Raw genomic sequence first — 70,368 nt, forward strand, 5'->3', positions numbered from 1 at the left:
CAAGAGCTTTTTGCCATCCTCCCCACTCCTCCCACCACCCAGCATTTCCCAGGATGAAAGGGCGGGAAGGTAGGGAGGAGAGATAAGGAGCATGAGAGGGCTGATTGAATGATACCTTTGAAGTTCTTGGCCTTGGTTTCCTTTGGGCATTGTCAAAGCCCACCCTGGGTGCCTCGGACTCCTCTGGCCTCTCCTATGGCTGGCCCTTGCAGTGCCCTTCAGCATCTGCCTCCAATAGACTACCACTGTCACTTCAGGCAGGAAGCTAGTAAGCTCACTGCCCATTTTAAAATGATCACACCAACATGCCAACTCGAGGTGTCCCATCTGGTCACTCACCCACACTCCCACCCCAGTCATAGACCAGTCAGCACTTTTGGCCTAGGATCCATGAGTGTAGTGACTTCCAAATGCATCCTCGACTCCGCTAGACCTTTATTTTCAGGCACAAGTCACATACCAGCCCTGTGTGTCCCCCAAGCTTGAGGTGTCACAAATTACTTTTTCTAAGTACTCTTTATGAAGCTCTTCTCTCTAGCCCTATGGCAAGAGGGAAGCTCACTGTCAACCCTCTGTAGAAACCCTGATTTGTAACATGGGCTGACTTTTCTACCTCCACCCCTTACACCAGTGAGGAGCCAGAAGCGAAGGGAAGAAAAACTGGCTTTTTTTTTTACTACCCTCCTCTGTGAGTCCTGCAAATATAGGGTTCAGAATCTGAGTTACTAGTGTGGAAGTTGTGGATGTAGATGGCGCACCTTGTGACTGCAACCAAAGCTATCAGCAAGTCCTGCATGAAACCCTCTCACATATATTTGTGAGTTCCTCAGTCATAGAAGCCGTGCATATTTGTTCCACAAATATTTACACAGACTTTGTGCTAGGTGGTGGGAATACACCATTGAACAAGAGAAAGGCAAATGACACAACTTGATTCCAGTTGTGGTAAATGCTCCAAAATAAACGGTTGGCTGTGAGAATTAATAATAAGAGGACGTGGCATAGTGAGGGAGTGGGGTCTGGCTTCCCCCAAGAGGTGGCTAAAGCTAATATTTGTTGATGAGAGGAGAGCTCCATAAAGAACATGGTAGACAGGCCCCAAGGTAAGACGGCCTTTAGGCCCGCTGAATGTACCTGTATCCAAATCACTTCTCATTAACAAAAGCAAGGGCCTTGCTTTTTTGTTGCTGAACTTGTTCCTTCAATGGCTTGTCTTTACTAGCCATTTCTGGGGAGATGAAACCCAGACACGATTCCCTCCTGAGGTCTAGGCATGTCAGGTTAGTGCCTTATCAGTAGTGTTCTGGTATTTGAGCTTCTTATCTGTGGCCTTCTCTTGTTGCTAATTAGTTCTAAGGAACGTTTCCAAAACAGAGAGATTGCATTTTAGTGGCCAGTGGATCTCAAACTGGCGCACAGGATTTCACATGGGGAAGTTTGAGCTGGGGAGGAACCATGATTGCCTTCCCCAGCGCCCTCCATCTTCCTGGAGGCCAGAGGCTGGTGCACAGTGAGTGCCAAGAGTGGAGACTGGCTGGCCCCTCCCTTGTGGAGGTTTCTGGGATTATAACCCCATCACTGTGGGGCTCTTAGAGGCAGTTTCTCTGAGAAGAGAAATAACATTTGTACTATTAAAATTGGCCATGAGCTCTCTCTGTTGTCACCAGTAGGCGAACCATGTGTGTGGTGTGACTCTAACGAGGTTATTGGTGGGCAAGCAGGAAACGAAACAAGGGGGCTGGGAGAAAGAGGCCCAAGGGTCAGAGAAACTGAAAAGGAGCCCTTTCGGGAATGAAAATGAGCAAAAGTAAGGAAGTGCGGTAAGTATTTTCTTACGAGACCACTTGACAATCAATGCTTTATGCTTTTTTTTTTTTTTTTTTTTTGAGAGGGAGTCTCGCTCTGTCGCCCAGGTTGGAGTGCAGTGGCGCCATCTCGGCTCACTGCAAGCTCCGTCTCCCGGGTTCACGCCATTCTCCTGCCTCAGTCTCCCAAGTAGCTGGGACTACAGGCGCCCGCCACCACGCCTGGCTAATTTTTTTTTTTTAATAGAGACGGGGTTTCACCGTATTAGACAGGATGGTCTCCGTCAGGCCTCTGAGCCAAAGCCAAGCCATCGCATCCCCTGTGACTTGCACTATACGCCCAGATGGCCTGAAGTAACTGAAGAATTACAAAAGAAGTGCAAATGCCCTGCCCCGCCTTAACCAATGACACAAAAGAAGTGAAAATGGCCAGTCCTTGCCTTAAGCGATGATATTATCTTGTGAAATTCCTTTTCCTGGCTCATCCTGGTTCAAAAAGCTCCCCCACTGAGCACCTTGTAACCCCCACTCTTGACCACCAGAGAACAACCCCCCTTTGACAGTAATTTTCCTTTACCTACCCAAATCCTATAAAACGGCCCCACCCCCATCTCCCTTCGCTGACTCTCTTTTCGGACTCAGCCCGCCTGCACCCAGGTGAAATAAACAGCCGTGTTGCTCACACAAAGCCTGTTTGGTGGTCTCTTCACACAGACGCGCATGACAGTCTCCATCTCCTGACCACGTGCGGATGCACCCTCGGCCTCCCAAAGTGCTGGGATTACAGGTGTGAGCCATGGCGCCCGGCCGCATCATGCCTTTTACAAATGTTTCCAGGCATTCTCAATGGGTCCTTCTTTTAAACTATTTTTAGCATGAGGTGGGCTGAACCACCAAGAAGAAACAGGCCAGGAAAGGTCCATGGGTATCAGTGCTAGACAAGAATGCAGGTCTTGGCCCTGTATGGTGACTTAAGCCTGTAATCCCAGCACTTTGGGAGGCCAAGGCGGGCGGATTGCCTGAGGTAAGGAGTTCGAGACCAGCCTGGCCAACCTGGTGAAACCCTGTCTCTACTAAAAACACAAAAATCAGCCGGGCGTGATGGCGGGCGCCTGTGATCTTAGCTACTTAGGAAGCTGGGGCAGGAGAATCACTTGATCCCGGGAAGCGGAGTGTGCAGTGAGCCAAGATCACGCTCTTGCACTCCAGCCTGGGCGACAGAGCGAGACTCCGTCTCAAAATAAATAAAATAAAATAAAATAACCAAAACAAAAAATGCAAGTCTTGTCTCCCCACTGTACCCACCTCCTGTCAGCCTGCCTTAAGAGCTCATCCTCTCAGGCTTGGTGCTGAGCCCCAAAATTGGCCTGGTTACAGGGGGAACCCAGCAAGGTCTCCTCACAGCCCAATCATGTTCTGCCTCCTTGAAGTTAGTTTTTCGCCTAAGAGTATTGATATAAACCCCTTTTTAAAGGAGGTAACATTTCCATTGCCCTGCTCTGCTCTGGGCCGGGCATTCCTCACTGCCTCGGCTTCTTCAACCAGGTAAACACCTCAATCTGCTATGAAAATGCCTCCCTTCCTGCTAACATCACCCTTGAGTTGAGGCCATTCCACAGATAACTTGACAGCCCTCAGGGCCCCCACCCACTATTGTAACCACCCCCCCCCTCCTGTATTCTGCCTGGAGGTGGGATGCAATGGGTCATGGCCAAACTCAGTTTCCACCTATTGGTGCAAGGTATGGTAATTGCTGTTTGTATTCAGCTCAGAACAAAGGGAAATCTGTACTGTTCTACACCCTTGTTCTGATCCGTACTCTGAACTATCAGCCATACATACAACTGACACTGATGATAAGGATAGCCTAACAGCCATGCTTACCCATTGTTCGTCAGAGCACCAGTTCTCAGAGGGTGTCCTCTGACCCCCGGCAGCAACAGCAGCACCTGGGAACCTGTTAGAAATACAAATTCTCAGGCTCTGCCCCAACCCTGCTTAATCGAAAACTCCTGGGGTAGGATCCAACAATCAGTGCTTTAACAAGTGCTCTAGGTGATTCTTACTTGAGGCAGCTTGTGTTCTCCACCATCTAGTTCATTAGAATCACCTGGGGACAGTTTTTAACCCACACCATTGCCCAGGCCCCCACCCAGACCAAGTGAACCAGAATCTGTTGGGGTGAGGCCTAGGCAGAGTGTGTTTGTAAAATTCACCAGGTGATTCAAATGAGTGGTGAAAAGTGAGGATCAGCTTCCTAGGTATTTATTTGTAAGACTGGCGTCTCCCAAATAAATGCAGGGGAATGTAGGCATTACCCAAAAAGAGTTCTGTAGCATCTGAAAAATGCTAGATTGAATAGTTAACACTTTATTTATTTAATTATTTAGAGACGAAGTCTCACTCAGTCTCCCGGGCTGGAGTGCAGTGGCACGATCTCGGCTCACTGCAACCTCTGCCTGCCGAGTTCACACCATTCTCCTGCCTCAGCCTCCCGAGTAACTGGGACTACAGGTGCCCATCACCACGCCCGGCTAATTTTTTGTATTTTTTAGTAGAGACGGGGTTTCACCGTGTTAGCCAGGATGGTCTCAATCTCTGACCTCGTGATCCGCCTGCCTTGGCCTCCCAAAGTGCTCGGATTACAGGCGTGCGCCACTGCACCCAGGCAACATTTTTATTTTTATGAAGGACTTTTTACACCTTTAATATGCTGAAATGTTCTCCAAGAGGGCAAAGAGACCACAGTGTGCCCATTTTATCAGAGTCTCTTAGAATCAATTTTCCAAGGAACACAGATTTTGGAAGTGCTAAAGTTTTATGCAAAAACTATTTCTATAGCAAGTCAGGTCCCCAGAATGCCATGCACCTGTGCTCTACTTCCCTGCCTCTTTTGTTTTTTGTTGTTGGTAGTTTTTTTGTTTGAGACAGTCTCTCTCTTGCCCAGGCTGGAGTGCAGTGGCACAATATCTCGGCTCACTGCAACCTCCAACTCCTAGATTCAAGCAAGTCTCCTCCCTCAGCCTCCCGAGTAGCTGGGACTACAGGTGCCCCCCAACAAGCCCAGCTAATTTTTGTATTTTTAGTAGAGACGGGGTTTCACCATGTTGGCCAGGCTGGTCTTGAACCCCTGACCTCAAGTGGTCTGCCCACCTCGGCCTCCCAAAGTGCCGGGATTACAGGTGTGAGCCACCGCACCCAGCCTAGTTCCCTGCCTCTTAAGCCATCTCTTTATCAGAGCTAAAGCCCTGGTAAGTAATGATGATATGAGGAACATCCCTGTTTTTCGATTGTTTGTACAGTTGCTCTCAACAGCTCTTTGTTATCCAGCAGCCTTTATAAAGTTATATAACAAAGTTTTCTTAGAATGTATGCTGGGGGAAAATGTATATCTCTCTGGGTGAACCAATGTCCTTAAATTAGATAATGAGAACTTTGGTGCCCATGTGTTGTGTCAGAAACTAAATATTGAGTTTTGTCCCCGATTACAATTGATTAGTTTGAGTATATTTTTACCTCCCCACAACTGTAGTCATTGGTGTCATTTCATCTCTTTTAATGGTTTCATGACTTGGTAATATTTATCACCATCTATTTTTAATCTCTTTTAGAAGATTAGAGAGATATAGCTTTGGTATAATCTTTAAAATGAAAAAATAGAGAGGTTGGTACTACTGCAAATTTCTCTTTCTAAAAACTCCTTGCACTATCTGTACACAGAAGTTGAGTTATAGAAGTGCAAAGAAAAACTCCAAAACTGCCATTGTTCCAACTGTTACCTCCTGTAAAATCTAAGATAAAAATCTGAAATTTGTAATGGCCATATGTTTTAAAAGATTATATAGTATTTCTGGAAATGTGACTACATATTTGGTCTCATGAGTATTCTTCATAAATACCTAGTCATCCCAGAAATTCTGCAAGAGTGGACTGAATGTCCTAAACAATACTTTTCAAATGTACATCTATTACTGTGTAAAAAAATATCCCCCAGAATTTAGCAGCTTAAAACAACAAACATTTATTATCTCACACAGTTTCTAGGAGCAGCTTAGTTGGATAGTTTGAGTTTGGGATCTCACACAAGGTTGCATCCGAGCTATTGACTGGGATGGCAATTGTCTCAAGGCTTGACAGGGGCTGGGGAATCTACTTCCAAGCTCACTCACATGGTTGCTGGCATTGGTCGTTTGACTGGAGCCCTCTGTTCCTCACCATGTGCAGCTTTCCACAGGCTGCCTGAGTGTCCTGACACATGGCAGCTGGCTTCTCCCAAAGTGAGAGTGGAAAGAGAGAGAACACAAGTGATCGCACTTAAGATGGAAGCCACCATCTTTTACAACCTAATTTCAGAAGTGCAGATTCTGATGTTAAATAACATTTCTCTTCACAGCTTCCCTTTAGCAATACTTCCTTTAGGACAGGACCACAGCCCTAAACTTATGAGTTTTTGTAAAAACTACCATTGGGATTCTTCTTATTTCTGAGAAGCTTTCTATTTATCAACTGTAGAGTGTTAGCTGATTTCCAGATGAAGGAGATATAGAGTCTGTGATGCCATTAGTCAAGGTTTTGCCTCTGCCAGCCTGTCCCAGGAAGAAGCATCTGATGTAAAAACATAAAGGAGAGAAAAACATGTGAGAGAAGACAGAACTAATAAGTAATCAACTCTTATGATTGTGATGGTTTGCCTCCAGAATCCCCATTCATTCATTAAAACCAATAGTTATGGCACATTTCCCATGTTGTGACACCATTCTAGGTACTGAGGATAACACAGTAAACAAAACAAAGTCCTGCCCGCAAGGGGCTAACAGTCTGTGAATGTCAGAGCCAAGCATTCCCAGGAGAAGAATACAGAGAAACCAAATATTTTATTTAACAAACACTTAAATAGTTCTTCCTGTACGTCTGGCACTGCTGCAAGCACTTTGAAAATAATTAAGGCAGCTACTTCTCCTAATAACCTACAAATGTTACCCCCATTGTAGGGATGGGCCACAGAGAGGTTGACTACTTTCTCAGGGCCACACAGCTATTACTAGATAGTAAGTCCCAGAGCTGGACTTTGAACCTAGGCAGTCTGGCTACAGAGTCCATGTTCTTCACCACCCTAGGCTAAAAAGTGTTGTTCTCTGATTTTTGAGTAATCACTGGTGCCAATTGTAAATTAATGCACAAATAGTAAATTTTGATCACTAAGTACTGGTGTGGAAATTGACCAGTGACCTAACATTATAAGTTCCTCTTTTCAGAAATCAGCCAGGCACGGTGGCTGGCCGGGCACAGTGGCTCATGCCTATAATCCCAGCACTTTGGGGGGCCGAGGCAGGCAGATCACTTGAAGTCAGGAGTTTGAGAGCAGCCTGGCAAACATGGCAAAGCCCCATCTCTACTAAAAATACAAAAATTAGCTGGGTGTGGTGGTGTGTGCCCATAATCCCAGATATTCAGGAGGCTGAGGCACTAAAATCGCTTGAATCTGGGAGGTGGAGGTTGCAGTGAGCTGAGATCACACCACTGCACTCCAGCCTGGTGACAGAGCAAGAATCTGTCGAAAAAAGAAAAGGAAAAGGAAAGGGAAAGGTAAGGGAAGAGGGAGGGAGGAGGGAGGGAGGGAGGAAGGAGAAAAGAAAAGTTAAGTTTCCTGTAACCTGTGTCCTTTGGCTGCATGGATAATCACTGTCCCCAGAAGGGCATTCCAGACATGTCCTGAGACAACCAACAGGAGAGGAGAATCCAAAGTTCTGTCAGGCATCAAGTCCAAATGATGAGGTAGAGATGGAAACCAGAAACCAAGCAGTGACATTGGAGGCCCGTCTGGTCCAGAGCATGACAGGATGAAGCAGGATGAACAGGTCAAGGCAAGAGGGTCAGACTGGAGGCTGTGGACAGCAGGTCCTGGATGGTACCCAAGAAGTGCTGCCAGGATGGGAATAGAATCTAAAGGACACTCATGAGCAAATCAGTTTCACCAGATTATCATCCTAACTCACTGACCATGACTATTATGATGATCCAGTAACAAACAAAAATGTGTCATCTTTTTCTCAACATGTTGTAAGAAGTCATTTCTGCTCTGGTTTTTTCTTTTCTTTCTTTTTTGTTTAGAGATAAGGTCTTGCTCTGTCATCCAGGCTGAAATGTAGTGGCGTGATAATAGCTAACTGCAGCCTCAAACTCCTAAGCTCAGGGGATCCTCCCACCTCAGCCTCCCAAGTAGCCAGGACTGCAGGCATGCCATTTTGCTTCACTTAGTTCATTCAAAAACACTTATTGGGAAGAGAATAGATGTAAAATGGTATGTAAGATGCTGCTTAATATATAAAAATGAGTAAGACTTGAGACCTACTTTCAAGGAACATATGGTAAAACTAACATGGGTAAGAAGAGAAATCTATAATAAGATGCATTAAATGAGGACAATGAATGATCACCATTATTATGACAGTGATGATGATGGTGAAAGGAGCTATAGAGAGTAAGATGAGTATAATCACATTCAGATGAAGGGATGGCAAAATCAAAAGGAGAAAGAAGAAATCATGGGCAACATTTATCCTAAATAATGAGGTAGGGTGGTATAATGGCAAGACATGGGCTCACCTCTCAGATCGTACAATTTCCATGTGCCTCAGTGTAACCACTCTTCTTTGAACTTTAGAGTTTTTTTTTTTCTTTTCCTTTGGAAAATTAGCGACTACTACTAACCTGTTGTAAGGATCGAGTGGAATAATGCATGTCAAGATCCCTGCACAATGCCTGGCTCATAGTAGCTATTTTGTAAATGTTTATTTTCCTTCCAAATTAAGTCTACTTGTATAACATGCTTCATTCCTTAATTGCCATTATCTGTTGTATTAACTATCTAATATATATAAAGACTTTTAAAAAAACAAATGTTCTGGCTGGGAGCGTTGGCTCACACTTGTAATTCCAGCACTTTGGGAAGCCGAGGCAGGCAGATCACTTGAGGTCAGGAGTTCACGACCAGCCTGGGCAATGCAGTGAAACCCCATCTCTACTAAAGATATAAAAATTAGCCAGGTGTGTTGGCTCAAGCCTGTAATCCCAGCTACTCGAGAGGTTAAGACATGAGAATCGCTTGAACCAGGGAGGTGGAGTGCAGTGAGCTGAGATATCGCCCAATGCACTCCAGCCTGAGTGATAGCATGAGATTCTGTCTCAAAAAAAAAAAAAAAAAGTTCTTACCTCTTGTTAAGTGTATCTGTTATGTAACTGATTAATTTTAGCTGTATCATTGCTCTTGTTCTATTAACCTTATGTCTAAAAAGCAAATGATGTACAATGTACTTTCCTGGCCAAAAAAAAAAAAAAAACCACAATAAACAAACAAGAGAACCATTGTGAAAGTGGTTTTCAAACTATCAAGTGTGGGAAATGGTATTGTCATAATGTGTACCTTATCTTATATTCCCTCATTTAGAAAGAAGTCCCTGCCCTCTACCCTTCGAGTGGGAGACACCTTTAGCAGATTTGAACTGGGTTTTTACCCTGGTGTGTCTCTGGGCAAGTTTTGCAGTAACTGCAGGCTCTATTTTTTGGAATATTTAGGGTCTGCTTGAGGCTGACTTGGAACTTGGCCAGTGCTTTCCATAGAGGTGCAACATTGCGCATGTAAAAAGAAAATAGATCAGAATCTCCTGTAGCTGTGCTGTCTCGTTCCTCAGCTAAAGGTCATTCTTAATCCTTCTATAGCTCCCAGAATGCTGTCTGCAGTGGTTTTTTAAGTTCTCCAGGGAGGAAATGGCGTCTATAAAGCAAAGCAGGAAACAACCTCTTCACGGGAGCAAGAGACCACAAATGTTCCAGAATTCCATTTAAAACACTGCAAAGATGAGTTCTAGGGAAATTGATGGTCGTGTTTTTCCCATAGTTAAATTTTGGAACTATATTCCCGGATAGAATTACGGATGGGACTTTAGCCATCAGCCTTCTGTGAAAGGGAATGGAGAAAGAGACAAGTCCACAAGCCAGTGTCACCACACACGCAGAGGATGGTATTAAGCATGGCTGGGGAGTTCCCAGTAAACCAAGGAACCACCAAGCCGAGATCAATGTGAGACTAATTGCTTCTCAGAAACATAGAAAACAAAAGCAACACGGAGAATGTCACACTCAGACTGCTGTGAAGCACGTGGCATTGAACACTGGGAACCTGTGGGCCTCACCTGCAGAGCTGACTGCTTCCCTTAGCAGCCCCATTTCTCAGGAGGAGCAGCAAACCCCCATCTCCAGTGGAAGGCAACCAAGTCCATTTCCCATAGCCACCGGCAGCCCCTTAATCACTCTGAGTATTTTCCACAGGCTGGGCTGTATAGAACTTACCCATTCAGAGAAGGGGTTATTTCAAAACTCAAAGTAAATTTGTTCTCTGAATATGATCTCATTTCCACATTTCCTAAGCTTACCAGCAGCTTGAGTTTCCTTTTTTCTATTCATAGCAGTTCCTTCATCTACTTTTGACTCAACCCTTATCAAAGCAGGTATAGTTCCCTCAGACATTTGTCTGGAAAAACCATGTAAGTGACTCAAGAACAAACAACTAAGGAAGCATGAGCACTCTTGTATCATCTTTTTGGTTTAGTATCCTTTATTTTCTAGAAGTGATGCTTTTGTATCTAGCTTCTTTGTATGTATTAACTAATAAGACAAAAACAGAAAAATATATACAGATAGAATACATATTTTACACAAATATATATATGTATGTATATAAAATGTGTCGGCCAACACCATTATAATTTACTGCGTAAGGCGTACACATTAAAAGAAAAAAAAAGATAGCAATGTCTCCTTTAAAAGTTATGCCAAAATTAAAACCTATGCCACTTGAAAAGGTTAAAGCATACTATTTCTAACACCTATTAAACTTCTTTGCTTTCTTAAAACATTCTGTACAGATACTGCCTAACTGTGGAAATACAGTACATCCTTTTCCACTTTTTAGCCCCTAAAATAAAACTAGCTCTCTCAAGGCAAAAAAAAAAAAAAAAAAAAAAAGAGGTTGGTTTTGTTTTGATTTCTTCTCATGTGGTATCTCAGCTCACGCTGGGGAAGTGGCTGCAAACGTGCTCACTGTGCCCACACTGTGGATCCCCAGGCTTGGGGCTGGAGCATGAAGTTCTGTGAAACTTGGTTTAGCCTGGGCTCATTTTGGTGCCTGAGCCCAAATATTTCTTGCCTCTTTCTGCTCCTACTCTCATGCCACTGTTCTTTCTTTATTTCTTTTCTTTCTTTTTTTTTTCTTTTTTTGGAGACCGAGTTTTGCTCTGTCACCCAGGCTGAAGTGCAGTGGCGTGATGTCGGTTCACTGCAACCTCCACTTCCTGAGTTCAAGCTATCCTCCCGCCTCAGCCTCCCAAGTAGCTGGGATTACAGGTGCATGCCACCATGCCTGGCTAATTGTTTTGTATTTTTAGCGAGCTGGGGTTTCACCATGTTGGCCAGGCTGGTCTCAAACTCCTGACCTCAGGTGATCCTCCCATCTCAGCCTCCCAAGTAGCTGGGATTACAGGTGTGTGCTGCCATGCCCAGCTTTGTTTGTTTGTTTGTTTTTGCTTTTGTGTTTGTTTTTGAGGGGGCAGGTCTCACTATGTTGCCAAGGCTGGTCTTGAACTCCTGGCCTCAGCCTCCCAACGTGTTGGGATTGCAGGCATGAGCCACCATGCCCAGCCTCATGCCACATCTTGATGTGGGCCTTCGCTTATTTTTATGTAGCTGTTAGCCCACTTTTGTACTTGCCTTCTCAGCTTCCCTCAAGGGGCCTAGAAGGCATCAAGTCAAGACAACTCTAAAAGTTTATTCTGATGAATAGTCTAAAGCCATGACTATCTGTTGTAGAACTATCTGTTCACTTTAGCCAAAACACAAAGCAAATATACATTGGCTGTAGATCTCACATGAATTTTATCATTTCTTGCCATTAAGCTTATACTATAGAAGCCTGCCAGTTGGGGACAAGCTGTGAAATTTGGGTTTTATAAGTAGATAATACCATGAAGATACAGGTAATACTGTTCTTTTTAGTTCTTGTGATTGTCCTTTGGGCCAGTAGCAAAGAAGTCATCCTGGCAGAGAGGCTGACTTTGGGGTCTACAGACACCCAAAGGGCTCTTGGATAGAATCCCAAGGTTCTATAAAATTGGATGGGGAAAGACTCGCTTATTTATTTTCACTAACCTGTAACTAAAATTCAGCAATTTTTTTGACTAAGAAAGCAGGTAATTGTCTTAGTCCATTTGTGTTACTATAAAAAAAATCTGAGTCTGAGTAATTCACAAGGAAAAGAGGTTTAATTGACTCATGGTTCTACGGGCTGTACAAGAAGCATGGTGCCAACATCTGCTCCTGGTGAGGGCCTCAGGTTGCTTTCTCTGAAGGCAAAAGGCAGTGGGGAACCAACAGGTGCAGAGATCACATGGCAAGAGAAGCAGCAAGAAAGAAAAAAGGGGGAGATGAGAGGATCCTTTTTTTTTTTTTTTTTTTGAGACTGAGTCTCTGTTTCCCAGGCTAGAGTTCAGTGGCACGATCTCTGCTCACTGCAATCTCCACCCTCCTAGTCAAGCAATTCTCCTGCCTCAGCCTCCCACGTAGCTGGGATTACAGGTTCCTGCCACCACGCCTGGCTAATTTTTTGTATTTTTTGTAGACGGGGTTTCACCATGTTGACTGGGCTGGTCTCGAACTCCTGACTTCAAATGATCCACCTGCTTCAGCCTCCCAAAGTGCTGGGATTACAGGCGTGAGCCACTGCGCCTGGTCAGAGAGGCTCTTTTCAAAACCAGTTCTCTTGAGAACTAAGAGTGAGAACTCACTTCTGCAAGAATGGCACCAGGTCATTCATGAGGTCATCCACCCCCATGACCCATATACCCCCCACCAAGCCCCAGTGCCAACACTGGGGGATCACATTTCAAAATGAGATTTAGTGGAGCCAAAGAAATCATATCCAAACCATAGCAGTAATAAACAACAATCAACACCTATGACTCAGTCACCAACAGCTGTTGCTAATGCTTTGAAACATCATTTACGTTCATCACCATTTTGAAGGTACAATACTTATTTAAACTCATCAGTAGATCTTATTTAATGTATTATTAAAGAAGCATCTAACTATATCACATATTTTTAAAAAGTGATAACTATTCTTCAGTATAATTGGTTTCTTTGGTATCCTATGCATTTAGTTTTATGCTTTTAAAAATAGCATTCTGAGAAAGAGTCAAGGGTTCTACAAGACTTCCAAAAGACGCCATGTTTTTAAATCAAACATTGGCACTTCCTGCACTAGGTTTCTTGAACTTTCAGTTATAGATACATCAATCACAACAGAAACATGGTGGATGATATGCTTAAGGAACATGGCCAATGCTTAAGGAATTTAATTTAGGCATGGGCTTCTAATACGGGTTCAACCATCCTGGCCTAATACGCTTCAATGAAAGGGTGGAGAGAAAAAGAACCTATTGTCAGCAAGCTTTCAGAACTGCAAGGCAAACCATTGCATAACCACAGGCTTGATTCACTAGTTGGCCATCTTTATTCAGCTTGTTGAGATTATGATATTCTTGTCTTCAAGGATGATTACAGGTTACTAGGCCTTCAGGTTCAAAATTGCCCTCTGCAGCTTTTGTGAACTTGCCTGACTCCCTATGTATTGCCAATTGAGTTCCCTGATTTTTTGTCCTAGAAGTTCTAACATAACTTTGATTTAGGGTTTCATTTAGAACTCTACAAGAAATAAGGTTCTTTGTCGCCAACAGAAATGGACTATAATGTCAGGTCCTACTGGACTTGAGATTATTTTTCCCTCAGTTTCAGCTGATTCATATTCTCAATGGCTGACTCAGTTATGACTCAATAATGATGACATCGTTTTAAATTATAAAATTCGAAGAGAACCATGGACAGAAATAGAAGGGGAAAACATGTAAAATGAATAAGAATAAAAAGAAAACATGTCAAATGAATAACAGTGTTCCTTTGTCTTGGTATAAAACGGAAACTTTTCTAATAATAACACATCATTTACATGAGTGCTTTTATAGTCATTATTTGGTTTGATGTCCATAGCAACTCTGTGAGGTAAGCAGTTGCAGAAGCTGAATCTCAGAGAACCTAAAGGACCAGCTGGAGGCCTCAGACAAGAAAGTGAGTCCTGACCCAGGCGGGGGATTCTTCTGCTCTCTGGACCTGGTCTTCTTCTCACAACGCAACATCTGAGGAACCCAGAGCCCTTTGGTGAAACTAAATAAAATGACATAAACAGAAAGAAAGAACTGTGTGCTGACTGAAAACTGAATGAGATTGAGGAGCAAAATACCAAATATAGACTGGCTCACGCCTGTAATCCCAGCACTTTGGGAGGCCGACCCAGGTGGATTGCCTGAGGTCAGGAGTTCAAGACCAGCCTAGCCAACATAGTGAAACCCCCTCTCTACTAAAAATACAAAAAATTAGCCAGACATGGTGGCGCGTACCTGTAATCCCAAGTACTTGGGAGGCTGAGGCAGGAGAATTGCTTGAACCCGGGAGGCAGAGGTTGCAGTAAGCTGAGATCGCACCATTGCACTCCAGCCTGGGCAACAAGAGAAAAACTCCATCTCAAAACAACAACAACAAAAACTAAATATAGGCACAATGCCCAAGTTTTCTGGGAAAGTTCTTAATGTTCATAACACTCACAGAAGAGAAAAGAGGACAGAGAAGTAACATTGGCCATTCTAAGGAAAAGAAAGAGATGATCATGTACATGGAAGGTAGGATCCAGCAAAAGGACCTGGAAATCAGAAACAACAGAGAATCTACCTTAAGTTCTATCTCAATTTTTAACAAGTTTACTGCTGATCTCCTCATAGGTTTGCTTTGTTTTGATATACATACACACACACATAAATATATAAATAAAAATATCTGCATGTATATTTGATGCATTTCTCATGCTGCCACTACATAGTATGATCTATGATGCAAATAATAATGGCTTGGGTTTGTAAATATAATTTCTATATAGTTTGTTGAATCACATGCAACAAAAAATATCTAACATATTTGGTTCTATTCACAAATAAGTAAATAACTCCAGGTCTTGGTTGTTTTTTATGGCAATTAGGACAGATTTTTGTTTTGTTTTTTAATTATCTCTGTCCCATCTACAGAGAAAACTTTGTGCTCATAAAAAGAAAAGGAGGCTGGAGGCCCCTGGCTGGTCGCTAAGCATTGTATATGCAGCCAGTTGCTACACAGGTTTCCCGATCCTGATTTGAATCTCAGGGGCCAGAGCTGTGTGTTCCACAAAAGGCCCTTTGAAACTCCCTTCCCTTCCTGGTTTGACAAAGCCCTAGACGAATGACCTTTGAGGGACGGACGCATTGGTTTGGCTTGGCCTCTGATCTCTCATGAAGGACTGTGAGCCACACTTGTCTGGCTGGGATCTGCTGCCTACTTCCTCCATTTTATTTAGCTCTTTGGTTATTTTCCTAATGAGCTGTCTGTTTGTCTCCAGCCTTCTAGCCAGAAGATGAATGTTTGGAAATCATAAACTAAGTATGCAGCACTTCGGACCTAAAAGGAGCCGTTCCAAACATTGTGAAATCCACCTACTCTGGAGCACTTGCCGGGGCTGTCCCTTTATTCTATCTGGCTGTTGGCTGGGCAGTCATGCTACCCCCCAGTGAGAGCTGTCCCCAGCCTTGCATTTACATTCTCCCAAATGCCCACCTCCATAGCTGCCCTTCCTCATCTCCCCCACCTTGCCAGATGTGCTTAGGAAGCTAACAGGCAGACCATGCACATGTTTAGGGCAGCAGCAATTCACAGAAGAGAAGGAAAAATTAAAAATATTTTAATCAACCAGGTGGTTACCATGGGAGAAATTTTTCTATTTATGTTCTGGCTTTGAATAGCTTTTATTTTGAAGATGGGGTAGCAGAAAATGAATCTTAATATCTTTGATTCATGGAAACTTTAAAGGTCTTTATCAGGTACTGCTTTCTAGAGTTCTACAGACTGATTTTTGCTACTCCCTGCTTCCCAGTGAGTCTTGCACCCCAAGCTGATGTGATTCAGGAGTTAAATCCTGCTGGAAATCTGGAACTTGTCAAGCCTTGATCTGCCTTAACATGAACTCTTCAGCTCCTATTGTTCCACCTTTGCATGACCCCAATTAAGGCAATTATAGAACCCAATACTTTCAGAGTCTTTAAAGCCAAATGATAAAGATTTATTCCTTAATTTTGGAGTAGTTTGGAATCTTCATTTTTGTGGAGTTGATGAACACTAAGTATTTACTCTCTTCACATATGGAAAAAGAATTGTATGACCTCAATCTCTCATGTCTTCTAAAAGACTTAAGTGCATATTTTCACTAGATCCTACATAGACCCTCTATATAAAATGGGCATTGATGTTTTTATTTTAAGACGTAGGAGGTGCTATGTAACCAAATGATCCTAAATTGTAAGATGGAGTTTACACACCAAGGTAGAAGCACCTGTGGACAAAATGCCCCTAGGAGTCAACTTGGGTGGGAACATGTTTGCCGTGCTGGTTGGACCATTTCTGCTCTAAGTCACGCCAGATGAGGTTGAGAAGATTAGGGGTTGACTTAGCAGCTGTTAGTTACTACCAAATACTGTACGAGCACTAGATTTCAAAAAACTTTGAAATATATAAGTATATATATATATACATGTATGTGTATATGTGTAAATATATATATAGTGTATATATACATATTTGCACCAAAAGTAAACCAGGTAGACAGTGTACATCTCTTAAAGGAATTACAATAGCACTTTAAAATAAAATTTAAAAAACTACATTGCCCACAGCATTTAAAATATAGTGTACGTATTTTTGACAGCTTTATGAAGTTTTGGAAAAAATAAAACTATATGCAGAAGACCTAATGATTTCATTTACAATGCCAATTTTAATATTGTGTTTTCAGAGTTCAGACAACCAATACATATCCTCGCCCCCAGCGCCCCACATATCCTTTCCTTGGTAGCCTCGTGCTGGGCAAGAACAAAGGGACTGAAGTGGCAAGATCTACTCCACATTCTGTCCTACTCCTCCTTCTACCCCTTCTCCTTCTACCCCGACAGGAAGAAATCATGGGGAGGGAGATTTCTGTAAACATGAGGCTCTTGCTCAATGCTCTGGGGAACATAAACCCCAAGTCCTGGCAGAGGGGAAATCTCCCACTTTCTAAAACTAGACAGTCGGGCCTAGAGTGAACCGTGGAGTTCAGCAGCACCGAGCCATCCTGAGTGGTCACAGTGTGGCCACATCAAATCGAAACACACAGGCAATTTGAGTATATTTCCCCTGCCAGTTTAGGATGGAAATGAGAGTGAGAGGAAAGGCCCCAAGAGCCCCAACCTTTTACCCCCCAGGTCACTGGTCCCCTCCTTAGGACCTCCAGGACAAACTGCTCGTCTCTGTGGTGTGGGATGTGCTTGCGGAGACAGCGCGTTTGTTTAGCCTTACACATGAATGCGGAGCATATGGAGAAGTAAACCTCACTGACCACTGCTTCCCCAAGTGACTTCTCTCCCACGCCCCTCATGGAAAGCCCTACAAAGGGAAAATCAATCTTCTCAGCTTTAAACCTGCCTTCTGTCCTCATCAGATGTTGCCAAGCACGAAGCGTTACGGGGGCTCCTATCACAAAGCAAACAGAGCTGGAGCAGCCGGAAGGAGAGCTGCTCTCTAAAAGCTTTTAAACACTGTTATATTTTTAAAACCACTTACTGAAGAGGTGAGTTATTTTCTACTCCTCCTTCCCCAGCAGCACAGACATTAAGGTTACCTAGAAACTTGTCCAGGAAGCATGTGGCAAATAACAACCATGCAATAGAAACGTCCGGATTTGTCATCTAATAGGAGATGGTATCAGCAAGGTCATATTTGGGTAAGAGGTGGAAGATGAAACTTCATCAGCTTGCATGCCCCAGCTATTGGGGGGCCATTCCCACGTGCTCCGGAGGAAGGAGACTTTGCTTTTATCTTCGCTGGGAGGGCCTTTGATTGGTACAAGTCGGAATTGAATAAGATCTGAGATCGATGCGTCTCATACTGAAGACTGCCTATGGGAATAAAAAGCAGAGGGAGAATAAAAAGACATGAGGTGGGGTCGCCTCTACCCTGGAAGAACATCTAATCCGTAGGATGGATGAAATGGGATGTACACAGAGAATGACCTGAGAACAAAATTGTTTTTTTAAGTTTCAGAAGCAAAATAATATTCCGTGAAGGACCAGAAGGGGGACAAGAAGACTTCTTAGTGAAGGTGGTTTTAAATCAGGTCTTGAGAGACAGTGAGAACAGCAAAGAAGATGGGAGAGAAGGGATGGGGTGGCTGGCATGGTTAGCGAGTCACATGTACTGAGGACATGGATGTGGTGCCGTTTACTTTGATATTTCATTTCCATTATTGTAGGAGAAGGAAAGGGAGATGACTCCTCTTTATTTTTATAACTTTAACTCCAGACTTCCTAAAAAAAAAGTCTTCATTTCATGAAAGCAGTGTTGCTGTTTCCAAAGAGTTTATTCCTAATGCGTATTTCCAACCAACACCCTCTCTCTGTCAGATGAGGTGATAACATTTGTAATTGCAGAGAAGCAGAAAAGTGTGACTCACCTGTTTCACCACGAAGACTTTGCCGCAGACGTGGGGCTTGGGGAGATTCAGCTGGCATAGAAAAAGCAGAAGGAGCAATGGGCCACTGGGAAAAATGGTCTAGGGATCTTTGCTGCACCCAATTCCCTTTTGCTTTACCCCAGAATATACCCTTTTTCCAATTCATCATAAAGAAGGGGGACTACTGAAACTCAGGAACTCTGGAAGTTAAGCTATCTGCAAACTTGTTCTGAGGAATCAGTGCAAACCCACAGGGCCAGCTATGGGACAATTCCTGGGCTTTCCACACTGACTTCTTTCCATTCGATGGTCATCAGTTTTATCAGGGGCATCAGGGCTTCTGCGTAAGCCAGTAAAACATGGCCGAAGGTACTTGAGCAACCACAAAAAAATTTGACACTAAAAATATAGGCAGGAAATCTCCACATGCAAACAATTCTCAGGAAGAGGAGAGGGGTGCGTCATAAAAGTCCGGCTGACATTCTACACTCCTCTCAAATTACATGCAGCCAGTGCCGTCGACCTGAAAATATTGAGCAATATTCCAGCCATCCTCTTGTCACATGTGCTTCATGAATGCTGGGCTCATCAGGCAGGAGCACCCAGGTGACAAAACACTCGCCAGGGAACTGAGGAATGCGGCCACGGTCTTCTTGGCGAGACCTTGACTGTAGGAGGCACCTGACCTCAGCTCCTCTGAAAATGGAATGAGGCACTTTACAGATCTGTACCTGGTCTTCCCCTGTCACTTTGAAAAGGATAAGAGGCAGGAGTTTAAAGTATGAGTTGGCAGTTGAAAGATTTAGTGGCCCTTCTGACATCCCATGGTCTCAGGAAATTCAGTTAAGCACTCTGCGAGTTTCCATTTCCCCATCACTGAAATGATGTGAATTCATGCTACCTGTTCGGCAGATATGAAAATGCAGGAGACCCAGGCATTGTTCTATGTGTGGGAGAGTGTATGTGTATTGGTAACAACTGTTTTCTTTTCCAGACTTACTGTTCTCACTACCCTGATGTATCCAGATCAGTTATAACCTATTACTTAGCAAAGTTTCAGTTTAAATTTGTGTCCTCTCACTCACACATAAAACACATACACACACACACTCAAAAAGGATCAGAATTTTTTTTTTTTTTTTTTTTTTGAGACTGAGTCCATTCTGCCACCCAGGCTGGAGTGGTGCAGTCTCGGCTCACTGCAATTTTTGCCTCCCAGGTTCAAGCAATTCTCCTGCCTCAGTCTCCTGAGTAGCCGCCTACTACTCAGGATTACAAGCACCTGCCACCATGCCCGGCTAATTTTTGTATTTTTAGCAGAGATGGGTTTTCGCCATGTTGGCCAGGCTGGTCTCGAATTCCTGACCTCAGATGATTCACCCGTCTCAGCCTCCCAAAGTGCTGGGATTACAGGCATGAGCCACCGCGCCTGGCCAGAATTCTTTGGCCTTTTTTTTTTTTTTTTTTCCAACTACAATATGTTTTCCTGAGTGAGGAAAAAAGAATTTACATCACAAGGCAAAAATTACTCATAATATTGCATGCATCTATGAGAACATATTACAATACAAGCACCATTTTCCCTGGGTGCCAGGGGTGGGGCAGTTTAGCTGGAAAAGCTAAATTCTGCTCCACTTGGATTGAAAACGTTCAGAAGTTTTGTTTGTTTATGTATTTGCTTTCTTGCTTACTCACCTGGGACATCTAATCCTTTAGTCTGAATAGTGTCCAGTGAATACCCTCCTGTCCCTCTCCTCAGTCCTCACCCAAATCCAGTAAAGCAGGAGATCAGTAGGGCAGTCAGTGGGCTCACACCAGTGAGGCCAGGAAAGAAAACAGAGCTCAAGAGGGTCCACAGGAAGGTTTCCTTCCTTATCTAGTCCCCAGAGGCTTTTTTTTCCAAGTAAAACTCCCCAGGAACTAAAAACAAAGGAAACACAAAAAATTCAACGTGGTGTAGACATTTTGGTAGAAGAACTTTTATTGAACAGTAAGATTTAAGATTTCACCAGGTGAGAAGGGGAATTGAAAATTAGGAGAAAAATTCCTAGGGGACCAGTTAGCCAGAACAAGGAATGGGGTGCAGGGAACTTCTTAGGGATATATCTTCCCCACACTACGGGTAGAGGAGCAGCATCAGAAGCAGGGCACTGGAGAGAGGCATAGAAGAGAATCACCTTCTCCTGGCCCAGGCAAGCTACCTGGTGTACCTTCAAGTTCAGGCCAGCTGCTGTTCCTGCCGGCTCTTGGAGATGAAAAGGTTTCCCATGCCCCTACCTCCTCCTGAGTTAATTCTCTCCAGGTGCTTCTCTTGATGTAAACCCAGGGTGCTATTAGCAGGCTCCTTTTTGTTCTCTTGCTCAAATCCTTTCCAACCTGCGGAGCTCTGCTGTTTCTAATTTCTAACCTCCATCTTGTTTCTTTGCCCCAATATTGAATTCTGCCATAATCTTCAGATCAACTCTAGTTGTCTCCATTTTTTTTCTGAATGCTAAAACCTTCCAGCCATCTTCTCTTCCACTCCCTGCCCACTCACGAGTCACCTGCATTTCTTACCACAGTCGTCATCCTTGTTTCCATGAACGATCCTCTCCAGGGCTTTCTGCCAGAAAAGTATTTTGCAAGTTTCACTTGAATTTCTACACAATATAATTCTGAACATGTAAATAATATATAAAGCCAATCTATGTTTGGAGCTAAGAGTGACAACAATCTCTCACACTACAGATCCGTCCCAAATTGGTAATGCCCTAAAAATAATAATAAAAATAAGGTGCATAAAAAATACTCAAATCCCTTCGGTTAGTACAAAAACAACTGGTGACCTAAAAACTCAAGGAATGGCTCAGAGTAAAGGGAAATGTAATGTTGACTCTGGTTTACAGAAAGTGAATCTGAGTCATGGCAGACCCTGAAATTTCACATGAACTCATTCTGCCTGTAAATGCCCCGGCATCAATAGTGAGCAAACGTGCATTCTGGCCAGCCAGGCAGAAGCACTTTGTTTTCCATTGTGCGGTGACGCCAGATCCCCATTGCTTCTGACAAAGGCCCTCGTCAAGCCTGTGTGTCATCGCTTGCGTTTGCCACAGCTGCAGGGAGGTGCGTGCAGACCCACTTCCCGACTGCGCATCAAACGGACTCCCTCGGGCCAAGACAGGCAAGCCGGGTCTGCGCGGGGTGCACTGCCACCTGCTGGACTTCATGTGGTGGAGCAGCAGCCTGGAGAGGCTGCAGAGTCCAAAAAGTCCTGTCCTTGAGGTTTGCTTTCAGACAACGGCCAGGCCTGACTGCAAGAACAAAAACACTAGCAGAAATATGCACCCGTTACGCAAACCAGTCCTTAAGGCTGCACGTGATCCTTTCCTAACTACAGAATGTGGTGTGGCATGTATGTGTGCACCAGTGTGTATGTGGGGCCGGGGGGGAGGGAGGGTGCACCCATTTGTGGTGGGGGGGTATAATGTGGTGTGTGCATGTGCATGTGTCTGTACATGACCTCTCACAGGTAGGAAAAGTGGCATCGTCGTCATCTTGTTGGATTGGTAAGGAATTGTTCAGTTGACAGAGATTTTTATATAATTTGTTCCATTTATTTCCTCGCTACGCCGTACAAGTAGATAAAATGTTCTCGACCAAATGAATTGCCAGTGCTCTGGCTTTCTAGTAGAATTACTCATGACCTAATCACACTGGAGGCTGACAGCTAACTAATGATCTTACCCTCTTCTCAAAACACTTTGTCATATGAGAACAAAGACTGTCACGATCCCCCAGCCAGGCAGGGCTGGCCCTGGGCTTGGAGGTGGCGACCAAGTAAGACACAGCCAGCTATGGGAAGAAGTCAACCGCTTCCATGAGGCCAATTGTGGGTGTCTCAGGAAACAGACAAGTTGAGAGTCTAGATTTTTGCCAGATCCTCTGTCCCTTTCGAGACATGCTTGCGTGTCACATGTATGAGGCAACTTTCCCTGCCTAGGAGGTTACTGACTTAAACCCAGGGACACTTCTTGAAGTGGGAGGCCTGACAGACAAAAGCAAAGGTGTTTGATGAATGGCCCTGCTGGTTGGTGATGTGGAAGTGTTTGCTGACAGTTCTGGAAACACCAGGGAGCCAACAGATTGAGTGTTCTATATTTTCCTGGCTACTAAATAATAACAACTACAGTTTCCTGAGGGCTTACTCATGCCAGGCAGAAGGCTAACTGCTTTACCTTTGTATTTTTGTTCATGAAATCCTCAAAATTGCTCTATAAGCCATGCACCATGATCAGCCCTGCTTTCCTGGTGAGGAAACTGAGGCCCAGAGGGGTAAGTTCCCTGCCTAAGGTTACACAGCTCAGGAGTAAGGGGAGGACTCAGGTCTCTGTGGGCCAAAGGCCAGGCTCCTGATGCTGACCCTCCTGCTTCCCTGCCATTAGAGCCCTGCGAGGCCCAGACCTGCCCTCTATTTTCCTGCTCATTTTAGGGCCACAGTGACTCACCAGCCACATGCCCACACCACTCATTTTCACGGAGCCTTCGAGTATGAGAGCAGGGCTTGAGGAAAGAGCTTTCGTTCACTTTGTTTTGAGCCAGGGCAACAGACTGGGAAGTGGTTGGAACACACAGTTCTGGGTCAGAGGTCAGAGAACAGACAGGACTCCAAAGGCTAAAGCAAACAAGATTTCTCACAGCAGCTCTGGCTGCATTGAGACCCGTGGGCTGGGGCTGGCCAATCTGTCCCCACGTGGGATAGACTGTGTCCAGAAGGGTGGCCTGGCCTGTTCCTGGCTACAGCAGATGAGGAAACCACTGTCCTGGATTCAGCTCCCAGTTCTGCCACATTCCAACTGAGGGCCTGTGGGATAGTTGTGAAGAGCCACATATGGCAACGTCATCTCTCAGGAACCCAAGACACCAAGGCTCCTCACTTTAACATGGCAGTAACACCAGCCAGCATGCCGAACTGTTGTGGGGTAATGAATGGAAGCTAATGTATGAGAAGGAGCTGTTACACTCCAGGACTCTAGATATCGAATTTTATGGTTATCAGTTTCACAGCAAAAAAAAAAAAAAAAAAAAAAAAAAAAAAAAAAAAAACCCTCTCATTCTCATATTATTCTTATTAGTTCTGGCATGCACTTACATGAGAAATGGCGAAGGGATATTCTGCTTGCAGTCTTTTGCCGTCTGGCAAAAACTTTCCAGACAGGGTGTCATCGTGTGCAGCTTCCATGATGCAGTTTGATCCTGATAGGTAACAAGAGTGACACGTTTTATCAAAATCTTCCTATGTGGCTCAAGGTCACTTCCACTGACACCAGTGCTATTAATATTTCCCCCATTAAGCCAACCCGTTCTAAGAACCAAAGAGAATACCATAGTTCCAGGTTTCGGTTTAAAGGCGCTGATGGATGAGAGTAAGAAGGGAATGAATGAGGAAGTCCAGTCCTCCTGCAGGAGCGGGGAAGCTAAGACCCAGGCCAGCACTGTCCCCCGACAGCCTTCTCAAGGGTGCAGGGCAGCCACGCGGAAACTGGCACTCACTAGGCCAAGACAGCACAGCCTCCAACCTTCAGACAAAAGCCTTTTGTCTGGGAGGTGCTGGGGGACACCACACAATGCTGTTTCTTTCTAAATTATTTTTTTCCCCTGAATGCTATCTAGATCCTGGAAATCTATTTCCATGAAATGATTTTAAAATATCCTATATGATAAGTGAACACTTGTCATAGACATGAATGTCCAGCATAAGGGGCATAGTTAAGCAGAGGATGGTGTATCCCATGATGTTTATGAGAGTTTATAAACATGTGGAAGAAGGGTACAATAGCATAAAGGAAGGCTTGTGTTAGGCTCACATATGAAAAATAAAGAAACAAGAAAAAAAAGCTGCAGGCAGGAGCATACGATGGTAGGGGCTGACAGCACACAAGATACATGCTGAAACTATTCTGTAGGATACTGAAATGGTGCATACTGACCTGCATTCGTCAAAACCCACAGAACTGTACGACACAGAGAATAAACCTTAAAGTAAATGATAGACTTTATTTAATAATAATACACGAATATTGGTTCACTAATTGTAACAAACATACGGCACTAATACAAGATCTTTGTTACAAGATGTTAATAATAGGGGAAACTATGTGCAGGAAAGCAGGGCAGAGGGAAACAGCTGTCCTAGCTGCTCAATTTTACTATAAACTTTATACTGTTCTAAAAAATGAAGTCTATAATTTTCTTAAAACTAAAAATAAATAAAGAGGCCGGGCGCGGTGGCTCAAGCCTGTAATCCCAGCACTTTGGGAGGCCGAGGCGGGCGGATCACAAGGTCAGGAGATCGAGACCACAGTGAAACCCCGTCTCTACTAAAAATACAAAAAATTAGCCGGGCGCGGTGGCGGGCGCCTGTAGTCCCAGCTACTCAGGAGGCTGAGGCAGGAGAATGGCGGGAACCCGGGAGGCGGAGCTTGCAGTGAGCCGAGATCGCGCCACTGCACTCCAGCCTGGGCAACAGCGTGAGACTCCGTCTCAAAAAAAATAAAAATAAAAATAAATAAATAAATAAATAAATAACCAGAAGGCAATACATCAAAATATGAATAGCACCGTTTTTGGATAGTGAGATTATGACTAACTGCTTTTTTGTTTTTTACTTTTCTGATTTTCTGCATTTTAATTTTATCAATCAGGTAAAACTAATGAAAAGTTTTACAATCTTGTCTGCGTGACTATTCTCTGAGGCAGGAACTGTGTTGGCTCACAGTGCTCTGTGGTCTAGTTCCCCAAACACAGCAGGAATTTAGTAAGTTTTGTTAATAGAGCACATGCACTTTTATATATGTCTTTAACTCTGTCTGCCTTGCAGCCTGCAAGCTGATCGCCTCATGGCCCGAGAGAGGGCAGCAAATTAAAGTAATAATTGTGAGAGGAACAGATCAGAGCATCTAACGAGTGGTTGGTTGGGTCACTGTAAATTGAAAATCTCTCCTTAAGTGGCTAGAGGCCTGCGTGGGCATCTCGAGAAGCCTCTATTAAGTGGCATCAATGGGTAGAGTGGTGGGTGCTGATATAAGACCAAACCCAAGATATCATGTCATCAAACAAGAAGCATGGGCAAGGCTTTGGCACATAGAAATTGCTGCAGTGGGATTGGTTTGAGAATTGGGAACAATTATACCAAAAGAATTCTTAGTTGAGTGTCTGATTCTTGGTGAACAGTCAACAAATTGTAACTGATACTTGAGAGCATTAGAGGGGTTTGTTAGATCCTAGTTTTAGGATTATTTAGGAATAAAGCTCAGAGATAAAGCAATCCTTCATATTAAAGTTGTTTTACAATTTACAATGCTTCTTGACATTGACGTCATTAACTGCCTTCATTTGTAACCTTGTATGACTGCAAGCTCCTTGAAGACAGGGCCATGTCTTGGTTTTGTATCTCCCCCTCTTAACACTATGTCTGGCACATGGTGGGTTCTTACAATGGATTAAAGGCTCTTACTGCAAATTCACTGATGCCTCCCATCCAGAGGTGATGTCTATGTATTTTATTTCCCCTTTTGATTCTGGGCCTGTGACTATTTTGACCAACTGAGTATGGTGGAAGTGATATTATGACACCTCTGAGCCTAGCCTTAAGGCAAAGTTGGTCTCTTGGAGCCCTGAGCTTTCATGTAAGAAGCCCAGCTACCCTGCTGATGAGTCCCTGTGAAAAGGCCTAAGACCACATGGAGAGGGAATGGAGCCCAGCAGAGTCCAGCCTTCCAGCCTTCCTCGTCAAGGGATCAGATAAGTCGACAAAGCCATTTTGAGCAGTCCAGATCAGATCAGCTGCTATTTGAATATCTCAAAGGACTCCAGCTGACTCTACAGGGAGCAGAATCAGCCAGCTGAGTCCTGTGTGAGTTTCTTATCAACAAAAGTCATGAGATACCTCGAAATGATTGTTTCAGCCACTAAGCTGGGTTCATTTTTTATGCAAAAATAGATAGCTAGAACTGCTCTTACTAGATGTTTGCTATGGATGGATAAATGGATGGGTGGATGGGTGGATGGGTGGATGGATGGATGGATGACTTAGAAGGGCCATTGTTTTTCCTAGAGGAATAATGCTCAGAGAAAAAGCAATTTGCCAGAGTTCCTGTAGTAAGCATTTGTCATTATTTCCTCCTCCCTTAGCATCTAAACCTCCTTCTCCTTTTGGAGAATTTTTGGTCTTATTAGGTAGAGCTACTTCAAATTACAGAAATGAAAATACCATGTATGCCCTTCCACAGCCTTCCTTAAAGCTAAGGTACAGGCCCGTGGTGCAAGATCTTCCAGTGAGACACTCCTGCCTCAAACTGAATCAGAAATTGGGGCAGGCTCCATTCCAGTAGCTGGGGGGCAGCAGTTGGAGTCTCAGCAACACAGACCCTCCAGAAGCCCCGCAGCCATAGCCCCAGCAGCAGGGTCCCGTGTCCAGGCTCCCTGGTACAAGCCCCCGCGCCAGGTCCCATGTCTAGTGATATGAGCCAGGGTTGCTCTGTCCGGCAGCAGCAGTATCTTCACTGCATTGTGAATCCAGGCCGTTCTTCCTACCTCCAAGTTTGTCATCTCTCCCTCTCAGGGGTGGGGTGAGCTATGCTGTCCTATATGTTTTTAATAAGTTTCCTCTCTGCTGAAAGCTAGGAACCCTGGCTGACAGTACCAGATGCGGATTTCTCATTCTAGGATGCCATGTTCTCTATGAATAGTTTTCAAATGGTGTCCTCAAGGTCCTAGGGTTCTGCAGAGGAAAAACAATGGGGCAAGAGAGCAGAACTCAGGACCCCCATCCCCCACACTTCCAAACAAGCCGCTTTTACGTTTTTTTTGGAGACAGAGTCTCGCTCTGTCGCTCAGGCTGGAGTGCAATGGTACAATCTTGGCTCACTGCAACCTCTACCTCCTGGGTTGAAGTGATTCTCCTGCCTCAGCCTCCCAAGTAGCTGGTATTACAGGCATCTGCCCCCACACCTGGCTAATTTTTGTATTTTTAGTAGTGACAGGGTTTCACCATGTTGGCCAGACTGGTCTCGAACTCCTGACCTCAGGTGATCCACCCGCCTCGGCCTCCCAAAGTGCTGAGGGAGGCTGGCACTTGCCCAGTCACTTTTACATTTTTAACACTTTATATTTTTAATACTTTACATTAAATTGATATTTTTATATTATTTTTATAAATATGAATATTTTATATTATGTTTTAATACTTTATATTTAATACTTTATATTTTAATACTTTATAGTTTTAATACTATGATCTTCTATAAAATTTTCTTTGGAAGAATAGTTCTGTTTCTAAAAAGCAAGGTTGAAAATGACCACTTACACATATAAAACCATAACCCATGTAATAGATTGTTTGGTGAAGAAAAGAGAATTAAGCAAGAGAAATGGTCACATAAATGTCACAGTGAGCCCTAAAAGAGATGCTTTTGGGGCCGGGCGCAGTGGCTCACACCTGTAATCCCAGCACTTTGGGAGACTGAGGCGGGTGGATCACCTGAGGTCAGGAGTTCAAGACCAGCCTGACCAACATAGCTAAACTCTGTCTCCACTAAAAATACAAAAAAATTAGCCAGGAGTGGTGGTGGGTACTTGTAATCCCAGCTACTCAGGAGACTGAGGCAGGAGAATTGCTTGAACCCAGGAGATGGAGGTTGCAGTAAACCGAGATCGTGCCATTGCATTCCGGCCTGAGCAACAAGTGTGAAACTCCATCTCAAAAAAAAAGAGATGCTCTTGGCTGGGTGCGGTGGCTCACGCCTGTAATCCCAGCACTTGGGGAGGTCAAGGCGGGTGGATCACAAGGTCAAGAGTTTGAAAACAGCCTGGCCAATATGGTGAAACCTCTACTAAAAATACAAAAGTTAGCTAGACGTGGTGGTGGGCTAGTGGTAGTCCCAGCTACTTGAGAGGCTGAGGCAGGAGAATTGCTTGAACCCGGGAGGTGAAGGTTGCACTGAGCCGAAATCGCACCACTGCACTCCAGCCTGGGCGACAGAGCAAGACTCCATCTCAAAAAAAAAGAAAAAGAAAATAGAAAAAGAGACTTTCTTTGTTTCACAGTAGGTATCTCCAGGGGTTCCTCCTAGTTAAGGTTGGTTTTGACAGAAAAGTAAAACAGGACATTGCGGGGAGAGGCGATGACAAAGACTGTTTGCCAATATACATCTAGATATGGTTACTTAGAAGGTGTAGAAATGGAACCCCTGGGCCTTTCCTTTTGAAGTTTAATGTTATTAGAACATCTCAGTGGGTAGTAGCAGGGCCCTACACAACCAGCAGACTGGCAGTCACACCAGGGGAAAGGCCCATGAGGGATGATGAAATCTAGACGATGATGCAAGTTCAACCCCCAAGGACATGTCCTTCTCAAGGTGGGCTTGTCCCAGCATGCGTCAGGCTACAAAATCTCCTGTCCCAGGCACCTTGAACTATGGGGAATCCCTCTGGGGCAATGGCTCTGTGTGTCTGTTCATGTATGTGTACACGCACACGGGTGTGCCTGTGCAAACATAGAGATGCTGACGGTAACACCAGCACCTTCACCTGTGGTGGTGTAGAATGATCCCAGCTGAGGCTGGTGAGAAGGGTCGTCTTTTCCTGCCCCCCAGCCATAAGTAAAGGCTGCTGGCAATTGGCCAGAGCCTCAGGACTGGAGCATCTCTAATCTTCAACCACCACAGGAGGGAGCAGGGTCTGCCTTCAACCCACAGCACATCTTGCAAGGCAGCGAAAGCCCCAGAGCAGCACAGATGGGGCTCCCTGGACCAGGTGGCTTTGGGGTTCCTTAGACTCAGCACTAGAGTTGGGGAGATTCCAGCAGAGGCAAGAAGGACATTCTCTTGACAGTAATATGAGAGCTCGAGCTATTTTATTTGAATATGTTTTAAAGCGTGGCTTTACTTTGTACTCCAAGCTGGAGAGATAGGAAATGTGTTCTATACACTGTCCTTGGGTTGGAAGAAACCTTAGGGTGACACAGACAATGAACGATGTACACGTAAAGCAGTGGTTCTTAACCAGGGAGTGATTTTGACAACGTCTGGAGACATTTTCAGTGGTCACAATGGAGGCAGGGGTCTTACTGACATACAGTGGATAGAAGTCAGGTGTGCTGCTAAGCCCTATGATGCACAGCTCAGCTCCCCAAAATAAAGAATTATCTGGCTCAAAATGTTAATCTGAGGTTGGGAACCCTGACTTAGAGCAAGAGAGATCACTTCCAGCTGGTTAAAAAATAAACCAAGGGAAAAGATGAGAAATGTGTAAGACACCATGTCAGGGAAATATGTTCTCTGGATTTGAAATGTGTAAGAATCCACAGACTCTTATTGGAGGGGCTACAGGTGGGGTGCTGCCATGGATCACATGCTATCAAGTGTATATATAATATCTCATGTTTATTTTAAATCCTTGGTCTGTCTGGCTGGACATGGTGGCTCATGCCTATAATCCCAGCACATTGGGAGGCCAAGGCGGGTGGATCACCAGAGGTCAGGAGTTCTAGACCAGCCTGACCAACATGGTGAAACCCCGTCTCTACTAAAAATACAAAAATTAGCTAGACATCATCCATAGTCCCAGCTACCAGGAGGCTGAGGCATGAGAATCACTTGAACCCAGGAGGCAGAGGTTGCAGTGAGCCGAGATCACACCACTGCACTCCAGCCTAAATGACAGAGCAAGACTCCATCTCAAAAAAAAAAAAAAAAAAATCCTTGGTGATTCTGCTCTAATATTTTTGCTTTGGGTGGTATGTATTATAGTCTTGTGCAGTTGTGGTCTTTCTTTTAATGCAATTGTCCTACTTAAGTATTGACTTCTTCTGTCCTGTGAGCTCCTGTTGAAAGGGGGTGTTGGCTACTCTGGCACTCTGCATCAGGAAAGGAGTATAAGGGAGGTAGGTGGTTCTAAAGCCCCAAGCATTAGAACCACCATTCCTACTCCCATTTGCTAACATTCTCATTTGCAACTCCAGCCAGGATTTACCTTTAGCTTTAGGAAGAAGAGCAATAGGGGTAAGTGGTTTGTCATCAGTTTCTAGAATCCATGCTTCCTTCTTGCTTCCATTGCTTCTTCAACATTGCTTTGCAGGAAGGAGCTGCTGCCACGCCAGTTGGACAACTAGCAGGAAGTGGAGATTCTGAATAAACGATTAATTAATTTCTAGAAGGACAATTAGAAGAGTAATAACTTACATGTGAAGCAGAGCTGGGTACCAGCTTATCATGGCCTGGACTGTTGGCTCTTTCTAAGTGATCCCACTATCATCTTCATCATGCAGCCCCTGATAGTCCTACCCTTGATCTCCAGAAGCTGATGCTACAAGCATGAGGCAGGGGCATCTGGAGTTCCTCAGTGACCTCAGTGACCGCATTCATTCCTGTGTTTAAAGTTTCTGAGGAACCTGAAGGCTGACTCAAAACTGCCTGAGATATTTCTTCATTGTTCAGTTCAAACACGAGCCACAATTGCCTAGGCAAGTAGAAAGGGAAGGTAGATGTCAGCAAAAGCCTGTCTTGCCTGCTGCACTCTAACAAAGACTGGCCAGATAGGCACGGAAAGGACCGAAGAGCTTCACGTTGTACAGAACAGCAGGTCTGGGAAGCAATACGGCCTTGCTGGGTGATCACTTACAGAGAAGTGTCCTCAATATCTCCTTCCTCAGAGAAACAAAGCCATTTCCTTGGCAACAAAAGCCCATACTTGTATACTTTGCTAAAAATTTACAGTGCAAGGCCAAGGCTGAGTGCGTGTGTGCACATGTGTGCGCACATGCTGAGCTTTCAAAACAGGCTTTGTTGATGCCCATTTGCCAGCAAACCACCTTTTAACCCTGTGTCCTTAAAAAGCTCAGAGTTATAATTTTCAAAAGTTCGTAAGTTCGGCCGCACATGGTGACTCATGCCTGTAATCCCAGCATTTTGGGAGGCCAAGGCGGGTGGGTCAAGACCAGTCTGGCCAACATGGTGAAACCCCCATTTATACAAAAATACAAAAATTAGCTGGACGTGGTGGCAGGTGCCTGTAATCCTAGCTACTCGGGAGGTGGAGGCAGGAGAATTGCTTGAACCCGGGAGGTGGAGGTTATAGTGAGCCAAGATCGCACCATTGCACTCCAGCCTGGGTGACAGAGCAAGACTCCGTCTCAAAAGAAAAAAAAAAAAAAGTTCATAAGTTGGAGAGATTCAGAATAAGTAGTCTTTATTCAAACTAAAAGAAAATAGTTTTTATTTTCTTCAAAATTAAAAACTATTTATTAACTTCAAAGACTTTGACTCTAAACTTAGGCCTGAATATGCCAGGCTTTTTCCCACTGGAGAAACTCAAAATCTTCCCAACCGTTCCCCTAGATGCCAGCCAGATGAAGTATTCCTGAACACATATCATTACTTAAAACTTGGGTTAGAAACATTCTGTTATTGAGATTTATATATTATCACTTATGTATGCTTTTGTAGAGATACAATTAAAATATTTCAGAGACACATTGTTCTTCTAATACACACAAGACACTGGTGAATTACTAGATCATAAGGGCTATCACATATTATGCTTATCATGTGCTAAGCACTATTTTAAATGAGTTTTACACATACTAATTTACTTGGGCCTATCAACAAATAAAACAAAAACCAGAGCTAATAAACAAAAAAAGGATGGGTGGATGGATGGATGGATGGATGGATGGATGAATGGATGGATGGGTAGGTACGCAGCAGGTAATAATAGACCAGATCGATAGATAAAAATTAAAAGTTGAGGCCAGAGCAGTGGCTCATGCCTATAATCCCAGGGGGAAACCGAGGCAGGTGGATCACTTGAGGTCAGGAGTTCAAGACCAGCCTGGCCAACATGATGAAACCCCCTCTCTACTAAAAATACAAAAATTAGCTGGACATCGTCTGTAGTCCCAGTTACCCAGGAGGCTGAGACAGGAGAATCACTTGAACCCGGGAGGCAGAGGTTGCAGTGAGCCAAGATGAAGCTACTGCACTCCAGCCTGAACGACAGAGCAAGACTCTGTCTCAAAATAAAATAAAAGCTGAGTCGATTGACCTGCTAGCCACAGGAATACAGGCTACGGAGAAATTTACTGAATTAAGCAGTAGCTCACTGACAGGGAAAATTCAGAGTTGTTAAAGGGCTTGCCAGGGTAGGTTCATGTGGTTATTGATAATTAAGGGTTGAAATACAGTACTTTGGAAAGAACAGAATGAATCTAAAGTTCTAAATAGAGTTGGTAAAAAGAAACCCCATTGCTTGCTGTTTGGGAACAAGTCTTCAGTTAAGACCAGTAAGAGCCTAGCGTCCTACAGTTATTCCAAGTTCACGGTCCTTTATTCAGCTTCTGCTGGTTTGGAGCCAACCTTGAGAAACACAGTAGTCAGTTATGATCCATCCTTGAGAAATGCTCCCATAAGGAGAAAATGTTATTTTACATTCCTCACAACAAATTTTTAAGGGCGTGCAATTATTATCATCCTCATTTTCCAGAGCTGGAGACTAAGGCACTGAAATATGTAATTTGCCGAAGGTCAAGCTAGAATTCAATCCTGGGATGTCAGAGCCCACACTCTTAACCCCTCTTCTCAGCCAGCAAGCACAGATTTGAAACCAATTGTTGATGTATATGTTGCCTATTTAAAATAATTCATTATTAAAATTATACTTATAAAGTTGCTTTTAATTTCAACTAAATTAGATGATCAAAGAGTACTGTGCATGATTAGTACTATGACTACACACCAGGTTTAACCTGAGATCTGACTTTAACCTTTGCAAACTGCTTTGTAAATGCTGGATATTTAATGAAAAAAATAGGAATATTTGCCTCTTTTTTTTTTTTACATCTGTTTCATAGGAACCAAGTCTGTCTCTACAATCATACACATTATACCAAAGCCATCCTGAAGGAGTGAGTCTTTTAATAGTCCCCCTGTTAAAGACTTTCTCATTCTCATTACCCCCACTCACCCTAGTCTTACCTTCTACATCACTTGAAAACTTTTCTGGCCGGGCGCGGTGGCTCACGCCTGTAATCCCAGCACTTTGGGAGGCCGAGGCGGGCGGATCACAAGGTCAGGAGATCGAGACCACGGTGAAACCCCGTCTCTACTAAAAATACAAAAAATTAGCCGGGCGCGGTTGTGGGCGCCTGTAGTCCCAGCTACTCGGGAGGCTGAGGCAGGAGAATGGCGTGAACCCGGGAGGCGGAGCTTGCAGTGAGCCGAGATCGCGCCACTGCACTCCAGCCTGGGCGACAGAGCGAGACTCCGTCTCAAAAAAAAAAAAAAAAAAAAAAAAAAAAAAAAAAAAAAAAAAAGAAAACTTTTCTAATTAGAAATTAGAGGCATATTTTCTAATAGAAAATGAATTGCACTTCTTTGCCCATCTATCCCTCTCCTTGTATCTGCAAACCATTTAAAGACCATTACCTTGAGCTCTTTCAAGGGTAAATCATCTCCCAGAGTTTGAGAAGCACAGAGATGTACTGCAAAATCCGTGACTATCATCTTCTTACATTTTGGAGAGATTTAGTTTTGAGAAACAGAGGATATCTGATACATTTGATAATTAAGAACATTGACTGAGCTGTGTAATGCAGTTTCTTGTTCCAAACAAGCAGGACCCAAAGTAATGTAATATGATTTTCATGTCACCAGTATAAACCAATACAAAGGCAATTTTAAAAGAGAAGTCCCCAAATTGTCTTGATCAGTGGTGGTTCTCTTGGCATAAAAGCACTGCCTCTGAAGATGACTCCTTTAGTGGTGATTTTTTTTTTTTTTGGTATGTGTTTTAGTAGGTTTGTGGAAAAGCTCAGTATGACCACAGCATAAGCTGTACCTCATATATACATCAAATTTGAACATATCGACAACTGCATGGCTTCCCTTGTTGACAGCTCTAAGGGTTTGAAGGTAATACAGGTGGCAGAATAAGATTTTATTAGAAGAAAGAGTTCCACGGCTAAGAAAATGTTCAGCACAGGACTAGTGTATCCTTGAGACTTTTCACAACACAAGGATTCTGAGATTCAATATTCCAAAAGTTCTGTGGCAACCTGAATAATTTTCAGAAGTGAGTTTCCACTGAATTTGCCACATTTTTTCTCCTAATTCCTCTTGTAAATGATAGCAATCATTTATAGGCTAGTATTAAGCATCTTATCACTGAGAACTCTAGAATAATTAGTCTTCATTATGGTAACACTGATATCTTTGGAATAATTAGTAAAAGACTAAAAATTATGTCCAGTATAGTTTTTGCTTTAAAGCATATTTTAAATGGGATTGTTTTTGGAGAAAGGGAATCCCTGAAAGCGATTTAACTTAATATTTACCCATTTACAATTCTTTGGGAAGATCATTCGTTCACCACACGCACTGTTCTTCACTGCCACTAGGTGGTGCTCCAGCCATAATGTCGTTTCCTGAGCCTCCGGAAGCTGTTCACTACATACTGTCCTAGGGTAGGTCCCACTGAACGTGGCTGGTCTTGTAAAAATCACATCCAGTGTGAGGTATGTTTCTAAGCGCCCTAAAGTTTACACAGAACTCCAGAGTGATAGTGACAGTAAAAAAGTCCGCTATTCAGGAAAAGGAACTCGACCCACAGTGGAAGGAAAATAACTAAGGCAGGTGGAGTAGTAGAGACAAGCCCAGGGTTTTCCCCTGATGGTGTCTTTAGTAGTAACCTAACCATCTACTGCAGTGGCTGGCCCAGTGGTGCTGAAAGGTGAGGCTATGCAAACATCTTCCATGGCCTTCCAACTATCACAGCTTGGCCAACACGAGCACCAGGAAAAAAAGATCTGGGAGAAAGACTAATTATGGAGACCTTTGGTCTGTGCCTGCCTAGCTGTGCCTGGTACCCATGCTTCATATCTATCCAGATTTGATTTGCTCTGGGCTAGCAGCTCACCATTTGTTAGCACAGGCGACTTGCCCCAGGAGGGCAGACCCTTCCCTGGGCTGTAAACAAAATTTATCTTCCCATTTCCTGGAATTCTCTCAGTTATATTCTGTAACTTACTAGTCAGTTTTGAGTCAGTTCCCAAAAGAATCACATAGAGGTACAAGCTTCAAAGAAAGACAATCTCCATATGTGGTTCAGTGTACAAACACGGGCAGTGTGTGTGCATAGTCACAAACGCTAAGTGGCACAGAAAAAGAAGCAATCGGCATGAGCCAGGGTATTAAAAAGACTTCACAGAAGATGTGGCACTCAAAAACAGGACTGCAATGTTTGGAACTGGAAAAGATCTTAGAGAACATCTGGTCTGAAATGTTCATCTGAGTCTTTTTTTTTTTTGAAATGGAGACTCTCTCTGTTGCCCAGGCTGGAGCGCAGTGGTGCAATCTCAGCTCACTGCAACCTCTACCTCCCGAGTTCAAGAGATTCTCCTGCCTCAGCCTCCCAAGTAGCTGGGACTACAGCCACCTGCCACCGCACCTGGCTAATTTTTGTATTTTTAGTAAAGACTGGGTTTCACCAAGTTGGCCAGACTAGTCTCCAACTCCTGACCTCAGGTCATCTGCCCTCCTTGGCCTCCCAAAGTACTGGAATTACAGTCATGAGCCACCAGGCCTGGCCATTCATCTGAGTCTTAAAGGCTTATAAAGATACCTCAAGAGCCATCCTTGAGGCCAACCAAGGAGGCTTCCAGGTTCCACCCACATTGCAACAGCTCCAGTTTTATCTGTTTACTTTATGGGTGTTTGGTGTAAGCTCTGTTTGAACAAAGAATTCTACTCCTTTTTTAAAAAGTTGGAACCACTGATCTAGTCCAAGCTGCTCATTTTACGGATAACATCACTGAAACACATTGAGAACTTTCCCAAGCTCACACATGGCTTGAACTGAAAAGGTAAGGAACATTTTGGATATGTTGAAGAAGGGTGATATGGTTTGGCTTTCTGTCCCCACCCAAATCTCATCTTGAATTATAATCCCTAAGTGTTGAGGGAGGAACCAGTGGGAGGTGATTGGATCATGGGGGTGGTTTCCCCCATGCTGTTCTTGTGATAGTGAGTGAGTTCTCAGGAGATCTGATGGTTTAAAAGTGTAGCACGTCCTCTTCACTTGCTGTCTCTCTCTCCTCCCGCCATGTAAGACATGCCTTGCTTCCCCCTTTGCCTTCCACCATGATTGTAAGTTTCCTGCAACCTTGCCAGCCATGCTGAACTGTGAGTCAATTAAACCTCTTTGTTTTTAATAAATTACCTGATCTCAGATATTCTTTAGAGCAGTGTGAAAATGGACTAACACGGAGACCAGGGTGTCTGCAGGGAACAAGAAAGAACCACATCTGCATCTAACCCACAGGTTAGAAAAGCATATAGTTGTCAAACTACATGAACCTAAAGGCAGTTTATATATGCTGCTCAGGTTCTATTCAGAGGTATATATCCTCTTGCCAGAGACACGGACATGCAAACCATATTTACTACTTACTAAACCCCAAACCCATACTCATCAAACTTGAAAGGTAATAGAATATTAATTTCCATTGTCCAGATGACTCTTCTCCCTCTTTTGACAAAGTTATTTACTACTATTTCTCAGAATGGCTCCCATGCAATTAAGAAAAAGATAGTACTCCATGCTGGAGATGATAATCCAGGCTCAGCAGTGGATACATTGGTAGATTTTTAGCAAATTTTATATAAATCAATCTTATTGTAAAATATTGATGCTTCCTCACCAACTCAGTTTCATCCTTATTTTACAAAATGTGGAATTAATTTCAGACTAGAGCTTGAGTCAAGCACCTGAGTTGGGAAGACCAAAAGTCAACACAGAGGCTAACCCTTGAAAAGTTCTGCAAAATCTGTAATTCAGATCACAAGGAGGACTCTGTTGCTTTTCCACTCTGCTGGTGAAGAGAAAACAGAAGGTATCCTCTCAGTTTCCCAACGTATTTAGGTGAAAGATGCTCACCTCAAACCCACTTAAGCACAAAGAGAATTTACAAGCCCAAGCAATGGAAAAATGCAGGACTGGCTCATGCTCACCTGGAGAAGGAGGAGCTCAAATGGTGTCAGGAGAGCTCAAATGGTGTCTCTCCCTCTCTTGGTTCTGCTTTATCGTGTTGTCTTCATCCTTACTGAGGCTTTCTTGGAGAGAAGATAAAACCCCAATAATTACAGATATACAAACTCAAAGTTCTCTAGCAAGAGAGCAGCTCTGGCCCAGGGGCTCCACGTATTGAATTGCATCTCATTGGTTCAAATTGTGTCCCGGGGTTTGAGAATTTACCAGAGGTTACCTCCTGGTAGAACTGAGTCTTAAAAGAGGAACCTAAGCCAAGGGCTAAAAGTAGGGGAGGGGTGGCTCCCCAAGAAGAAAAGATAGGTTCTGTTTCAGGAAGAAGGGATATTGAGCAGGTCAGACCACAGCTGTGTACTCTCTTCACCTGCTCAGCCCTGTGCCTCGCTGTGCTAATGGATAAGGCACACCTGATATCTTTGGAGGGCTCTAGAGTAGCTAAATCATAGATACTATTAGCCAAGCTAGCCTGCCCATTCAGTTGTGTTCGTTGAACAAATGTTTATTTATAGTAAGCCACAAACTAAATTGAGCCCATGCAGGGAGGGTTATTGGGTAAATCAACTTCCCAGAACTACTGTGTCAGGAATTACCACAGGCTTCTTGTTGGCCAAGCCCCTGGGGCCACACTTGGAGTCTTGGCTGACTGTCAGCTATATATTTTTTTTTTTTGCCTTTCTACAAGCCCCAAGCCCCAGGTTCCAGCTTTTTTTTTTTTTTTCCTCTGGTTCCTAGGTGTTTTCTCTTCTCCTAACTTTGGCTAGGCACAGGACACATCTTTCCAGCTACTTCTGACACTCACAAAAACAAGAAACAAGATTTTTGTCTTCATCAGGACTGGAGATTTACTGGGGACTGGGAAATGTTCGAGGATTCGGAAGTCTTCCTGCTTCCTTAGGGTCATTATTCCTGATCATCGCCCTTTTCCAGTTCTCAACCTTCCTGGCATTTCTGTCTCCTCTTCTGTGGCTGAAGTGGAACTCACGGGCCCTCTTGCTCCTGTGCACTCGCAGTGCCAGCTACTACTTACTAAGCACCTACTCTAGGCCAGGCCCTGTGGAAAACACATTATCAGTATATCATCTCAAATGCTCCTCCCCTCTCCTCTGCAGTAAGTCCTATGACCCTCACCAAAGAGGAAACTGGGGGCTGGAGAGATTAAGTTACTCCCTTGCATTCTGTGGCCAGTGAGTGGCAGCCGAGGAACTGGGACTGGGTCTGCCTGGGACTGAAACCACGCTCTTGACCACCACACTATAGTCCCCTCTGTGGGCCTCTACTTTAGGAAGCCCTTTTCCAGCATGTTCGCCTGAAATCACAGAATGGTAAGAACAAACGAGGGTGCCTGGAACACTGCTCAGGAGCCCCCCAAGGACTCGGGAAGGCCATTGGCACGCCTCATGACCACAAGGCTGAATGATTTCAATCTCTATGTCTGTCAACACACCACCCCCCAACGGCATGCACAGATTTATAATGGGGGTTTTCCTCGTGTGTCGCCCCTGCTGGTATCAAACCAGAACCACCTCTATTTTATGTAGTGTTTCTCAACCATATTTTACTCATGTGCCTTTCTGATAAGTGCAAAATTTTTACTACCACCATCCCAAATGCTCGGATGGTCCCCAGGGATTTCTTTCCTCCCACTGGGATTTTTGCATTTCTCCATCTCAACCGCCAGTGGATTTTGCCAATGGCAAAATTTCTCCATCTCACCTACCAATTCCTGTAGTTTGAATTACAAAAGAAATCCCCTCCTTTATGTTCCACATATAAAATATTCATGTAATATTCAATATCAGAACACACCCAGACATATTTAAAATATTAACGCCCCAGATGGCGTTGGCCCCAACCAATCAGAACTGCTGCTGGTCCTTGCCGCATGGTGAACTGCTGCCTAGTATCGGCCCTGTGTATACTTCCAGAAGTCCTGCGATGCTTCCTGGAGGCACCTCTCCCACCGCCACAACTGGGAATCCTGAGCTAGGACCTAGTGTTTCTGAGAATGTTGCCATAGAATTCAGCTAGGTGAGGAAGAAATAAAAATGCAGATTGCATCATTCTCTTTCTCCTTTCTATTATGTAAACCTTCCTCCCAACCAATTGCTTCAGCCTGGTGGGGCTGACCTTGCTCTCAGTACAAGGGATGGAATAATCCAAGAGGAGTAACAACAGCCAGCTGTGTCACCGTGTGTCAGAATAATGCCCCATGTGCATTAAGTTGCTATCAAGGGGCATCACCCTTTCCTCATCTCAAACTCCATCTATGAGGATACCCAGCTGGTGTCTATACGGCAGCCGCCCATTGTTCCTCCTGAGGGAATTTCCATTGGTTTTTCAGATCATGAGGAAATGAGGCACCTAGTTTCATAATTCCTGAATGTTGACCCAGTCCTGGAAGAAGCCAACGCCCAACTGGAACATTACTGCTCTCGCCTGCGTCAGAAGAGGAACAGGATGACATGGCAGGAATCTTAAAGTGCCTCCGACACCGCCTGTGAATCAGTACTCACGGGTCAGGGCCTTCAGGGTGATGTTGAAAGGCAAGGACACTGCTCAGCCCAGTAAAACAGCAGGGCCTAAAAGAGACGGGGCCAGAGTTGCGGGGGAAGGAAAAAACAAATTAAGTGCATGTCAGACACCATCTGCTGATTCCCAAAACTAATAAGAAGGTCTTTGCAAGGACTGCCATTCTCTACTGAAAGATTCAGAGGAGGAAAAAAAAACAACTGTGCAACAAATGCTGTATTTTTGTTCACAAAAGATAAGGTATATTCAATTCAATCAAATTTTATGGAGAACCTCCGGGTCGGACTGCAGGGCATGGAAAGGTGCATTCTCTTCAGCCCTCAACTAATGCACATACGGGAAGCTTAGTCCAGAAATTTCTGGGATTCAGAGGAGGGAAAAAACTGAAATATCCACCCTTGAGATATTTTTAGTATCACCTCAAATCTCCAATGCCTTGGCTGGGGAAACCCCAAAGATCCCCAATATTAACAATGCCCCAGGATTCCAACTCTCTGGGTCCTCTGACCTCAAGTTCCTGAGTTCCCCTCGGCCAGGTACCTCTGAGTTCTCCAAAAGAAAACACTCACATAGAAGGGAAAGTCATGCTGGAAACTCCAATAACAGGAGACTGGTTGAATGTATGAGGGTACATTCACAAAATGGAATCGTGAGTAGCATTCTAAAAATGAGTTAGGGGTACACTGCTCAAGGTCAATTGCAAAGTGGCCAGGGCTGGGGCGGAACAGCAGCAGAAATGATACTGTTTAAGGAAAAATACGTGAAGGGCGTCCCCAGAAGGAGACACGAGAAACTGGTAACAGCAGTTGCTTTTGGCGAGAGGAACTGAAGCTAGGGGTCAGGAATGTCAGGAAACACATTTTTATAGGAGTTTTTGTAACAATAAATCAGAGTTACTTTAAAACATTTCCAAGAAGGAATTGGGGTAAGAGAAGCCATCACATGTAAACGTTGGGGAACCAGTTTCAACTTCACCGAAGATGCCCTAGAGGAGGAAAAAGTTCCTTTTAGAACACCTGCTACCAGGATCTCCTCCCCTGGCTTTCCTGCATCACCCCTTTGGCTCTGTTGGGTTTTTTCATGCCGTACACCAGACTTTAATTCTACCCTCTTCTTCAAAGTCACTGCATGGAAACGCCCCCTCTCAATGATCTGCTTAAACCAACAAATCTATATAGGTCGTGTGAATCACTCCACTACCCTAGAGCATAAGAATTGCCACATTTCAGCCGGGCACGGTGGCTCAGCCTGTAATCCCAGCACTTTGGGAGGCTGAGGTGGGCGGATCACGAGGTCAAGAGATCGAGACCACCCTGGGCAACGTGGTGAAACCCCGTCTCTACTAAAAATACAAAAATTAGCTGGGTGTGGTGGCGGGTGCCTGTAGTCCCAGCTACTCAGGAGGCTGAGGCAAGAGAATGGCGTGAACCCAGGAGGTGGAGATTGCAGTGAGCTAAGATTGCGCTGCTGCACTCCAGCCTGGTGACAGAGCGAGACTCCATCTCAAAAACAAACAAAAAAAAGAATTGCCACGTTTCTTAATTTCTCTAAAGAAAATTAAATCTGGCCCAGTCCCCAATCACCTTGCCCTCATCCCTCCCTTGGGAAGATCAAAGAAGTCTAGAGTCCTAGAGTTTCCACCATTCAGGAACATTGGGCAGGGGCCTTCAGTGCAGCATGGTAGCCATGCTCCTTGTCCAGGCCCCCAGGACAATGTCCCCATCTGCAGGCTCCTCTGGTGGCCCCCACCATCTCCAGGTCAGGCAAGATCCTTGGCCCTTTCACTTGGCCCCCAGTTCCTAAGACTCTGGGTCTCCTCCCCAGGTATCCAGGGCCTCAGTTCACTCGGTTCACCTGAGATGTATATCTCAACTTGGGTGCTGGATGGTGAATGGCACACAAGTCCCCACCACTCAAGACTGGCCACCCTCTCTCTGCCATCAGAGCCAGGCCACTCCCTTCTTCTTCTCAAAGCCTTGTTGCCGTCCCCTACCTCTCTCCAGCTTACATTTCAAAACAACATCTCCATTCTAAAAAGCAAAAGAGCTTAGCATTTGTCCATTCCACACCCAGGACAAGGGAATCCAGAACTCAGAACACCTGTGTCTGTTCATGCCATAAGGGGGAAGAGGAAGTTACCTGCACAGCAAAGCAACTCCACTCAGGATTCACCCACCACTCTGCTACACCCTCCCCTCAGTAAATCTTTGTGCTTCAAGTGGCAGAAAATACTTTCCATAAATAAATGGGGATACACCCAAAGGGAGGTGAGGGCTGTCGTTAGCCAGGGTCCCTGAGACTCAGTTTCCTGGATTGAAAGTCACAGGGGAGTAAATTTCATAGTGAAACAGCACCTCACAGAGCAGGTAAACTTCCCAAGACATGGCAGAGAAGCCTGTGCGCCATGTGAATTTTCTGCCTCCCAGCAAAGACGGAAAAGACACCTTTGAGTGTGTTTTCCTCTGAGGAAGGAAGGTCTCTGGAAGGAGCATAAGTCCAAGAGGACTCCCGGGGTTCCAATTTAATTGTTCCGGGTTGGGGCCCAGACAGGTATTTTTAAAGCTTCCCAGGAGACTCTCCTGTACAGACAGGTTGAAAGCCGGTTATGTAAAGGCCTACAGTATTGTGTTTCCTCTGTACCATGAGTTGGTTTCCCAACCCCAGTCTCCATTTTCGCATCGCCCAGCCTCACACCAACACCTGCTGTGTGTTCTCCAAGCTTCTATGTTCCTCACAGTCTCCAGGCCAACACATTTGGATGCCAAAATCCCCTGCTCATGTTTAGGGCCTCTTCCCCTCCTGGCACCCCCTTGTGGTATCCCAGATGCTGAAGTGGAGGCCTCAGGAACCCTCACTTAGGCATTAGAGGGAGTGTGGCTGGCACTAGCCTAAACAGCTGAGACCCTTTTGCCTTGGTAGCCAGACGGGATGCAGAGGGCAGCCACAGAGTACCACAGCAGGCTTTGGGGATGCTGCAGAGTGGTGGCCCAGGGTTTCCACAGCTGTGCCTTATGTCCCCATCTCCTCCGCTGGCAGGGCCTGGACTCCCTCTTCCATGCTGCCCTGCCCTCATTGTGGAGATTCTCACCTCTCTTCTGTTCCTTCACCAGCTTCACTTGCTGTGAGGTCAATGACTTCCTTCCTGCTACTGAGACATGTGACTGGTTACTCTTGGAGCAGTGAAGGCCTGGGAAGGACATGGGGATCCATCAGGCTGGTTTAGATTAGCCTATGTGACTCCAGGTTGCCGTGTTGGTTCTATTGTAATGGACCGACCTGGACCCATGGTTGGCTCCAAACCTCCCCAGTCAGCATCTTCTGCGTCAGTGTTTCCAACCCTCATTGTAAAAAGTTACCTTTCTCAGATTTTTGATAGGGGATTCAGAAGACTGACTTGTTGCCACCACTCACCTCCCTCCACACACCCCTTCCTCAGCTTGCCCTGTGCTTGAGTATTTTCAGCAATCCAGATAGAGCCAGGCAAGCAGGGGTCTTACCTTGAGCAGAAGGACCTCAAGAGGCTGCGTCATGAAGACTTTCCATCTCGGGCTGTTGTTTTGCCCTTTGAGACCAGCCGCTCTGGCAGCATCTTAGTGTGAGCCAAGAGTCAGATGTTCCTTCCCCATGGGATGATGGTGCCCTTGTCAGAAAGCCCCCTCCATTTCTGATCATCTGCTGCTTCTGTCACACGCAGACTGGCTCTCACCAGTGCCAACACCTATTCCTGCATGTCAGTTATGGCACAGGGCCTGGGGACCATCTCATGCTCCAGCCCTTAGGCATCACCAGTCACACAGAGACAGTCTGTTTTCTTCCTTCCTCCCCACTGCCATGTCACTGCTGAAGGGCCAAGACCTTTTGAGATGGACTTGCAAGATCGGTGTCTCCACATTTCTCTGAATACTGCAGAAGCAAGATACTTGGGCCTGCCATGACTACCAAACCCTCTGTCCCCTCTTTCCCAGCGTGGTCATGATTAGTAGACCTGGATGTGTTTCATGTTCGTATTAACTCCTGTCTGGTTCTCCAGTTTCCCATGAAGGCCTCAAAGAGTTGATTACGTACTTTTCATTTTTGGTACTTACTGTTTCTCTTTATTTTCTTACGTAAGTCATATAGGAATATATCCTGATCGTGTAAGTTTCAAATAATATAGAAACCTACAGAGGAAAGCTGAAAACCTGCACCATCCTGCTCCAGGTCACTCCTGCTCAAGGTCGCACTGCCCAGTCCCCTGTCTAGGCACCCACACTGCACAGAACATGCATCTATACATGTGTAATTTTTTTTTTCATTTTTTAGATGTAGATATTACTTTGCAAAGTAACAAACTTAGTATGTTTTTTGCTTGGAAATGTTTCATGTTAGGATATACAGCTCTATCTCATTCATATATAATCATACACACATGTATATAATGCTTTCATACCCTAGATTGTTATATTCATAAAAAAGAGATTGTCCTACACACATGGTTCTGCACTTTGTTTTTTGTTTTTTGTGAGTGGTTTTGTTTGTTTGTTTGTTTGTTTTCTTCTTGTTTTGTTTTGTTTTGAGATGGAGTCTCACTCTATCACCCAGACTGGAGTGCAGTGCTGTGATCTCAGTTCACTGCAACTTCCACCACCCAGATTCAAGCGATTCTCTTGCCTCAGCCTCCCAAGTAGCTGGGATTACAGGCACATGCCACCATACCCAGCTAAGTTTTGTGTTTTTGGTAGAGATGGGGTTTCACCGTGTTGGCCAGGCTGATCTCAAACTCCTGACCTCAAATGATCCACCCATCTCGGTCCCCCAAAGTGCTGAGATTACAGGCGTGACCCACTGCACCCAGCCCACTTTGATTTTAGACACAGAATACTCAGCACATACATTCCTTCCTTGGTTTTATCAACAATTGCATCCTCTTTCATAGTTTGGATGTGCCAGAAATATATTAGCTAGAAGCCCACTGGAGAACATTTTGTCACAAGTACACTTCTCATCTATCTGTGTGAGAGTCCTGTAGTTGAACCTCATATTCTGCAGAGGAGTAATGAAATATGAAAGCCGAAAGTTACTACACAGGGAAAAAGTGCTGGATGGAAAGGAATGGCAGAAAGGATTCTTGGATGAGGAAGGGCTAAGTGGCTGTTGTTTCCTCTTGATTCCTTTCCTAAACTTTCTGGTGATGTGAGTCAATAGTTATTATTAGCTCAGAGTTTTACCTTTCAGTTTCAGCTTTAGTTTGACCTCAAGCTCTTTTGACAAGTCATTCCAAGTGACAGTTCCATCTACACATGAGCCCAGAGATTGTTTCTGGGTGGGACAAACTGTCCTTTCTAATTGAAGATGCTCTATCCCTAAGTGATTCATTTCCTTTGAGCATCTCAGCTCATGTTTAATTTCTTTGCAACCAGGTGTGTGAATGTAACTCTTCTGTATAAGGCAAGTCTATACCCATACACCTGATATTAATAAACTATTGATTTCATGTTTGTTGCATTGCTAAATTTACAGCCTAGGCAATTTGTTTTCCTCCAGAAGTACTGCCTCCATAATTAAATAGACTTCATTTAATTGTGGGGTCATGTTAACCAAAATTATGTTTCCCAAAAGCTTGAAAGTATTTTTTAAAAAACTTTTATTGTTTTGTTTCAGCATTTCTGACATTGCTACACAAATTCAGTCATGCAGCTCACCGAGTGCCTACTGAATTTCCTGTCACGCAGAGCCTGAATTTCCTGTCATTGAGCATAACCTTTTAAAAATATTATTGTTTTTTTAAACCCTGGCACTAAACCAGTTTTCATCTTCATCTTGACTTAATGCCTCCCCACTCTGCTCTCTCATCTTCTTCTCCTGGCTCCACTCACCTCCTCTGTAGCCAGGAACCCACAGTTGGCTATTTCGGCCATGTGTCCAGAGTCTGGAATCCGTTGTCCCCTTGGGCTTGCACTGTGGCCAGTTAGCTTGCCCATCCTCAGCCTCGGCACCCTCCTTGTCTGTCCCCTCCCCGCCCCCTCTGGTGCACCCTCCAAAGGTGCACCTGTCTTTTCTGAGGTCAGTCCCACTGCCTGGCCCTCTGTCCCCTCCTCCAGTGCTGTTGGTGACTTTGCTCCATCAAGCATCCTCTTTTTCTCTCTCTGTCTCTCTCTCGCTCATATTTCCTCCCGTCAACTAGTTGCTTCCTCTACAAAAGGAAAAAATAAAACAAATATAGTCAAGGTTCCCTTAAACAAAAGATGCTTTTTCTCAACACTGCTATTCCCTCAGGTTATTATTGTATCTCATACCCTTCTGCCACCATTCTTTAAAGTCTAGTCCAAACTGGTTTCTCCACCTCCCTACATCCCAGTACCTACTTTAAATAAATAAAACGAGTAAACATACAAGTGAAAGTGCATATGGTAAATAGTCAATGAAGAAAGATGGAAAATAAAAAGCCCCTTCCTCATCTGACTGATGGGGAAATTATTAATTAATTAATTAATTGAGTCATCAGTCCCTTTTTAGAAAAAATAATATATATTGATTTTATATATTGTATTGTGTATATATATAACATATTATATATATTGTACATATACCCACACCTGCAAATATATATGTAATCTTCTAAATTTCACACATATGGAATCATACGCTGGTCTGACCTTTTTAAAAAAATTTAATAACATATCCTGGCACAAGAATCCAAAAATAGGGGTTGCCCCTGGTGAGAGAATCTGAACTGATGAGGAATAGGGTAAAAGAGCAACTTGCTGGAGGCGGTGGCCAGGGAGTCACTGGGCCAGGGTCCTGGGCCGCCGCGCTGCTCTCTCTGGCTGCTCCTCACAGCTCTGCTCCAGGTTCCCGTTCAGGCAGCAGTGGGACATGGCGAACTCGGGCTGCAGGGACGTCCCGGGCCCGGATGAGGACAGTTTTCTGTACTTCCTCTACGGCAGCAACCTGCTGACGAGAGTATCCACCTCCGAAACCCCTCAGCGGCGTTTTTTTGTGTGGCCCGCCTGCAGATCGAGACCATCCAGGCCAACATGGTGAAACTCCGTCTCTATTACAAATACAAAACTTAGTTGGGTGTGGTGGCGCACACCTGTAATCCCAGTTACCCAGGAGGCTGAGGCAGGAGAATGGCTTGAATCCGGAAGGCGGAGGTTGCAGTGAGCCGAGATTGCGCCACGGCGCTCCAGCCTGGCGACAGAGCGAGACTCCGTCTCAAAAAAAAAAAAAAAAAAAAAAAAAAAAAAAAAAAAAGGAAAATATGTTGCAATAGAAGTTAAAGTTTCAACTCAAGAAGAAAGAGAACTAACCTGTCAAAGTTATCTGATGACAAATTACGAAAGTACTCCTCTGTCTTCACAGTATAAAAAGATTATTTGCATGGGTGCAAAAAAAATGGTTTGCCACTGGAGTATCAAGAGAAGTTAAAAGCAATAGAACCAATTGACTATACAGGAAAGGTCTCGGAAGAAATTGAAAACATCATCAAAAAGGGGGAAACACAAACTCTTTAGAACATAATGGAATATATCTAAGGATATTCTGTGTGCTAATATAAAATATTTTTAACACTTGAGAACAGGGATCTGGGGGATCTCCATGTTTGATTCATTTTCAACAGTGCTCTGAAGGAATATCTCACTTGGGTGACTCCTTGTTTTCACACTATAAAAATAAACTGAGTTAGGAGTTAGACAATTTAAAAGGGGGATATGGGACCCTGAAATGTATGACAAATGGATGTGAGTTACCCTTCTGTAAACACTGAAAGCTCTTCTCTTGACTTGATCTTAAGTGTCTCCTTGCTTCGGTAAAGAATAGATTTGTAGCTTGCTTGATGATGGTGCTGGTGAATTGCTCTGCTCTGTCTGAGATTTGTAAAAATCAGATTAATGAGAGTAATCTGCAGATAATTGATAATAACATTTTGAAAACTGGAAAGATGGTATACTGTTTTTAGAGGAATAAACATGTTTGTGGTTTTTAAAAAAAGAGAAACTTGCTTTGCACTGTATACCCTTTTGTATTATTAGGATTTTATACTATGTTTACATGTTGCCTATTTAATAAATCACTTAAAGTGATTTATGTATCTTGAATATCTTTCCATATTAGCATGTACAGACAGAACTCATGATTTTGTGGATATGGGCAGACTATCTCTGGAAAGATACAGAAGGAATGAGGAAAAGCCTCCTGAGGAATGCCTTGCAGACTGACCCCAGGTCAGGTATACTTCCTGCATACCTTTCATGCTGGTTTTTGGTGGCTTGTTATCATGTACAAATATTACACAAAATAGGCTTCAAAAGAACTAGTTATATAGATGTACCATGATTTGTATAATTAGTTCCTTATTCATGGATATTTAGGCCATTCTCAAGTTTTAAAGTGATTATTATCATCGTTATTACAAACAGCATCACAGGGAGAATCCAGTACATGCATCTGTAATGCCACGGTGCTGTTTCTTCTCTCCCTGTCCCAGACCCCTCTCCTCTGTTGTTGTCTGTACACAGATCTCGTGATGGCGCTTTCTGACTACTCATACTTGAATCTGGCGAGTTTTCCTTTGCAGGTGGTCTGGTGGGGAAGGCCAGGGTCAGGTTCCACTTTCTGGAATGCTCTCATGACCCAGGATGTGGGTAAGAGACTCCTTTAGGCAGAGGGCAGGCAGGTGGAAGGCTGTGTGCATTCCAGTGTCTCTTCTGTCTCCTGCCAACCGGATAGGCCAATTGTAGCATGCAACTTGTCTGGAAGTATCCTCATTTATCCTCACTTTCTCTGCCCCTCAGGACCAAACCGAGCGCAGAGTAGCTCCCATCACCCCACTCCTTCTGGGACAAATAATAGATTTGAGTTTTGCACCTCAGTGTGAACCTGTTACCTTAAAGAGATAAATTTGATTGCTTTTTTCTGAGCTATAAGGGTCCTGTCTTCCATTCTTTCATCCTCCCTGTTCCCTCTTACTGCTTTGGCATGCCTTCTGCCTATTTTGTGTAATATTTATATGTGATAACAAGAACACAAAAACTAGCACAAAAGATATGCAGGAAGTATATCTGGCCTGGGGTCAGTCTGCAAGTCATTCTTCAAGAGGCATATCCTCATTTCTTCTCTATCCTTCCAGAGATAGTCTGCCCATATCCACATATATGGAGCTGTGGGAAACTAACCTAAAATGTGGGAGGGGGGTTTTAACTGATCACAACTTACAAGAGTGCTCTGTCCAATCTCCCATCCCTATGAGGGAGGCAGAAAATGAAGGGGTCCCATAGCTTTCTTCTTGCTTTTAGCTGTTAAAAATTCTGGTCTAATCTAGTCTAAAATTATGATCTTACCTACTCAAACCACCCACCCCCATCATGAGCTGGGGGCACCTGCAGTGGGCAAGGGGCATATCTGTCTTTTACTCCTGTCCCCTCACTTTTCCTCTTGGAGTAGAGAGGGATGAGTCATGATCAGGTTCAATGACAACTTCTGCCTAACCTTTATCAAAGTTGGGGACTGGGAGAGGCAATGGGGAGGGAGGGTAACTGTCTCCTTACTGAACTTCCTGCATTATGGTTCTTTCTCTGTGAATGCTCATGGCCTCACTGGCCAACACTAACCATCTGAATGTCTGGCACCCTAAAACAGGCTCTTTGAGGCTAGCAGGTAAGTTCTTCAGAGAGGCTCTCTCACATACATGGCTTCTCCAATGTGGCGGATCCAGCTGCAGGTTGACCTCTTCCAGCCCCTTCAGCCTCTACCTCTGTGTACACCCCATAGCCTCTTATGCTTGGGTCTCCTTGCCCGGTGACAGGAAACAAGACAACTCAAGACTGTCACCTTCCATGGTGTCCACTTGCCCATCGGAGACTCACGTGTCCCTTTCAAGCCAGACTCTGCCGTTTCTCCCAAGGCTCTTTGCCCCTGCTCAACAGGAACAGGGCAGATCAATGCATCAACTATACCTAAGCAGCTGACCAACTGGTAAATGAGGCACCGGCCTCCTCTTCTTGCAAGTAAACTCCAATCTTTAATGATGTTTCTCTTGGAGCCCATTTCATGTGGCTTGCAGCAGGGCATGGTGGGGAAGGAAAAACTCCAACACTGGTTACTAGGCCAACTAGGGTGGGAAGGTGGGGAGTGTGTGCTGATAGCTGCAAGGTCAGTTGTTTCATCTTTAAGAAAGCCCTGGAAAGGAATTCTGGCCTGTTGTTGGTGGCTTTCTATACAAGGTGCATTATTAATCCTTCATAGTCCTCAGCTTTGCCCTTCCAATTCTACTCTAACAAACAAGAAAGTCCCACTCGAGATACCATTTTTTAAACATAAATGGTAGCTAGCATACTGATGTCACTGTGCTGCATCTTAATAACGTATCTTAATAACATCTTAATCAATATCTTAACGTCTTAGAGATATGTTATTTCGTATCAACTGACTTAATTCTGCCTCTTAAAAAAACATTTTAAAGTATTTCATTATATTGATATATTTCTAATTAGTGCCCCTTCAAGGAGTATTTAAATTGAACACTTGTCAATGTTTTATTTTTGTATTTACAACAAAAAGATATCCAGTTCATAGATTGTTTGGGGGTTGAACGTGTATCGACAAAAAGAATTATCCAGATAAAAGTTAGACTAGGAATAAGATGATAACAGGAATGTCTCATTTTAGTTGTGGGGTGAGTTGATGACAGGCCTAGTTAAGCACTGCTGAGCCTCTGTTAGCTGTGTGGAGTAAGCCTAGCTTAGGAAGGAGCTGGTGCTCAGACAGACCGCCAGCTGGTAGAAACATCACAAAGAGATTTCAGAGAGAAATGTGCTCAGGTGTGTTTTCAGAAAAGCCTTGCAATGTGAATCTCAATTCACTTCTGTTTGGGACCACTCTTTTTCTTTCTCACAAGCAAGGCTGTGATTCTATCTCATATGATGTCTCGCACACAGGTGGTTCCTCTCCCTGATCCTGGATCTGAGATCCTGAATGACACTATGACATGTTCCCTCTTACTTGAAAGTTGTGTGTGCCTTGGGTGCAGGCACAGTTTCCCTGAGGAGTGGGCTCCCGCTCCATGAGGGACACTCAGCATTCTTTTCATAGATGTGAATTCCTGCCTGTTCCATGGAGGGGCGCAAGGGGAGGCTGGACAAGTGCCCCGTGGGAAAATGCCACGGCATGGAGGCAAGCTCATGAGGGGGTTACAATGGATGGTCTTCGGGACCCCTTTCAGGCTTGTGTTATCCTTCCTTTAAGACCTTGGAATTTGCTCTGTAGAGCAGCAGAGAGAGCATCTGCTTTGGACCCAGCACCTGAGCTTGAATCCCACATCTGCCTCTTCCTTGCTGGGAAGCCCAGGACAAAGTCTCCTAACCTTCCTCTGTCTGTTTTCTTACCTGCAAATGACAGATACTGATACCTACGGCAATGGGATATTTATTTGTTAAATAAATATCATTTCGATAACCTCATTGAAAAACATTTAGGCCTGGAGTAGATAAAACCTTCTTCTCAACAGCACAAGCCCCACCTTTTATTTCAGCGTTTTCAGTTTTGTCTGTCTAAGCAAGATAAAGTTCCCATTGGTGGCTCACTCGTTCTAAGAAGTTTGTGCTAGGAGTTGGCAATGAACGCAGTTGGTTGCCTACCCCACCACCATTTTTCTCTTCTTCCTTCCTAGGGAATTCCTGTTTGTTAAGGAATCTACTTCTCCCCATCAGAGCTCTCCCTTTAGAAGTCAAACCAGTTCCAATCCAGCAATGGGCCTCATTTTCTCCAAAAGTGGTGGTCACTCCATTCCTTTTGCTAGTCTCTGGGTCAGGAATTAGCCTGTGATGCAATTTAACCAATAACACAAGGTGAGGTTTCCTGTGGGAAAACTTTAGAATAACACTTTCCCATTTCCTCTGGACATGGTTGTTTGCAGAGACGGGGCAACAAGAGAGACTTTCCAAATGTATGGCAGAGCCTGTAGGGAGGCGGCCTGTAGGGAGGCGGCCTCTACTCCTGACCTTGGTTGAACTTCAAGTCCCTCAGGTTAGGAAGACTTTCCTTATTCTTCCAGTCAGTTTGGGATCCAAAATATCAACTTTTCAAAGTTGCTGTGATGATTAGAGATCATGCATATAAAGCTCTTAGCACTGAGCCCAGCACACAGTAGGTACATAGTAAATGGTAGCTGTCAGTGTTACCGAGTTCAGTATCACACAGCCCCACATAGAGGTAGAAGGCAAGGAAACATCTGGCCAGAGAGACTGCAGTTAGAGCCAGAGCCAGTGACCCCCGCAGTCAAATCTGAAGAGGGCCAGAGAGAGCTTCCTAAAGAATTAGACTCTGAAAACAAGGCACGGCCCCAAACCAGAACCTTCATTGTCTGAGGTTGAAAAGGGCGGCTGGTACTAAGGCTCTCTCACCTGAGCCTCCACAGCAGCATGCCTAGGGGGCCACATGGGCAGCCATGCTTAGTGTAGCAGCCTTGAGGGCAGCTGGAGCAATGGCAGCCCACCACCCCCTGAACCGCCCCTTTGTACACTTCAAACCTTGTGGAAGCCAGGACTGGTCCCAGGGTGAACACAGAGGGACCTTGAAAGTTTTGCCAGCTCCAGAGCATTCCTGTCACTCATTACAGCCTTTCTGTGATCAAACTGCATTTAGGTACTCACTGTGTGACTTGGGAGATGTGACACCGTCACTAATACATCAAACATTTGACTACAAATCTATCCATGTGTAAAGTATACCTGTTCCGCTCCTCGGTGCCTGTGTGTGAAGTCCTCCTTCTGCAATGTGGTAAAGTTCCCCTGTTCTCTGCCTGCTCTCCAGTTGTCTCTCTCTCCTCTCCCTACTCAAACCCCAACGCTCTATTCATGTTCAATGTTGAGCACTGTTTATGTTGTTCTTCTTCTTCCTACTCCCTCTGCCTGCAATGCCCTTCCCTTCCTTGTACACTCACAAGCTTCTTATCCCTCAAGATTCAGCCTGGCTCTCCTTTGATATGGGCCCTTTCCCCAGCCAACCTCCAGGTGGGAATGATTACTCCCTTTGGTTAACCTAATGCCCATACACATTTCTGTTAACCAGAATACTTTCTAACAGTCCATTTTCCGTGTTTATATCGCCCACTAAACTATAAACTCCTAAGACCTGGGGCTGTATGATGGATGTTTGTGTTTGGCTGAGAGTAGTTGATTAATAAATGTCTGTTGGATGGATGGGTGGATGGATGGATAAGAACCAGTGTGGGCTGTGGTAATGCAGAGATAAAAGTCCTTTCCCTGCCCTCAAGGAACTCACTATAGATCACAGAAAATTAATACAAAGGAACAATGACATGTGATGAGTCAGGGCGCAGTATGACACGTGAGCCCCATGGAGGGGCACCCATCCCATGGGGGAAAGAGGTGAGTGTTTTTGGGTACTTCTTAGAGGTGCTAACACACCATCCTGATCTGGATCCCTTTGGGCCAGCAGGAGTCAGCCACCCAGAAACAAGAGGAAGGGCACCCTGGGCACAGGGAGCAACAGGTCCCAAGTGTGAGTGGCAGCAGTGAGGACATGGCTCAGAGTCCAAACAGTTGGAGCAAAGGAGAAATTGTTGCAGAACGTTCCCCTTAGTTCAGGTAAAACTGGGCTCTTGTCACACGACCAGGAAAGATGAGGCTTGCGGACACATAGAAGGGTGAGGAAAATGGAATTTATTGGATGAAAAGAAAAAAGGAAAAATAGCTCTCAGCAAAACAAGAGAGAGTCCTGATAGCAGGTTTCCCAGCTCACAGATTGAGTTCCAGGTCAGGACACAGGAACAGGAAAGGCCAGGCTCCTCCTCGCTGCAAACGGTGCAAACTTCCCAAGGTTTCACTCCATCTTCCCAGTGCACAGGTGGACATTATTCAGAAAGAATCAGTCGGGAAAGGGCAGGCCTCATCTGGGACCAGCTGTCCAGTGTTTTGTCTTTGTTTCCGGTATTTTTTGAGACAGACTTTTGCTCTTGTAGCCCAGGCCAGAGTGCAATGGCGAGATCTCGCTCACTGCAACCTCTGCCTCCTGGGTTGAAGCAATTCTCCTGCCTCAGCCTTCCAAGTAGCTGGGATTACAGGCACCCGCCACCACGCCCAGCTAATTTTTTTGTATTTTTAGTAGAGATGGGGTTTCACCATGTTGGCCAGGCTGGTCTTTAACTCCTGACCTCAGGTGATCCACCCGCCTCGGCCTCCCAAAGTGCTAGGACAGCAATCCAGTTTTTCAGCCTTCAGGTTGTTTTAGACTTGGAGGCAGGGTTTTACCAGGGACCACTGGCTGCCTCCTGTCTCTTAGATGTTGAGGGGAAGCTGGGATATGGTGAACAGGGCAGGGAGGACCCATCACATAGGGCCACATCCCCACAAGGAAATCTGGATTTTGTCCTGGGGAAACATGGACTAGTTTTTTGTTTGTTTTTTGAGATGGAGTCTTGTTCTGTCGCCCAGTGTGGTGGCACGATCTTGGCTCACTGCAACTTCTGCCTCCCGGGTTCAAGAGATTCTCCTGCCTCAGCCTCCCGAAGAGCTGGGACTACAGGCGCACACCACCACACCCAGCTAACTTTTGTACTTTTAGTAGAGATGGGGTTTCACCATATTGGCCAGACTGGTCTCAAACTCCTGACCTCGTGATCCGCCCACCTTGGCCTCCCAAAGTGTTGGGATTACAGGCATGAGCCACCGCGCCCAGCCCATGGACTAGTTTTAAGATGGAACAAGATAGGGTGTGTATTTTTAAAGATTGCCCCAGCAGCAGTGTGGAGTAGGCAGCGAGGCGAGGGTGGAGGTGCTACAAGAGGGAGTGAAGAACAAATGAGGGCTGGACCAATGGGAGCAGTCAGGTGTTCAGACCAGGGAGGCACTCAGGGGGCAAACTTGGTAGGGTTTGGCCACTGTGCATAAGTAAAAGCAGAGGGTAGCACAGATGCCTGCCAGGTTTCCACCCTGGCCAAAAAAGTACTTGAAGGTGCATGCAGGCTCACTGAGCAGTTATGGAGGAAAGAGGGTGGCTTTAGGAGAGATTCAGTTTTGGTTCCCTAGAGGCTGAGAGGCTTAAGGAATCCCCAGGTGGGTCTTTTCAGTAGGCAATGAGATAGCCATCCCTGAAGCTTAGGAGACAGGTCCAGATAAAGAAAAATATGTGATGCTCATAAGTAAAAACTGACAGCTGGAGCCATGTGTGGAGCTACAACCTCTCAAGGAGTGGGTGTGTACACAGCGGGAAGATCAAGCCCCAAGACAGACCATATGTGTAGGTAAAATTTTTAACAAAGAGACTGAGACAATATCCAGATAGAAAGAGCAAAAAGATCATGCTGCAATGGGCATTGGGAAGAGGAAAACTTCCAGGGGCCTGCAGGGATGTACAACGTCAAACCCTGCACAGTGAGTAAGTAAGGAAAAAACCTAAAGAACGTTCATTTGTGGCCACATGTTTTGCAGCCCTCATCAGCCTGTGAGTACAGATGAAGTCACATTAAGAGTAACCACACATATTTCACTAGCTTGTTGCCAACCATCTGCACAGCAGGACTGATTCTGCCCTAAAAAATGCCCTCACTTCTCACCCTCCAAGATGTATTTTCTGGGAGTGCCTGGGGGTGTCTCACACAAGCCGAAGGAGAGTCCACACGTGTTAGTCCACGCGCACACCCTCTTTCCGTCTACAGCACTTGAGGCATCTGCAGCCCCCATGGCGGCTTCCCACTGAGATGCCCTGAGGTCCATGCTGGGTTTCAGCTCCTGCTCTACAATGCAGCAGAGGCTTCTAGGCTCGTCATTTTTCACTGAGTTGAAGCCACAGCATTTTCTGAGAAATGGAGAGGACACCCCCTCTTTGCCATCTCTTTGTCACCCGTGTTCCACATGATGCCTCACCAAAAAAAAAAAAAAAAAAAAAAAAAAAAAAAATGCCTTCTTTAGCTTGTGCCTTATGTCCTAATGCTTCAGACACCAGGCAGTCCCTGGGACTGAGTGAGAGGCAGACAATAGTCTCCCTGGACCCCAGCCTCTACCCCAGGTTTGGGGCAGGTGACTAACTGCAAAAGGTCAGGATACCTAGCTAAATGGTTATTTGGCGACATAGAGGCCATGATTGGTGTTGGCCAACAATTCAGCAGAATGGTTGACAAGGTCAGATTGCAACAAAATGAGAGGATGGAGGTGAGAAAGGTACAGACAGTAAATTTCACGAAAGGGCAGAGGCAGGAAAGCAGGAAATGGAGAGTGGTGGTGGTGGTGGTGGTGGTGGTGGCTTTTAACTTGAACACAGTGGCAGGCTGAGGAAGAGGCGGCAGGAAGGGAGGAGCCAACCACAGACGGGAGAAGAGAAAGGCTCTGAGTGAGTAGCAGGTGCAAGTCATGCGGATAAACCTCAGGCTGAGGGAACCTAAGGCAGCAGCCCTGAGGGCCCTGAAAGAGACCCTGGACCTCCTGGCGGGGGTCTCTGGAAGGAGCCTGGCCACAGAGTTCGGAGGTAAAAGACTAAAAAAAAGAGAGGAGAGTCAGACTCTGTGGCGGGGCCTCCTCTGGAGGGAAGTGGGAAGTCCGGGGCCCTGACCGCGCCGGGGGGCCTCCCAGCCACATCCTTTTCTCTGGACAGAGCTGTCACTTAGCTCCCCCTCCGTGACTCAGAATCTGACTTTCATTTTACTATTTTAATTTTATTAACGATGAGAGTCACAGTAAAAAGCTGCTTCCGGGAGTGGATTTTCTTCCCTTCCCTTGATCGCAGTTTGCTTGGGATTCCTCGCACGTGGCAGTGGCGGTGTCCAGCTGTGGCCTTGGCCCCAACTCTTTGAAGATACTCCGGTTTCACCGTAAAGCTAGCTTCCTGGGGAAAGGCTGATTCACGTTTAAAGGACATGGTTTTTCCATGATTTGTTTATTTAAGCTACCATACGCTAGAGGGGGCCGGAACTAGACCCAAGAGTAGAAGACTGTGCTCCGCGGGGTAAGGAGAACGGGCACCCTGGCGAAGACCGAAAGATTTCCTACTGGTACAACCCGTGTCTTAATAACACCTGAAGTGAATGTGGTGTCTGAGCGACAACACTACTTCCCCTCACAAACAGTAAAAGCAGAGGGTCACAAACAGAGGGTCAACCAGAAAAAAAAGATTCTCATTTCATCTGTAGTTTTGTATCAGGGATTGTGTTGGAATTTGCCTCCATATTAAACTGCTGTTCAAGGGTTACCAACTCAGATGGTTATGGAGTGAAGCCGGTGTCTCAGGCATGGGCCTGTCGTTGTTACCTGTGGCAAACCAAAGCCACTACTTGCCCTATACAAAGGGGACATCAGCTGTCAGCCCCAGCAGCTTCCACTAAAAGACGCAAGCTCTGTATTGCCCGACCTGACTTTTCAGAGAGAAGTTGTAAGTCCACATTGTTTTGTGAGACCTCCAGATTTTTAAATACTGAGAATAATTTCAATAAAAAGATCACAACAACAAACACCCACCATACAGTCCAAGCAAAATGCTCTGAGAGCGACCTTCATAAGGAGTGCAAAGTCACAGTTTCAATTTCACTTCCTCTAAAGAGATTTCAAAGTGTTCTGTTTCTTAAGTGATTCTGTTTGCATTTTAAAATACAACTGTATCTCCGAGAGGTAAAACAATAATTTGCTCTAAGAAGTCACTGCTTCCTCAGCCCCTTTGTGAGTAAGCAATGTATGCTTCCCCAGAGGTGACTAAACTCTGATCATTGCCGATGGGCAGGCACTCCCCAAATGTCCAGGGACAACAAAGATACCCAGAGTGTCTTTCATAGCTACCAACGATTAAATAGCAAGTATTGCATTCCTAGGCATTGCGAACTAGTGAAGTATACCAGATGGAAATGTCTTTGAAGCTGTCCCTTTAAAACTCGAGCAAGCTACCAGGCAAACTCCGCCTCCAGGGAGGTTCCTTATTAAATAGGAGCCAACTGGCTGGGTCGGGGCTCAATACCCCAAGCAATACCTGCAACTGAGGATTCTTCCCGGGGAGACCGCAGCCCATCGGCATGGCTCAAGAGTTTGTGAACGGCAAAATCCAGCCTGGGAAGGTGGTCGTGTTCATCAAGCCCACCTGCCCATACTGCAGGAGGGCCCAAGAGATCCTCAGTCAATTGCCCATCAAACAAGGGCTTCTGGAATTTGTCGATATCACAGCCACCAACCACACTAACGAGATTCAAGATTATTTGCAACAGCTCACGGGAGCAAGAACGGTGAGTTTCATTTTAAACGGCTAGGGAAAGGCTCCCGGATTGCCTTTTCTTGTCAGAGCTGTGTCTTTCTTTAGGACAAGGCTGCGGCTCCGTCCTTCAAGGCGTCCAGAGGGCTGTGCGGGGCGGGGGGTGTGGGGGAGGGCGCCTTAGAGAGGATCTCGGTCACTTGAATGAGCGGCGGCACTGCAGCCAAAGGTCCTCTCACAGCCGAAGAGGGAGTACAACTGATGTCTGCTGTGCGACAGGGTAAGTGGGCCCAGCAGCTTGCCGGGGAGTCCCCGGGGAATTATCTAGAGTCTTTGTTTTAAGCACTGCCAAAATGACAGTTTTCAGCTGGCAGGGCTGGAGGTGGAAGCTGGGATGGAGGGCCGGGTGTGATGTGCTGGTTATTTAACATGAGAGTCATGTTCTTCATTCTCTTCTCCAGGTTTTCTTTTTCTAATTGGCTCATTCTTCCTTATTTAATTCCTCTCACTGGAAAAATCTAATGTACCATTATCTGCCCCTTGTTCTAAATTAATTAGGGATGTTTCCAGGCCCCACATTGTAGGGAATCATAGCCTGGAGTTCTTCTGGCCTGGCTCTTATAATGGCTGGCTGTGTGATCCTGGGCAAGTCACCACTCTTGTAGTCCTCAAAGATCCCAGCTGCAAGACCAGATTAGGTGACCTCAAAGTCTCATTTGCTGTGAATAGGCTGTGGGACCCTCTAAAAATTGCTCTTCTCCATCTGAAAGACTTCCCTGTCTTTAGTATCCTTGGCTTTGCATCCTGGGCTTCAGGAGGGATGCCAACCACATCACCTGTATCAGTTCTGCTGCGAGGTGGGATGAGAAATGTCCCACCAGTTCAGCTAAGTTCCCTTTTGGGATGCACATTCTACAGCACAGTGTTGGGCCAAGCACATATGCTATTTTAGTTTTAGTTTGACTTACAAGGTTGTTACTGGGTTCTGAGTGTAAAGCATTGGAGGTTGTTTCTCTCCTCTCTAATAAGAAGTCAGCATTTTGGTGCAGAGAGGGCTTAGTGTGTTACCCTACTGCTGTGTGCTGAGGTCCTGGAGTGTACACAATGACGACAGAGGCTATTGCTGCCTACTGGGACCACAGCTGCATAGGATGCCCAGGCCCTGAGAGGTGTAAAGGGCAGTGCAAACACTACTACAGGCCCCACTGTGGCTGCCACCCTGAGGACCTTTCAGCCATTGGTTCCCAAACTTTGCTGCACATTAGGATCACCTAGAGAGCTTGTAAAACAATCCTTATGCCCAAATTATGCCCCTCAATAACTAAATCACAATGTCAGAGGTGGGAGCCAAGTATTAGTTTTTAGTTTTTTTTTGTTTTTTTTTTTTTGAGACAGAGTTTCACTCGTCACCCAGGCTGGAGTGCAATGGCGCAATCTTGGCTCACTGCAACCTCTGCCTCCTGGGTTCTCCTCCCTCAGCCTCCCAAGTAGCTGGGATTACAACCGCATGCCACCACGCCCAGCTAATTTTTGTATTTTTAGTAGAGATGGGGTTTCACCATATTGGCCAGGCTGGTCTCGAACTCCTGACCTCAGGTGACACACCCACCTCAGCCTCCCAAAGTGTAAGCGTGAGCCACCACACCTGGCCAACAATCGCTTTTTCATTTCTTTGTAGAACAACAATATTTCTTGTAGTGATCTTTTAAGGTTTTTTTTTTTTTTTTTTTTTTTTAAGAGACAGAGTCTTACTCTGTCACCCAGGCTGGAGTGCAGGGGTGCAATGATAGCTGACTGCAGCCTCGAACTCCTGGGCTGAAGTGACCCTCCCACCTCAGTCTCCCGTGGCTGGGACTACAGGCATGAGCCATCGTACCCAGCTAATTTTTTAAGGTTTTTGTACAGATGAGGGTCTTGTTATGTTGCCCAGGCTGGTCTTGAACTCCTGGCCTCCAGCTATCCTTCCACCTTGGCCTCCCAAACTGCTGGGATTACAGACATGATCCACCTCAACAAGCCTGTTTTTCATTTTTAGAAAAATGTTTTTCACAGATTCTTGAATTCTGAATGCATTCCTCCTAGGGGGAGAACAAATCTTTTAAAGCTGCTTGTTTGATCCCCAACAGGTAAGTGTTTGTATTCAAAGGCTCTGAAAGCTCCTGTGGGTTTTTTGCTTGTTTGTTTGTTTTTTTGAGACAGAGTCTTGCTCTGTCCCCCAGGCTGGAGTGCAGTGGCGAGATCTTGGCTCACTGCAAGCTCCATGTCCGGGTTCACGCCATTCTCCTGCCTCAGCCTCCCGAGTAGCTGGGAATACAGGCGCCCTCCACCACGCCCAGCTAATTTTTTGTATGTTTAGTAGAGATGGGGTTTTCACTGTCTTAGCCAGGATAGTCTCGATCTCCTGACCTCGTGATCCATCTGCCTCAGCCTCCCAAAGTGCTGGGATTACAGGCGTGAGCCACAGCACCCGGCCTGAACCTGCGGTCTTAATTATTCTGTAAAGTATCTAGTAGGTAATCAGCAGGACATGATTATGGAAAGTTAGTGCCTTCAATCAAGCCATGTACTTAGTGAAACCTGTTTTTGTTTTGCTATAGTCACAGCTCCTAAATTAGTGCCTTCATTTATTTCTCCTGTAATGCACTTTTCTTTACATAGATCTGAGTTTCTGACCTATATCATTTCCCTTCTCTCTGAAGAACTTCTTTGGGCATTTCTTGCAAGGTGATTCCATTGGTAACACATTTCCTCAAGTTTTGTTTATTTTAGAAAGTGTTTCTCCTTCACATTTGAATGATGATTTTACTGCATGCAACAAATACTTTTAAGCACCTACTATGTACCAGGCACTTTTATGGACAGTGGGGAAAAAAATCTGTCTTTTCTGCCATGAAAAAAAAAAAAAACCTTCTGCCTTTGTTGAACCTATATTTTAGTGGGGGAGACAAACAAATACAATAATAAAACAGTATGTTGAGAGGTGGTAAGTGGCACGTGCTATGAGGAAAAGTAGAAAAGGTAGGGAAGCAGCAGCAGGGTCCAGTTTTAAATGGAGCCATTGGGTCTCACTGAGAAGGGAACATTCAAGCAGATATCTATAGAAGCTGAGGGAGATGGGCATACACAATTTACAGGCAGCGTGAATGCAAAGTTCCCAGGGTAGATGTTTGCGTGGCAGGTTTGTGGAACGGTAAGGAGGCCAGTATGGTTGCAGCACTGTGAGCCAGTAGGAGAGTTAGTGGAGGTGAGGTCTGAGACCTAATGGGAGCTTGGAAGAACTGTGACTGGTACTTGGTGTGAGATGAGATGCCCTTGGTGGGTGCTGAGCAGACAAGTCACTTGATCTGACTCCATTTTGAAAGGGCCACTCTGGGCCGGGCGCGGTGGCTCAAGCCTGTAATCCCAGCACTTCGGGAGGCCAAGGCAGGCGGATCACGAGGGCAGGAGATCGAGACCATCCTGGCTAACACAGTGAAACCCCGTCTCTATAAAAATACAAAAAATTAGCTGGGTGTGGTGGCAGGCGCCTGTAGTCCCAGCTACTCAGGAGGTTGAGGCAGGAGAATGGTGTGAACCCAGGAGGCGGAGCTTGCAGTGAGCCGAGATCTCACCACTGCACTCCAGCCTGGACGACAGAGCAAGACTCTGTCTCAAAAAAAAAAAAAAAAAGAAAAGAAAGAAAGGGCCACTCTGGCAGCTGTAGGGAAAAGAGACAGTAGGGCAAGAGTGAAGGTTGAAGCTGGGAGACATTGGGAGGCTATAGCAGTTATTCGGGTGACAAATGAAGGTGGCTTGTACCAGGGAGGAAGCTGAGGAAGTGCTGAGAAATCGCTTTTGAGTAGTTGCATTTGTGTAACCCTAGCTAGTGTGCAGGAGACGCTGCCTGGCTGAGGCTGGGGGAACCTACTCCAGGAGAGTAAGAACCACAGGATTACCAAACTCATTTTGGGGTGGCAGTTCTTTCGTCTCCTTGACAGTAGTGGACTCTCAAGTTCCTCTAAGGAGGAGGCTGGGAAGGGACAGGAGGGGAGGGAGCACAGGCTGGTTCCTCTTCTTTGCTCAGCTTTGTCAACAGTACTTGCTTCGGTTTCACTGCCACAGCCCTCCATGCCGTCCTGTACAGCCTGCCGTTCATCTCCCATTAGGGGTACCATTCACTGATACGATTTAAGGCAGTTTTGCAGTTGTCCAGACTAGAGGATGGGTATGAGGGTAAAGGAGCCTTTCGCTTCTTTGCCAGACACTGAGCGCAAAACTCCACGCTAGGGGCAGCCTGGTCACATTTCAGGGTCGTCTCAGGAGGCTGGGGGGCAGCTCCAGGGCTGTGGGTTTTCAAAGCCTCAGTTATCCTGTGAGAGCACAGGAAATAGCCATGGAAATGTGCAAGATTTGTTTTTAATTTTTAGACTTTATTTTTAATGCCTACCTTCACCCAGATCCCCTTTTTAATAAAAGTGCTGTAAGAACTTACCCACAATCATTAAGCCCCTTTTCTCATCTTTCTCACTTTTTGGACAATTTGCTCCAATTACTGTGCTTTCTGAGGAAAGCCCAAAGCTTTGAAAAATAGTCTCACTGCTTTCTGCCTCCACCTCTCCCTCCCCTCCAGTGCGTTCCTAGTACTCGAGGAAAGGCCCGCTGGCTCTGATGACATGGTCACCTCCATGGGGCTTGTTTCTTCACTGCCAGGCAGCCTTGGTGGAACACCCTTGGCCTGGAAATTCAGCCACGTTGAGGGTGTTTCCTCCTCCCTCGCGATTCTAAAAGCCCTCTGGAATTCTGTAATATGTCTGCTCCTAGCAGCAGGAAGGAAGCATGGAACTAGAGAGAAGCCTATTTAGCAGGTGTCATGACTGTGGCTTGGCATGGGTGACTCACCCACGTCCAGGGTGACTTAACCATCTTATGGTGGACCAGTGATTAAAGGAGACTCAAATACCACTACGCCCCCGTGGTTGAGGACAGAGCTTGCCTGTGTTGTTTTGTTTTGTTTTGCTCTGTCATACAGGTGTAAGTGCAATGGCACCATCACAGCTTACTGCAGCCTCGACCTCCCAGGCCAAAGCGATCCTCCCACTTCAGCTTCCTGAGTAGCTGGGACTATAGGCATGCACCGCCATGCCTGGCTAATTTTTGTATTTTTTGTAGAGACGGGGGTCTCACTATGTTACCTAGGCTGGTCTTGAACTCGGGCTCAAGTGACCCTCCCACCTCAGCCTCACAAAAGTAGTAGGATTACAGTCAAGAGCCACTGTGCCTGGCCCTCACCTGTGTTTTAACAACACAGAGAGATGATTGTATTTAATAAACTGTGGACCTGAAAAATCAGAGACCTAATGCAAATACTTTTCCAGCTGTATTTAGAAATGAATTCCTTCCTTCCTGATTGTTGTGACCCAGTTTACAATCCCTGATGCAGAGAAAGTAGAGTTCAATCTAGGTGGTCTGACTGCAGCCAATTAGAATTCTCCTGAAACATGTTTCTGTAGAGTGAAATTTTAAAATCCCTTTGGCAAGTTGGACAAGCTCATGCATAGCACACTCAACTTGAAAACTCTTCTGGCTTAAAAACATTCTTGGGTTTATAATGTTACCCCTTATAACAGTAAGGAAGTCCTGTCCTATAAGCATATACGTGAGGAGGTTGTAAAGTGATTTTAAAAATTTGGAATCATGGGAAATATTTCATGGTGGGATATGTTCTTTCTAGTCTAGTAATGTAGTAATGTCCTGGGTTGTGTGCTTCTTTAGGTTCCTCGAGTCTTTATCGGTAAAGATTGTATAGGCGGATGCAGTGATCTAGTCTCTATGCAACAGAGTGGGGAACTGCTGACGCGGCTAAAGCAGATTGGAGCTCTGCAGTAACCACAGGTGAGTGGCAGGTGAGGTGCTAGGCCAGGAACATGGGACACCATGGAATTCTTCTGTCATGGTTTGTTATACTGTAGGACAGCATTCTGGCTGGGGAAAGATGATTTGGGGTAAGTTGAGGAATGGTGATATCAATTACTTAATGAATTTCACACTTTACAAAGAGATTGTGTCAATGGGAGAAATTCTTTCACTCCACCTTCATTTAACAAATATTTATTGAGCATGTGCCAGATGCATGAGAATATAATGATGCACAAAATGATAACCTGGAACTTATATTCCAGAGAGGTAGACCGATCAAAAACAAGCAAATCCTTAAATAGAATAGAATAATGTGATAGAATATGTCAGGGGGTGGGGAGAAAATTGAGCTAACATGGTAAGGAAGGGCCTTTCTCAGGAAGGGTTGAGCTGAGACCTGATTGACAAGGAGACTGCTAAGCAGAGATGAAGCAGAAGAGCTTTTCAGGCAGAGGGAATAGCAAGTACAAAGACTCTGAGGTGGCAACAGGTAAGGGATGTTCATGGAACAGAAGAAAACCAGGAATAGAGTAAATGAAGTGCAGTAAGAAGGAAGAATAGAGAGAAAGGTGAGCAGGGGCCAGAGTACCCAGGCCGTGGTAAACAATTTGGATTTACTCAAAATGCGATGTGAAACTGAGGTCATTTTGGCTTTACCTGTGTTCATTTGGCAGATCAACTCTAATTATTAATTGGCTTCCCAAAAGCCAAAACCAAGTTTTCTAAAATCAGTAACCTAAAGGAGATCTTTGGCTCTGTGGAAAACCACAGGGCAATGAACATTTTAGAAAGAAACCATGATGGTTTTGGAGTCTGAGCTCCTCCTTCCCCCAGTTCCCCAGCACAGCTAGCGCTAGCCAGCTCCCAAGCAGGCCAATTCAGAGACCTGTACACAGAGAGACGTACGGGCTGCTTTAGTTGAGGGAGAAATGAATGGTTCTTTAACCAAAATGTTCTTGGAGGGGTATCTATTGCCTGCTAATTAATAACTCATCTCTTCGGCAATGAGTATACATAATTTGTGATAGTTACTCCACATAGCAACAGAAGGGGGAAAAAGATCTGAAAAAATACAACTGATTTCCCTGAAATGAAATAGTCAATGCTAGAACTCTTCTAATCGTAATTCTACAATATCATCACAGCAGGTGCACCCTATGTCTGTCTGAGTTCACTTCCTAGCCTTACCACTGGTACTAAAAGCACTCAAATCCAATTAATGGTGGTACCAAATGTTTCCTATTCTGGGACATGTTTAGCAATTTAGGCTTAGATTAAGAATGGGAGAAGATGGGAAATGTCATTTCTCAAACTGCTTCTATTTTGGTGTGGGCATCAGAGTCCCCCATATTCAGAAAGTCTCCTTTCTTGCATTTGGCCTTTTCCTTCAGTGTTCTATGCTGTCATTATTTTACTGGCAGCTGCATCTCAGGGCCATCTGCAACAGAGTGTGTTGATGGCAGGTGTAAGTGTTCTGGTAATGAGAGAAAGGAAGGATTTTGCCTTACAAGAAGATCCCATTCTTTCTTTCCTGGCAGAGCAGGCCCCCCATGCTGACATCTGTCCTCAAGAGCTGGATGGAATTGCAAATGATGACAGCACTTCCTGGTGGATGAATTTGGGGGCACAAACAGCTTTTTTCCTCTTTTGGCTCTGTATTTAAAAGTGAATCAACTTGCTCTTAACCACAGGGCCAAGAAGGTTGACGGGCCATCTTGGTTTTCTTCTGGATGCGCTCTTTGGTTTTCAGAAGACTGTGACAAGTTCTGGCCCAGGATTCCCTCACTGACCCTCAACTGTTCTCTTTGGCACACGTTTCTTACTGTTCTCCACGTGTCAGCATGTCTCTACCTCTAAGCCAGTGTTTTTCAACTATGTTTATCCAGACTCCTTCTCCACAATGATGAATCCATAGTTGGTTTTCTGCTACTGTCCATTAGCTGAAATCATTTTGCTGCTTGACTTTATGGAGTTTGTATTATGATATCAGTGGGTATTTTGAATGTGTTCTTTCAAACTACATGCATCTCTCCACTCAACCCCACCCCATCCCATCCCACCTTGAAAATCACTGCTCCGAACCAGTGTTCTCCACCTTGTCCTCCATAGATCTCATAGGAAATGTTCAACAATTCTGTGAAAGGTCACAGGACCCAATTGGAGAAATCATATGAAAAGCATAGTTGGTCTTGGCGTCACATGGATCAAAGGCACAAGTGCAGAGGCTGTGGTCATGCGGAACACTCTGTTATTTAAGATGGCTGTCCAGATAATCCTGAACACTGTGTATTTGTTTGATTTAGACTACCAGCAACGATTAAAGCACGAAATGTGAAACATCTGAGAAAACTTACAGCCCCCTACACCAAGAGTGTATCTATGAAAGAGCCCCCACACTTTGAAAACTTAAGAATCCCTTATGAAATTTGCCTGTTCTAGAATTGTAAGATTGTTAATTTCCTTCTTCAGTCTCTAGTGACAACACTTAACTTCTTTTCTAATAAAAAAATACCTGTAGATGATTCAGTGATTTTTGTCCAATTCGTTTCCATGTTCTCAAGACATTAAGGAATGTTAGGCGAAATATACTAACTTAAAACTGTGTTTATGTTTGGCCATGCCAATATAAATAAAGACATGTGCTGCTGTCACTCATTGGGTACAAATGGTTGATATAATTTTGAAATTTCATATTGAAATAAATGCCAGCTCCAGCTTACTGAATAATGCTTAGGGTTTAATAACAGTCTTTTTTCATTTCATATTCCTTTTTGCCATTTCCCACTTAAGGCCCGGGTACTTCTCGCTTCTTTCTTTTGTGGGCCCTAACCACTCCCTTCAACCAGGATCACTACGGATGATTGTTCAGGTTACACACTGCACAATATGAATGCCGCCCCTCCCCTCCCCCACCAGAGGTTACAGTGCCTGATCCGCTCTGGACTACTTCCCTGCACTTTCACACTTCTTTGTCCATGCTCATTGTGTTTCTTTCTCCTGAGATGCCTTTTCTTCTCCTTTGTTTTCCTTTGAAACTCCTCCTTGTTCAATGCCTGATTTAGACTGTTCCCCTATCTTTTCTGTCTCCTCTCATGGCCTTTTGACTGAAAATCATCGTTTCCTCTTCTGGAATTCAAAAACACTGCATATAGATACCGTACGGCTGTTATCAGGCTACGCTGTAGTTAATCATCTGTATTGGTTTCTTGCCAAATTCAGAAGTACCCGAAGGCGACTGGGCACAGTGGCCCATGCCTGTAACCCCAGCACTTTGGGAGGCCCAGGCAGGTGGATCACGAGGTTGGGAGTTCGAGACCAGCCTAGCCAATATGGTGAAACCCCCATCTCTACTAAAAATACAAAAATTACCCGGGTGTGGTGGCACATGCCTGTAGTCACAGCCACTCGGGAGGCTGAGGCAGAAGAATTGCTAGAACCTGGGAGGCGGAGGTTGCAGTGAGCTGAGATCATGCCATTGCACTCCAGCCTGGGTAACAGAGCGAGACTCTGTCTCAAAAAAAAAAAAAAAAAAAAAAAAGAAGTACCCAAAGGCAAGAACCTAGACTTAACTATGGAAACCCAGTTCCCAACATAGAAGAGCTATTTTATCAAAGCAATGTATGCATATGGTTTAAAAAGCCAATAGTACTAAAAGTCTTTTCTGCTCTAACTGCCTCAAACCCAGGTCCTGATAAAGTACCTTACAGGGCCGTGTGCCCCTCCCCAAGGGGATTCCCTCTCTCCATCCCTCCATAGAGGTAACCACTAGTTCATTTTTGTTGTAATCATTCTGATACTTTATAGTTTTACTCCTTATAATATCTCTAAGCAATACATTTTACTTTTGAAAAACAGTAACACCGACCTAGCTATGGAAGAAAAAGGTGATATCACAATTAGACAAACAATCCCAAGAACAGGTAAACTGAACACTGACTGAGTTATAGACTGGCTTCAGCATCCCTTGCAAGTTTTCCAGAGCCTCTTCTGGGGAAGCAGAAGTGGTGCTGAGTGAGTCCCTGGAAACACAGCACGCCACGATCAGGGAGGCTATTGTGTGAACCAAGCGTGGAGTGTCCCCCAGAAATGTGATAATGGCAGAGAGCTGCTCTGCATTTTCTGCTTCTAAGCTCAGTATGTCCCTGCCCCCAGCTTTCAGGAGGAGCTCAAAGCACACCCACACCTCTTCAGCTGGCCAGCTGTGTAGCAGGGAGAACAGAAATGTCATCACCACCAGGCAAGCTAAGTACAGACAAAGATCTGCTTCAGGCCCATTTCAGCTTTCTGTCCTCAAGTTGAAAACTGTACAACTACAGAGAACCCTCAACATGGAAAATTACACTGCTCCAATCTGGACTGCTGCCCTCTGTCCTGAGGCAGACAGGGTTCTCTATCTGGGATCTCCCTTCACTGTCATTCTGGGGATTCCCTTTTTCTCTCCTATGTTGGATCTCCTCTTTCCTTTGACCCACGTGTATGAGTCAGAATACATGCTAGGCTGCTATAACGAAGATATAATGCCTGATAGAAGCTTCTTTATCAAAAAAGTCCAGAGGCAGGCAGGTGGCATTTGCTCCAAGGGGTCATGACTGACCCAGGGGTCGTATGTACCACTTCTGCTCACATCCCATTGGCCAGAACTTAGTGTGATAGCCCCACCAGCTGCAGGGCAGGCTAGACAGAGGGGCCCCTGCCTGGGAAGCCTCTTGCCCAACTAAAACTCACTAAAACTTTACAAAAAGAAGGAGATCTATACAAGAAGAAGGGGAGAATGGCTATGGAAAGAAAATTAGCAAACTGCATCTTTCTCTTTTTTATTGTTTTTCCTCTGAGCCCCAATTTTCTTTCTCTTTTACATCTGAAAGCCTTCCTCAAATGTCTGGAGATGTGACTATCTGTAAAGAATGAGGCACTAAAAAACTGATTGGAAGACTTGTGTACATAGGTTAGGCTTGCCAACTGATAGCTTCACCATAGATGGAGTCTTTGTTCAAATCTCACCCTCTCAGCAAGGGCTCCCCCATCCCCCTATCTAACACTCTCCCTTCCACTTTCACTTAGCATTCCCTATCCCTCTTTATCAATTTATTTTTTTCTATAGCATTTATCTTTTTTTTTTTTTTTTTTTTTTTTTTTGAGATGTGGTCTTACTCTGTCATCCAGGCTGGAGTGCAGTGGCATGATCTTAGCTCACTGCAACCTCTGCCTCCTGGGCTCAAGCAATCCTCCGACGCTCAAGTGATTCTCCCACCTCAGCCTCCTGAGTAGATGGCACCACAGACACATGCCTCCATGGAAGCTCACCTAATTTTTTGTATTTTTGGTAGAGACAGGGTTTCATCTTATTGCCCAGGCTGATCTCGAACTCCTGAGCTCAAGTGATCCACCTGCCTTGGCCTCCCAAAGTGCTGAGATTACAGGTGTGAGGCCCCACACCCAGTCTATCTTTTAATATTTGGTATGATTTATTTAGTTTACTGTCTCTTCCCTACTAGAATATAAGTGCCTTGAAGTCAGGGATTGGTGTCTATTTACTGCTGTATCTGCAGCATCAAGACTGTTTGGCAGATAGTAGGCTCTTTCTTGAGTGAACAGATTAAAGAATAAATGAACAGGTGTGGATCTGGCTGTCTCATTGGGAGCTCCCCCAATTATTGGTTCCTGGACACCTTTTCTTTTGAGTCATTCAGTGTCTCCAGCTTCACAGCTGGGGGTTGCGCCTCATCGTCAGGGTTCTGGCTGCCAAGCAGGGAAAAGGGACTTGGCAGCTCCCTGGCCGGTGTGTGGACACCTCATGTAACCTCCCGTTTTCTGCCCTGCTCCTTGCTGAGTAGTTCTGTGTGATATGCAAGGATAGAAAGAATGATCTTTCAAAGAGTATGGAGAGACTGGCACTAGGGGCTGGCAAACAAAACAAAACAAAAACCAAAAATTACCAACCAAAAAATTCACAGCCAAAGCTCTACTCTTTCTGTTTACTGAAGAAAGTAAGTGATCCAATCTCCTGCGAATGTTGTTGATTTTAATAACCACCTTCTCTGCTTCCTCCAGCCTGGCTCTTTGGGCTGGACTCCAGACAGCCATTTCTTCCAATTCAAGGCTGTCCAAAGATGCCCCTTAAGGATGGAGAAAGAACTGGTAAATTCTTAAACCGATGGTAAATTCTTAAACTGGTGATAAATGGATCTATGTGGCCCAGACCACACTATTTATATCCCCCGT

The 70,368-nt window shown here is 44.9% G+C and overlaps 1 protein-coding gene, 1 long non-coding RNA gene and 2 pseudogenes across 4 annotated transcripts in view; 2 read left to right on the plus strand and 2 right to left on the minus strand.

Moving 5' to 3' along the window:
* Positions 1-20,444: 20,444 nt before the first annotated feature.
* Positions 20,445-37,909, minus strand: LOC139363825 (putative uncharacterized protein encoded by LINC01554; annotated as a pseudogene).
* A 9,028-nt stretch (positions 37,910-46,937) lies between these two features.
* On the plus strand, positions 46,938-47,579 carry LOC105491985 (gamma-glutamylcyclotransferase-like; annotated as a pseudogene).
* A 10,410-nt stretch (positions 47,580-57,989) lies between these two features.
* Positions 57,990-66,668, plus strand: LOC105491984 (glutaredoxin). 3 transcript variants are annotated; one of them, XM_011758825.2, is made up of 3 exons: positions 57,990-58,285; positions 64,003-64,122; positions 65,690-66,668. In XM_011758825.2, exons 1-2 carry the CDS (start codon positions 58,079-58,081, stop codon positions 64,114-64,116), a joined length of 321 nt encoding a protein of 106 aa, XP_011757127.1. In that variant the 5' UTR covers positions 57,990-58,078; the 3' UTR covers positions 64,117-64,122; positions 65,690-66,668. The 3 variants fall into 3 exon arrangements, with proteins under 3 accessions (XP_011757127.1, XP_011757126.1, XP_011757128.1); XM_011758824.2 differs by having other exon boundaries at positions 57,992-58,285; positions 65,685-66,668; XM_011758826.2 differs by having other exon boundaries at positions 57,992-58,285; positions 65,838-66,668.
* Positions 66,669-70,107: 3,439 nt separating this feature from the next.
* The window catches only part of LOC139363826 (uncharacterized), an 8,744-nt gene continuing 8,483 nt past the window's right edge, over positions 70,108-70,368 (minus strand). The window contains exon 2 of the long non-coding RNA XR_011624859.1: positions 70,108-70,262. This is a non-coding gene — a long non-coding RNA (uncharacterized lncRNA). The remainder of the gene's footprint in view (positions 70,263-70,368) is intronic.

This window comes from Macaca nemestrina, chromosome 6 (genome assembly GCF_043159975.1).
Source record: "Macaca nemestrina isolate mMacNem1 chromosome 6, mMacNem.hap1, whole genome shotgun sequence".
Classification (NCBI taxonomy): domain Eukaryota; kingdom Metazoa; phylum Chordata; class Mammalia; order Primates; family Cercopithecidae; genus Macaca; species Macaca nemestrina.

Bases quoted from the DNA above. Each gene is read 5' to 3' on its own strand.
- LOC105491984 (XM_011758825.2), top strand. From the start codon at position 58,079: ATGGCTCAAGAGTTTGTGAACGGCAAAATCCAGCCTGGGAAGGTGGTC. The intron at 58,286-64,002 runs GTGAGTTTCATT...GTGCTTCTTTAG, and splicing joins AGCTCACGGGAGCAAGAACG to GTTCCTCGAGTCTTTATCGG.